The sequence below is a fragment of the Cynocephalus volans genome, chromosome 15 (genome assembly GCF_027409185.1).
Source record: "Cynocephalus volans isolate mCynVol1 chromosome 15, mCynVol1.pri, whole genome shotgun sequence".
Classification (NCBI taxonomy): Eukaryota; Metazoa; Chordata; class Mammalia; order Dermoptera; family Cynocephalidae; genus Cynocephalus; species Cynocephalus volans.
Window position 1 is genome coordinate 49,053,225 of NC_084474.1, and position 72,089 is coordinate 49,125,313.

The following is a 72,089-nucleotide window of genomic DNA, read 5'->3' on the forward strand; positions in this document are numbered from 1 at the left end:
GAACCAATCTGAAGACACTAAAAACCGCTTACCCTGGGCTGGCCAGTTAGCTCAGTTGTTTAGAGTGTGGTGCTAACACTGAGGACCAGGGTTCAATTCCTGTGCCAGCCAGCTGCCAAAATACACACACATGCACACCCTCACCCCAAGGGGAGAGAGTAGAGAATGAGAGTGGATTTGTGAAGTAGAGACTTGAACAGATACTTGCACACCCCGTGTTCACACCAGCATTATTCACAACAGCCAAAAGGTGGAAATGACCCAAGTGTCCACTGACGGATGAATGGATAAACAAAATGTGGAATATCCATACAGTGGAGTATTATTCAGCCTTAAAAAGAAAGGAAATTCTAACACATTCTACAACGTGGATAAACCTTGATCACGTACTATGTGAAAGAAGCCACTCACAAAATAAGAAATACTGTATGATTTCACTTATATGAGGTGCTTAGAGAAGTCAAATTCAGAGAGACAGAAAAAGGGTTGCCAGGGGTTGGAGAGAGGGGGTGTTGAGGCGTTATTGTTTAACAGGTGCAGAGTTTCAGTTTGGAGTGAATGAAAAAGTTCTGGAGACGGCTGGTGGTGATGGTTGCACAACTGTGTAAATGTACCTACTGCCATGGAATGGTGCACTTAAAGGTGGTTAAAATGACAAGTTTTATGATATGTATATTTTACCACCATAAACAAAATTTCTAAAAGAAGAAAAAGAAAGAATGGAAAAGTTTTAGGGCTTGCCCAAATTTTCACCCAGTGACAAGAGGACAGCCCACATGGAGCAGGTTCACAGGGACAATGAGGGACACAAAGTCCCATTTGTCTTTACACCACTTGAATCCTCCTGGTTTAAAGTGCAGGTGACACAAATAACAGAAAACCCAATTCAAACCGGCTTAAACTATAAAGCGGATTTATTGGCTGAGGTTAACTTCTCTATGCCTGTGCTTTTCAAAGTTTCAAGAGCATTAGAATCACTTGCAGGCCTTATTAAAAGAGATTGTGGAGCCTACGCTTGTGGTTTCTGATTGGGAAGGGCTAGGGTGGGGTCCAAGAATTTGCATATCTAGCCATTGCCGGGTGGTACCAAGGCTGCTGGAGACTGCATGTTCTCAAATGTTTACATGTCTTCTGTGTCATCAAGGCTCTGGCTCTGCTCTCTCCAGTCTTTTGCTTTTATCCTGTTTTCCAACTTATCTTCAGGCTGGTTTTCCCCATGACAGGTAAGATGTCTACCTCAGTCACAGGTCTCACCTCTGCATACCACAGGTCCAGAGCAAGAGAAATGCCCTGTGTCACCAGCATTCCAGGCACAAGCCTAATTGGATCACTTTAAATCAAATCCCACAACCCCCCCACCCCCACCACCACCACCAGTTACTCTGGCCAGGGTATGGATTGTGTGGATGGCTTCTACTTGGTGCTGGGGGCTCCACTTCACTGGGTCATCTGGTTCCTGGGAGGAAGTCAGCACCCACAAGCCCAGAAGAAGGGAAGCTCAAAGGAGCAGAGGCAATACCGCATGTGCCAGGCCAAGGGGTTTAGAGCTGAGCCTGAAACCAGTAAGCAGCCACTGAGTGATTCTACAGAGGAGTGCATGACTGATTCGAGAAGATCACTCGGGCAAAAGTTTGGAAGCTGGACTGAGGAGGAGCAACTGGGAAAGATGGGGAGAGAGGCCACTCTGAGTAGTCTCCCCCTTCCCCCACACGTGCATTCTGCCCTTTATTTATTTTTGTGGCAGCTGGCCCGTCCAGGGATTGAATCCTGAACCTTGGTGTTATCAGCATCACGCTCTAACCAATTCACACAGGCCAGCCCTTAGTCTGCCTTTAGAAGCATTAAACTACACTGGGCAATCTTCAGCCCACTACCCTGCTCTACTTTTTCTCTTTTTTACTCCCATATACTTCTCACCTTCTAACATGCTGCATTCTTTACTTATTAAGATTATTATTTCTTGTTTGCCTGTCCTGCTAGAATGTCAGCTCCATGAAGACAGTAGTCTTTGTCTGCTGGGTTCAATGCTATATCCCCAGCACCTGAAACAGTACCTGTTACATAATAGATGCTCAGTAAGTATTTGTTGAACAAATGAATTTCATATGAGAACTCACCATATTTGACTGTGCCTTTGCCTAGGTTGGTCCTTTGCCTAGAGTCTCTTCTATTCCACCTCTCAAACTTCCCATATTTAACCAAGGATTCAGCTCCCTGGTATTCTTCCCTGATTACCAACTGACGGAGTTTGGATGTGTTGTCCCCTCCAAAACTCATGTGGAAATTTGATCTCCAATGTGGCAGCATTGGAAACTGATTGAGTCATGGGGGCGGATCCCTCATGAACGGAATAATGCTCTCCCTGGGGGAAGAGGGGTAGTGAGTGAGTTCTCACCTATTAGTTCCCACGAGAGCTTGTTGTTTATAGGACCCTGGTACCTCCCCTCTCTCTCTCTCTCTCTCTTGCTTCCTCTCACCATGTGATCTGCTCGTACCTGCCAGCTGCCTGCCACTTTTCCACCATGAGTAGAAACAGCCTGAGCCCCATGCCAGATGCAACCATCCTAGAATCCTAAGCCAAATAAACCTCTCTTCTTTATAAATTACCCAGTCTCAGATATTCTGTTATAGCAACACAAAACAGACTAAAACACTAACCTTGAACTGCCACTACCAGTTTGTGTTCTCTTGGCATCCAGTTGTCACAGTACATTGTAATTGCTGTGTTCCCTTCTGTCTTTCCCATAAACTGTTATCTTGTAGAGGGCAGAACAGGGTGTTATGGTCTCTACATTGCAAACATGCAGCACAATGACTGATGTGTTGGAGCATCAACATAAGTTTGTTGAGCTAATGAACCAATGAACAGTTACCTAAATAAATAGATATTGCTCCATTAGTACTTGTTACATGAAAGAACAAAAAGCAAAACACAAAGGTCTCCTGTACTTGGTTTTCTATGTAGCCGTTCTCATCCTTGATAACAACAAGTAGAAAAATGTACAGCTTGCCTGAGTTTTACTTGTCCTTTTTCTGTTGTACTGACAGTAACCTTCTCTTCTGGTCCATTAATGGAAAAGCCTGTCTCCAAAAACCATCATTTAAGAGTCTCTGTCATAAGAGCTGAGCTCTTTTGCTTAGCAGCAGAGAGGAATTTGACCAAAGGACAAAAGCAAATCAATTCTCTTTGTGGCTGCAGCACAGCAGCTCCTGCAGAGCCAGGTGACAACCAGGCTCGACATGCCTGCTAAGTAGCTTCAGCAGGGCACACATCCTGGAGACACCTACAGCATGGCCAAGACAGTGGGGCCTTGCCAGGGTCACTCGCAGCTCAGGTGGTCATGATGCCTGAGCTTCGAGCCTACAGTTTCCTCACTGGCCTGTGTTCTCCTCTACATTGCTCTATGGCTTACTTTCTTTTTTCAGGCTATACCTAGATGGGCCATCTGGCAAGGACAAATTCCCTGGATCTGTCGCTCTCTTTGGAAATTATCTTTTCTCATGAAATTATAGATTTTCTTTATAGCTGGAAAAATTTGCAACATCATCTCAACCGCAATTTGCCACTTTATAGTTAAAAGCATTGAGTTGGGGGCTTTCTCATGGCAGTGGACAAAGGCTATTGTTGATTCTGGTAACAAAGAAGTTCTCTGGATTGTGGCCCAGATTTTATCCAGAATCCAGATAGCAAAGGTCTAGGATAGATCACAAAGAGAGGGCTGATCCCTCACAGGGGATATATTCTCACCAGCTAACAGAACAGTCACTGCCTTCAAAGTCCTGCTCACAACCATTCTCTCCCAAACACTCAGACCCCCAGGGATCCTCTTGTCTGTGGACTCTCAGAGCATTTAGTTGGAAACAGTTTATGATGTTGTAATATCTGGTATTTCAACATTCTCTGTTTCACGAGCGCCCCTTCTCCTTTTCTCCTGGATTGAATTCTAGGCTCTTTGAGAACAAAAACCATGTTAACCATGTTAATATTTATTGTATAATCCCCACAGTGCATGACATAACTCCTGACACAGGATAACTACTCAATAAAAACATGAGGATTAATTATTTGGGGTAGTGGAACTCAATGCAATGCGATGACTTATTTATGCTGGGGCAGTCCTATCATCTTTGCACAAGGACAACATTTTAATAAATGGTGGTGCATACAATACTGAAAATCATCTGCATTTAATACCAAAAATAATCAAGGGAGGTAGCCTGTCAACAACTTCCTTATCTAGTTTCTGTGTTATTTCATATATCATTTTATTCCCCAAGTAGTCAGACAATACTTTTTGCTTTACTAAAAATAATAACATTTTATGACTTAAGTTAACAATCATTTATCGAATGCCACTAAGTGCAAAGCATTGTTTCAGATACTTTGGGGATACAAAAAGAAATCCAAAATAACCTCTGCCCTCAACGAATTTAATCTACCTGAAGAGACAAATACATTCATAAATCAACATAACGAAAGGCAGGATCAGATAAACCTCGTGAAGAAATTGGCCCAAGTACATTGGAAACACAGAAGAATCATGGGAATATAAAATTCAAAGTTGAAAGGTCTTCAAAAGTCATCCATTCTAATTCTCCAAAGGTTACTTGAATCTCCTCTACAATGTGATCAAATGACCATCTATCTAGCCTATGTTTGAACAGCTCCCATGGTAGGAACTCATTAACTTCAAGACTCCTAGTTCTAAACTAATAGATTTTTTTTTTTAATCTCCAATCAATGGATACATGTGAGATCATATGCCTGATCACTGGGGCAATCCATTATTCCATGTAGCACTGGGCATACCTGTCAGATATCTGTTACATGTTAATATGCAGGTATACTTCCCTACATGTCTACAGTTGTATACGGGTACTATTAAAACGTACAAAAATAGGATTAAAATGATGAGATAAAGATGAAATATACAATACTTTTGAAATGATCTTACATTTTATTTTATTAATGTTATACGCCCCCTTTGTTCCCATTATAATTATACTATTATTGATAATGTTCTGAATGCTTAGTTTTAAAATGTATTGGTAATCATGACGGCTTCACAGTATCATAGGCTAATATCTTAAGGTCTAATATCCCCTTACAGCTTGATTTATTGTTAGTGATAGTGGATATAAACTCATATTTCAAGGAGTCTTTTTGATCATTTCACCTGTCTTTGGCCAACTTCTAGCCAAATTTGATTTTTTATCTCATAATGTGACTGACAAAGAGTTCATTCTTGGTGTTGGAGATGAGCCAGCGCAGTCATTTCCTTGGTGTTCTCTTGTGTTTATATGCGTTGTTGTGGTAATCATTTTAAGCCATGTATTAGTCCATTTCCTGTTCTTATAACAGAATATCTGAAACTGGGTAATGTATAAAGAAACAAAATTTATTTCTTAGTTTTGGAGGCTGGGAAGTTCAACGTCAAGGAAGCACATATGGTGAGGGCGTTCTTCTTGGGGGGGACTCTGCAGAGCCCCAAGGTGACACAGGATATCACATGGCAAGGGCTGAACAGGAATGCACTACATGCTTCTGATAACCAACTTATTCATTAACCCATTAATCCATGAATGGATTAACCCATTTTTGAGGGCGTAGTTCTCACAATCACATCAACTCTTACAGGTTCCACCTCTTAAATACCACATTGGGGATTAAGTTCCAACATGAGCTTTGGAGGGGACAAGCATTCAAAGCACAGCAAGCCACTTATCCATTTTGTTAGGACTACTTAATTAAATCAAGATAATATCCTCACTGGGTACACTTAACCTGCTACACATCACAATAATTCTGAAAGCCCACCAAGAAGTGAGGCTGTCTTTGTCAACCCTTCCTGTTAAGAAATCCCTGCTCTTTCGTGAAGACACTTCAAGTATGTTGGGAACACAAGGCCTGTTTGCTTCCTGTACCCCAAAGGAGCGTCATGTGCACCCTAGCTTTATTTGGAGATCACTATTCACAGTGATCTCTGTTTGGTTTTCTACACATTTTGAGGGTGAAAAAGTTCTTCTATTGAGTTAAAACCAAGGTGTGTGATAGAGAGCCATTCTGCTCCCTCACACATGACCTCCAGGATTTTGGGCTCTTTCTGCCTTAATTTCCCCAAACAGGACCTTATGGGTCTGGCCTGTGTATCAGCCTAATGCCTGTAGCCCTCTCTACTCCTTCACATCTTTTCCTGCCAGATGAACGTTGCTTTACAGGATCTCTAGCAGTCAGTCCTGATGCCACCAGTACTCCAGCCTGTCAAAGGAAAAAATACAGATAGACAGACAGACAGACAGACAGATAGACAGACACTTTATGTTAAACATAATTCTTGTTTCCATGCAGAAAATCTGAAACATGGGTGAATAAAAATTAAACATTGAAATTATCCATAAGTTTACATCTCAGAGAAAAACACTGCAATGTTTTGACATATGCCCTCCTAGATTTTTTCTATGCATATAAACATATAAACTCACAGAAGTATATATTTCATTCCAGTCTTTTTATTTTTTAACCATTAAGCTTTTCAAACGTAGCAAACACATCTTTCTGCCATTGGGTAAAACTAGACATCGATGGTGGCCTGGTCAATACCAACGAGCTGAAATTACAAGATGATACAGAATTTTTCTAACCTAGACATTTCTTTCTTTCTTTTCTTTTCTTTTCTTTTCTTTTCTTTTCTTTTCTTTTCTTTCTTTCAAAAAGATCACTGGTAAGGGGATCTCAACTCTTGACTTGGTGTTGTCAGCACCACGCTCTCCCAAGTGAGCTAACCAGCCATCCCTATATAGGGATCCAAACCCATAGCCTTGGTGTTATCAGCACCACACTCTCCCGAGTGAGCCACGGGCTGGCCCTAGACATTTCTTTTCTTCTGCAGAGTAGTTTTTGGGCCTTTGAGTCTGTGGGTGCATGTGCTTGGACTTCGTGGAGACAATATCTTTATTTCAAAAAGAATAAAAGAACGTTTCAGGTCATATCATCCAACCCCACTCATTAGAATTCCTACCCTACCATCGCCCAATAGGTATTCAGCTTCTCTTGAACACTTTCAGTTGGAAGCTCAGCGCTTTCCACAGCAGCTGGCTCCATCCTTCCCCACATCCAATCATGAGGAGATGTGTACCGAAAATAGAAGGCAGAGGTGCACCTGAGGCCCAGCAAAGACAGTGAGGGTCAGGGAAAGCCAAAAAGAGAAAGTAGAATTAGAAATGGGCAGTGAAAAGGAATAAAAGATGATTTCTATAAGCAAGGTTTAAAACCTTGAGGATGTAGCTACTGTGGGAAGCGGAGGAATACAGTACTGGGGTGGCCTAGGCCACTGGGTTTCAAGTAAATTGCAAGACAACAAATGGCATTTCCGTGAGTGGTCTGCCAAGTTTTATTATTGTGTATTCCTTTGTATTTTCCAGCATTGCCCAAATGTTTTCCTAATCACATCAGGCATGGCCCAGAAACTCCTTTTTATGTCACCACAGCTTCAGTAAACTGACACTGAGGGTTTTTTGAAATGCAAATAATTCAAGGTGAAGAAAAGCACTCTTGTTTCATTGATTCAAAGAATATGGTTGGAAGCAGAGGCTCAGAGAATGATATCACTTATTTAGTATAAACTCAGACTGATATTTCTGTCTAGGCAGGAGCTTGACTGGGAGAAAGGACTTTAAATCTGAAAACTTCAAGGGAACTCGGAGGCCATTTCATTCAATGCTCACAGTTTGCTTCTGTGACCAGTGTTGACTCAGCATGCTTCCCTCAAGAATAGGGATCAGCCGTGGGCCTGGGAAGAGGACATCCCTGACCACAGTTTTAGGGGCCACTGCTTTGGGCACTCCTGTTGTCAGTGGCAGGACAATACAACAGCCCACCCCCAGGACTGACTGACCTCAGCAGAGAAAAAACTATGAAGGAAAGATTGACCAGTTTGCTTAATTAAGCATGAAAATTTCCATAGAGGGGGGAAAAAACCCCAAACAATAAAAATAGAAATAAAAAGGACAAATACAGAAAATAATGTTTGCAAAATTTATGATAAAGGAACTGGACCTGTAATATATTTTAAAACTTCTAAAAATTGATTGAAAATGAACAAGCCAATAGAAACGTGGGCGCCTCCTCTCCCACAGGGTCTAGGAAATGGGGGGCTATCTTTCCTGATGATTCTATTTCAAAGAGATGGCTCCCGGTCCTTGAGAAAGACATTCCTGGGTCAGAAAGCTGTCAAGAGGCTATTTAGCTTTTAGAAAGGTTTACATATCCTCGTTAGTATGGTGGTAAGTAAAAAATTAAATAATTAAAAGTAAAATTGCATACATCTCAGAGTGGGAGAGAAAGAAAGCAGTCATCCCAAGTACCAGGCGAGTTTAGGATGAACTGTGTGGCAGGTGGTGCTCTCACTTGGGGACTAGTTATTGTTGGTCTCGAGAACACGGACGGAATGGGTTGTATCTACCTGACTGTATACAAAGGTGAGATTTCTTTCTGTCTTTGCAATCTCCGTAGCAGTTTGCCTGAGACACGCATCGCATTCTAGTTCAATGCCTACTCAATGATAAAACTGTTTCTTTTCTCCTGGAGAGGTTTTCTGGGCTAGCAGGAGGTTTCGTTTTTCATTATATTTCACCAACACAAGTCATTCACTGACAATGAGAAGTGCTTCAGTCGCCTGGTCCCCATGTTCTCTCCATGTAGGAGACTCTTCAGGGAAACCAAATTATCTCTGAAAGATTCCTTGGCAAGTGTTAAGGGTTAAATTGTGTCACCCAAAAAAGATATGTTGTTACCTAGCCCCCAGTACCTTGGAATATGAACTTATTTGAAGATAGGTTCTTTACAGAGACAAAGTTAAATTGAGGTCATTAGGGTGGGCCTTAACCCAGTATGACTGATATCCTTATAAAAAGGGGAAATTTGGACACCTAGACAGACACACACAGAGGGAAGACAATGTAAGGAGACACAAAGAGAAGGCAGCTATCTACAAGTTCTGGAACAGATCCTTTCTTCACAGCCCTCAGAAGCAACCAACTCTGTTGACCCCTTGATTTTGGACTTTCAGCCTCAAGAACTGTGAGACAATAAATTAAATTTCTGTTCTTTAAGTCAGTCAGTGGTACTTTGTGTGTGTGTGTGGTACTTTGTTATACCTAGCAAACTAATACATTGAGTATAAAATCAGAGCAAGGAGATATTATTGCATGAGATAAAAATGGCATTGGCTATCTGAGGCCCTCGCCTCCATGACCTTGAGGACAGGACCGATGAGCATCAAAGCCCACTGCATTACCTCCATTCCCATCCCCAACCTGTTGGAGACACAGTGACCCATCTTAGCCTCATGGATTTCTTTTTCTAGCTCCACACAGACACTCCCAGGTCACTGCTCAATTACATGCAGGTCTGAATGTTATTAAAAGGTCAGGGCAGAGCCATAATTATCAAAATAAATAACACATTGACAAAGAGTCCAAATATGTGCTTGGAGAAGGCAAGAAACTTTATTATATAAGGTTTCTCTTATAAAACAAAATAAACCGATTTGATGGTCTTCAAACAAGTTAAAAACTTATTTTATATATATATAAAACACATTTGAGTGCATTTGGGGAAGATACTTTTAAACTTAGCTTTAAATGTTTTATAAATAAAATTGAGTCATAGTTTTTTGGAACCTGCAGCATGCAAGATCAGGGCCAGGACTCCCACTGTCCCATATTGTGGCTTTGTGTGGGAAGCAGCACTGCAGGTGTCTTTGGGTAAAGAGCCTCCTCTTCCCTCTAGGCAGGTACAGTCCCATGTCTGGGCATGGCCTGGTGATCCAGGTGTGAGCTGGATTTCACATCTCCTTCCCCACCTCTGGGATGCATTTGTGCAGTACATAAACCATACAGCTTGTGTCCTGGGCACACAGATGGAAAACCACTCTTTCTGTAACAAGGCTTAGTGTTGTTCCATTGTAGTGGTAAATCCTGCCTACAGCAACAGAATCATGGAAGGGAAAGGGTCTCAATGTAGGTCAGCTTTTACTTGAAGGTTATTCCACATTGGCCAGGAGGCTTTTTAAGCCAGGCCACTCCTTTGTACCTTGTAGGGCCTATGGATATTTTAGGAGATTCCCCAGAACTGGCCTCTCCCGCTTATCCTCCCTGGTCCTCTTTTCCATCTCCTTTTGCTTTGAGCTTCCTCCCTCCTCCATTCGCCGCTCTTGGTTGTATGAGCTCTTCACCTGTCTCCACTGCTGGCCCCTGTAAGTTTGGTGTAGGTGCATGCACTTCCTGCTTTGGGGCCTGAGGCTTTCTCCTGGGTACGATGGTTTGACACATTAGCTAGGGAAGGAACTTTCCAGCCCCAGCCTCAGCCTCCACAATCTAAACCCCACTCTGGGACACTCAGCCAGAGGCTGGCCAGCACAGCCCCTGCCAGCCTCCTCTTCTCTCTTCTCTCCAGGGTAGGAGATGGATGCAGATCATCTCTGAGAGGACCTGGAGTGGTGTGGAACTCTAGAAACTCTGCCTGGTGGCCTGGAAACGTGCCAGCCCTGTGAAGGCTGTCCAACCCTGAGATCCAAGCAGTATACAAGAGACGCTTATTAGTTTTAAAGCTCGTCCTCTGTTAGCTCTAGCACAACTGCTATTGTGTTTTATTTTTATCTTTTACATCAAATAGTTTGATATTTGCTTGCTGTCCAAAAGCCTTATAACAGTGATATACTTTGAGAATTGACAGGCTTTTCACATGCTTTCTTCACCCCCCCCCCCCCTTAATCCTTATAAAATCTCTGGGAGGGAGGTGTTCTTCCCAGTTTACAGAGGAGAAACTGATGCTGGGAGAGGCAATTTATAATTCCCACCCAACCTGAGTTTGTGCTTTATTGAGTCATTGTTTTGAACTAAAATGCTGGTCTAATACCTCTGATAAAAACAAAATCAAAACAAAAAACCCCACACGTCACTGGTGCCATAGTTCCAGGCATTTGATTTTAGTGGAAGGTGTGTATCAAGTTTTACCTTCTGAATTACAAAACTGACTTCTATAGGGGAGATATTTCAGGTTAATCAGGAAGATGCAGTGTCCAAAGTCAATTTCAATGGTTCCTTCTTAATTATTATTATCTATTAAATGCCAAGTTCGTTCTAGAGGACCAAACATAGAGCACATTTTCTCATATGAAGTCCATTGCTTTGGTGAAGTAGCCACACAAATGTTGGGTGTCCTGCATTGAGCAGCAGCCTATATCTGCCCAAATAAACACAGTCCAGGCAAGACGTAAGTTGAGTAGAGCACAGACTAATTACCTGCCTCAAATCCATTTCCTCCTTTCTTCCTCAGTAGCAGAACACTTGCTATGCTGGTACTTAATGTTCTGGACACTCCAGAGTACAACTACATTTTCCAGCTGCCCTTGCAGCCAGATGTGCTTGTGTGGCTAAGTTCTGGCCAATGAAATGCAAATGGAGGTGTTATGGGCAACTTCCAAAAGGGGTGGGGGTGAATATGTATGTCCTGCTTGGCTCTTCCTCCTTCGAGCTGTCTGGAATACAGATGTGATGGCCATGGATAGGAAAAAAAAAAAAAAAAAACAAGGTCAAAAGAGCCTGGGTCCTTGATGACCATGATTTAGCCATGTCAGCCACAGACACTCTTGTTCAGACTCTTCTACATGAGTAAAAAAGAAACTTCTACCTTCCTGAAATCTCTCTTATTTGGAGATTTTTGTTTTGTTTTTACATCCAAATCTATTCTTCATGACTACAGCTTAGAAATCCATATGAACTGTGCTCCTGCTGAGGAATGTAATTTTGTATGCATTATTTCCCTTTAAAATGCTTATTTAGAAAATGACTGATGGTTGTCTGACTTATGAACTAGTTTTATAAGTGCCTTATCCTAAAAGGATTTAAGTTTCCAAAGGAAGCATATTCATTCCTTCACACGTACTGAGTACCTGCTCTGAGAGGGTCTCTGTAGCGGATGCAAGGAGGACGTTAAAGAGAAGGCCCCTGCTGTAGAGGCACCTGCAGTCTAGATCTAGAAGCAGATGTGTAAAAATTAAACTGTGAACTATATAGTGAATACTACAGTAGAGACATAAAACTGAAATCAGGACAGTGTGGAGAGCAATTAATTCTGCATGGAAGAACCCCAAATTTCATGCCATTTCTCCTGAACCTGGAAGAATAAGTAGGATATCCAGAGGAGTCTACGCAAAGTCAAAAGATAAGGAGCCCAGAAAACAGTCCTGAGTGGCTAGAACACAAGGTAAAGGCAGAGGAGTGATAGGAAATAAAAATAGAAAGGGTCCAGGAGCCAGGCTCTATCACCACTGATGCTTTCCTAAGGAAATGCAAGTTATCAGGAGCCTTAAATCAGTGGAGTCTCATGTCCAAAGGGTCCAAAGGTGTTTTGTAAAAAGCATAATGCTGATAATAACATGGCTCTTGAACGAGTGCTGGGAAAGCGTCTTACTCATTTGTGTGCTCCTCAGAGCATCTTTACTCATCCCTAGACCTTTACTCATCCATAGTAGGTATTTCCTAAACGTTTATAAAAATGAATGAATGAAGAAATAAATGAATATACAAATGAAGGCAACAGTATTGGAATTTTTTTTTTTTTTTTAAAGATGACCGGTAAGGGGATCTTAACCCTTGACTTGGTGTTGTCAGCACCACGATCTCCCAAGTAAGCCACTGGCCAGCCCAACAGTGTTGGAATTTTAAGCAAATGGTATCTATCTCAGTTTTCTAGAGCTGCCCTAACAGACTGGTGACTTAACAGAAATTTATTGCTCACAGTTCTAGAGAGTGGGAAGTCCAAGATCAAGGTGCTGGCAGGGCAGATTTCATTTTGAGACATCTTCTCTTTGCTTGCAGGCTGCTGTCATTCTACTACGTGCTCACGTGACCTCTCCTTTGTGTGTAAGGAGAGAAGAAGAGGATCTCTGGAATCCCTTCCTCTTAAAAGACGATGGCCCTATGAGATTAGGGCCTCACCCCATGTCTTCTTTTAACCTTAATTACCTCTTCAAAGGCCCTGTCTCCAAATACAGTCACCTTGGGGGTTAGGGCTTCAGCATATTAATTTGCATGTTTTATTTGTTAAAAAGCGTAAGTCTTCTATAATGTCTTTCCACACTCTGGTACAAGTTATAGAGCTTGAATTTTAAAACCCTGAACATATATTTAATTATAATTCAAAAGATCAAAGAATACTGTTCAGAAATTCTATCATCCTTGAAATGTAAACTTTACATTAAACAATGCTGTGAATCAATGTCCTGAAAGAAGAGAGTGGGACACCATTCAGTAACTGTACCATACTGCATAATCTAAAAACAATTCAAATTAGCACAGGTTCTCTCAGAGATTACATTTAAATATGGATGGCACTTACATAAACAACAAACACATGGATATAAAGTGATCACACAGCTCCAGGCTGGTGAGACTATTGTAGACATTGGGAGTTAGTACTAAGGCCTAGGACTGGGGTGAGGTGAGTGAGTACCCTAGGGCTTACCGTTTAAGGAGGCACTTGCTCTCAGGGCCATGCAAACACAGGGTCGGCACAGGGAGGCCATGGTGTGAACACACTCCTCGGAATCATACCACCTGACAGTGAGGGACCGGGGGCATTTATACATCCCTGCCCGTCAGTCTCTGTTGAGAGCAGCTTTAGGGGCCATGGCACCTGTGAGCAAAGGAGAGAGCAAAAGTTACAGAGATGCAGATACTGAAGGTCCAAGGGAAATGGCAGGTGGGGGTGAGGTGGGGTGGAGGCATTGACACCGGCTGCTACAGAAACAGAATTTAGTTATTATTGAAATGCCCTCCACCTGCCCCAGAGCCTGAGCTCTCCACCTGACTGAGGTCAGCCATTGGGTTGGCCCCAGAGCAGGACTTCAGCCTGCCCTTCGCCATTGAGCCTGGTGCTAAAGGAGTTGTGCCAAAGATGCTGCATTGAGAAGCTAAATGAGAGCCAGAAAGGAAAAAGAATCTGGAAATGATGTCAACAGGGTTTAATCTGGGAAGTCCCAGACAGGAGAAGGTTTGAAACAGGCGGAGGATGGAAAGTGAAGCCTGGAGTGAGCCCTGGACTGACATAGGGAAGCACAGCCACAGAGGCTTTGAATGGATCTCCCATGGCCCTGGGGAGGGGCGGGAGGGAGCATAATGAGGGCAATGAACAAATGAGTAGCTGGGCAGGCAGCAGGAAACACAAGGAGTTCTTAGACCATGTGATGTTAGGGCCCAGAGGATCTGAAAAATCGTGTGCCTAAATCCCTCATGCTCCTGAAGCCCCACGTCCCCTGCTCAAGCTCACTGTGCCCTCCACAGCGCCCCTCAGGCCTCTCCTGCTATCCTCAGCTGGGAGACTGTGGAAAGCCTATCATGGTGAACATGGGGAACAAATAGTGCAGAGCACCCAGACTGCCTCTTGGAGACCTCCTCCGTTAGAGGAAAAGGGCCTTCAAAATCTGGCCACAGCCTGCTGGTTCAGATTGCTTCCTCTCTCCTTGGCACCAACATTGCCATCCTAGACTCATCCTGGCCTTTCATGCCTTTGTGCACCTACTGTCCCCACTGTCTGGAGCACCTCTTCGTCTATTTCTTCCTGGCTGGCTAACTGCTAGTTAGCATTTAAGGTCCTGCTTAAATGTTGCCTCCTTAGCAAATTCATCCCGGAGTCCTCAAAGTTATGCAGCCTGAGCTCCACTCAATTCTGTACATTTCTCCACTGTGGCAGGTATTACGTCTGATCATGGGGTTTCACATAGTTTCCATTTGCACCAGTAGGTGAGGCTTCTCAAGGGCATACCATGTAACAGGACTCAAGTCCTAAGAGCTGAAGTGCTGAGCATGGACAGATATATGAAAACACGGATAGAAGGATGGAAGAGACAGAGAGAGCGGGAGTGATGGTATAGACCCTACTTATCACAGCTCATTCTCCTCTTTCAGTGTTCTGTTAAATGAACTTCTTGTTTCTGTTTACCAGCAGCTTTACACACTGCATTCCAGTAATAGCCAATAATCAACTACAGAATTGTTTTGTAAGATTTTTTTATTCCCATAAAGTTTTATCCAGCTTCTATTTGGGCTTGAAGAATCTTGGCTGCTTCCAGAGATTGCTGTCCTTTCTCTTTTATTTTGTACTGGAGAAATGTCAGGAACTTACTCTGCTGCTTGTGGGACATTCACTCATAGCATTGTTTAAGGTAAAGTTAACATTTAGGGATAATAGAATTCTGAAGAATGTTCTTTGATCTTTTGAATTATAATTAAATACACGTTCAGAATTTTAAAATTCAATCTCTGTAACTTGTACCAGAGTGTGGAAAGACTTTAGAAAGCAGTTATGCTTTTTAATGAAAGTTAGCAAAATATGATGTTGAGATTAAAGAGCAGGAAATTTATTTTGGCAGGTGATGACCCTACGCCTAGTAAGTTTCTTATCATAACTCCCATTAAGCAAGAGCAGAAAAAGCCCAAGTGTAGGGTGTTTAGAATGAAATCCACAGTAGGAGTAGCAAATGTTGGTTCAATTATTTTACAAGCAACACTAAAACCAAAAAATGCTTTTTAACATTCCTAGCACATAAAGATAGTTGGTATCGATGTTTTGCTGCTGAGCAATTGGGGAAATGAGATTTCTTTGTGGACAAAAGCCTGCAGATTTCTCTTATGACTCATCTCATATCTGAATTCTAAAGCTTGGCATGCAAAAGAAAGTTGGAAAGGGCGTTGAAGCCTCACAGGCTCATTTCCAGTTAACCCCTGCCTGTCACTGTGAAGTCGGGCTGCGCTTCAGGACGAGTACCGTGCGACGCTTCGATTCAGAGTATATTTTCTAAGACCCTTTGAAAGTTGGGGTAAAGAGTGACTTTTCATCTCTAAATTTTTTTTTAAACGTAGATACAATGTTCTCTGTGAAGAACAGCAGCAACCACAACACATATCCTTTCTTGCTCTCTAAACTGTGGACTGATGTAAACATCAGTTCCCTGACTTTGGGAAGTAATTAATATTTCTGGGCTTTATTTTTCTCATATGTAAAATGGGAATAATATCTGCCTGACTGCTTTGTTGCCAGAGTTAAATGAATGAACATGCTGTAAACAGCTTAGCACAGGGTCTGACACATACTCAATGTTCAATAAAAAGTAGCTGCTGCGAATGTTGATGTTGTTAGTATTATTAATAATGGAATGGAAAGAGCATCGGCCTAGAAGTCAGAAAAGCTCAGTTTTTCAAAAGTAACTACAGTACTTAACCTATTACTTAACATATTTTTCTTACTAACCTATTTTGAGCCATAATTTTCTCATTTTAAACTAAGGAGTTTGGCCCAGATAACTTTCTGACTTTAGGGTTTATGATTTTATGAATAAACTAGTCAGTATAGTGAAGTCCTCTCAGCTCCATCCTCTCAAACCCCTGCCTCTTTCCTGAAATATTCTTCCATCACAAGCAAGTCTGGTGTCTGGCATTCTACAAAAAGAGCTCAAGCTCCACACTGGTCAGCTCCATGTGGGTGCTGAAGAGCTTTGCAGAACTGTGGAGGAAAAGACTTTTTTGTGCAGTGATATCCAAATTCAAAGACATAATGTCTAGAAATGTCTTTTGGTACTAGTGGGTACATAGATAAGATTCAGACTTGTCTCCAAGAGATACTGTTCCTTGTAAGTGAGAGTGGAAGATCGATGGCTTTGTCCCATAGTCCTTGATAGAATTTAACCATTTTAACTTGGAACAAAAAAGTTTTCTATCTGGGGAAATAAAATTCTCCAGACTGTCTCCACTTAAGGGCAGGCAGCCATAACAGCATAGTAATTACTCCTTGCTTTTGTATGGCAGCTTATTGCCTCTACAAAACCCTTTGTTATACCTTATGCATGTCATCCCCACAACAACCACATAAGGTGGGTAGGGCAGCTATGGATATCCCCATTGCTTAAAGAAGGAAGCTGATCTCCAGAGACATTGTGACTTGCCCAGGTCACACAGCTCATAAGGGTGTGTGCTATGCCAGAAATGCCAGGCTTACCGGCTACACAGGGCAGCTACATACCTCCTAACACTGCGTCTGAGCAGCAGCAACTTTGCCTTCTCCACTGGTTTCCTTGGAAACTGGCAAAACATTTCAGCATCCTCATCAGATAAAACTAAGCAAAGGCAAGTTTTCAAAGAAGGGTCTATAAGGGCAGCTTCTCAAGCAGGCCTGCTGGAGAAAAGTAAGGAGCAAGGAGAAATGCTACCGTCATTCTCTATCAAGAGCTCCCATTACAATCTTTATTAGTAAACTTTTAAAAGGGGCTTTTAAACTATGGACATTCCATATGCACAAAAATCACCCATAAAGGATCACATTCAATTCAAAAGCACAGTCATTTAGGACATTTTATGGAGAAATTTATCTGCTTATTATAAAGTAAAAACAGAGCATGTAAGCATTTTATAAACTGAATAAATCAAATGCTGCAAGAACAAATTCAAGTTCAGGAATCAGGAGAAAGATCATTCTTGGCCTGCTCATAATTTTGCTTAGTCAGTTCTGCAGAGAGAAGATAACGGCTATGAACTGCCTCTCTCTGATTTTCCTCACTTGAGTTTGAAAAAAAAAGAATCCCCTTGTGGTTTTGCTCTCCCACATTCCTGGAGGCGCCCTGTTCACCTAGGACTTTATAGTGGGAGGGCCCTGGCTGAGGGGTCTTGGGGTATCTAGTAGGCTCACCTATTACTTACTCTCACAAGGGCCCACAGAGAAGCAATGTCAGCTCTCAAGCCTTCTAGAGGCTGGGCTGGATACCCCAGAGATGTTCTTTCCCCATCCTAGGACACAGCCAACCAAGAGGGCCCAAATTCATCCTTCTCCTTCTGGCAGGCACTGTCTAAGTCCCCCAAATAAGAGGGAGAAAGATGAAACTCCCAGAGACCTGCACCCAATTTCTCCTCACCTTGTCATGGGCAGGCCTACAGCATGATCCTCATTTGTATTCTGGGAAAGAGAGCTATGTCGTTATTTGCATAGTGCTATCAAGCCTTAAGAGGCATGCTGGGCAGTGAAATTTGGGAAAGGCAGAATCTCTGCTGAGCTTTGCCTGCCCTGGAATCCACAGGTGAGGACCCTCCTGATGGGTCCAGGTCTAGAAGTGCCCCAGAGGTACATAGAAATGTGACTGTAAAGCCTGGTACGTCTCTGAACCCATTTAACCAGCTTCTCAAAGATTGGGATCACTTTATTCCACCTTCAGAAGAAAGCCCTCAAACTTCTTCTATGGATTTCAATTTGTCAATCCAGGCAATTTCTGGTTTATCAAACTCCAAAGACATCTGAATGAGAAGCCAACAGACAAACTGTGAACTTACTACTATTAAACCCCTGGACAGATTTAAGGGGAATAATGACTTACCAAGGAGTGACCTTGCACGGGAGCAGCCTGTTGCATTTTATCTTCGTTGTGACCCCATGAGGTAGGTGTTATACTGTTCCCACTTCACAAATGAGGAAATAGACTTAGATGTGGTGGCATAATTAAGTTGACATAGGTAGTAAAAGGGGAAGCCATATGTAAATGCAGGCTCCTGCCTTTAAGCGACATCAACATCTCCTCTAGATGGACTAGAGGGAACAGAGCTGGGGACTAAAGAGAGATCTGGAACTGGGGGTCTGCTCATCAGTGTATTGGAGCACTACTTTTTTTACTTCCTTTCTCACTGCCCCCTATCCACTCTGATCTATACCTCATATTCTATGAATGCAATAGCCCCACAGTTTCTCTTAGAGACATTAGGAAATACAAGGTAAAACTTGAAAAGGAAGAAAGTTAAACAGATTCATGGGGGTCTTGTGGTGCTCATTATCAAAGAGTGTGTGTGTGTGTGTGTGTGTGTGCGCGCGCACACACGTGCACATGTCCCTGGCACACACATGACACATATGGCACATACATGCTCACACACACACGACACACACATGGCACACTGACTCTCCACTATGGCCTCACCTCTGTGAACATGAAGAGGGCAGAACCTCTGTGCACTTTAACAGCTGCAGGGCATGCTGCCCAGCACAGCCCTGGGCTCATGTCCTCATCACATTACAGAGCAGCATCTCAGTTACTGCCCTGCTGGCTGCTTTGCAGCTTCCAGCTCTCCTCTTTCTTCCTCTCCTGTCCTCTCTATCCCTGCTGTGGATTAGCTCCCTGTGGCTAGCTTGGTTTGTATTTCCCCAAACTGAATACCATTTCCTCTCTCCTGCTCCGCCCAGCTCCTTTGGATTTCTGCTTTGGTTTCCTCCGTTGTCCTTGCAGTGCCCACTGTGCCTGCTCTTAAGAATAGGTGTCAAATGAGGACAGCTGAGACCAGGTCTTCTGCTGGATGCCTCCCTGGAGTCAGCTACCAGCCCTCCCCTAAGATAGGCACAGAAATGCCAGTGCCCAGGCTTTAAATGCCAATGCTTGCTCTGAATCCCAGCTCCACCGCTTGGGCTGATAATATTTATCTTCCTCGGTCCCAGTTCTGCTATTTGAATAGTAGGTACAATAATCCCTTCCTGAAAGGGCTGGGAGAAGTAAATGAAATAATGGTAAAAAACACTTAGCAGGTGACAGCTATTGAAAAAGTTCCCGCTATTATTAATATTATTATTGTGCGACCTATTCCTCACCATGCATGTGACAGGCTGGCAGGGATCTTCCCTATATTCACTCCCCCCACCCATTTACCATGTATGTGTATATTTTAAACATACATTCCCTCAATCATCTTTTCAAGTAGGAGTTATTACCCCAATTTATAAATAAGGAAAGGAAGTCACAGACAGGTTATGTAACTTTCCCAAGGTCACATCGTTTGGAAGAAAAGCCACTGGGATTACTTAGTTCACTCTCTGACTCCAGGAAACAGTTACGGGGTGCTTCCAGGGGCATGAACTTTGCTAGGGGCTGAGGAGTCTGAGGTGATTGGACAGGGGTGAAGATGGAGCCCAGTCAAATGGAGAAATAGGCAGGTAAACAGATAATTACAGAATGGTGGAATAAAGGTATTCAAATAGGCATCCAGGGTCAGGGGTCATGGCACCCCCAGGCAGTGGGGCCCTGGAGCCAATAGTTTTTCCACCACCACTGAGCTAAACACAATGTAAGCTAGAGTATGTCCCACTCCCTAGCTCTCTGAGACACACTGAAGGAGAGAAGGACTGATTCTGATGGAGACAGGGATGGCAATCAAAGAAACCAAGTAAGAGTAGGTAGTCTTATTAGAGATGGTTTCAGAGGAATGGACACAGGTAGAGGTGGGAGGAAAAGGCATTTCTAGGGGGCAGGACTCATAGGAGCAAAGGCACTGGGACAAAAGGACATGGGATTCCTGGTGGGCAGGAGCATGGGTAAGGGAGAGGCCAGATCATGAAGAGCCTGGAATGCCATGGTAAGCAGCATGGGCCTTATTTTGAAGTCAAAAGGAAGCCACCTATGGAATAGGTCAAGATTGGAGCTATTTTGGGTGGCAACATATGTGTGGAGGTGGAAGAGGAGAGAGGAAAGTTTTAGGTAGAAAGACCAACGAGGTCTATCATTTTAATCCAGGTTAGTCTCAATTACTCTGACAGAGATGGTGGTGGTGGCTTAAAATTTGCAGGACTTAGACTAGATATGAGAAGGAATAGGAAGGTGGAGAGGGGTCAGCCAGGGCTCTGCCACTTTGACTAATCAAGACAACACCCAGTGGAAGAATATGGTAAATCACAGCTGACTTAAACACCAGCATTTCCTAGGCCCAAAACAGGAAGAGCAAGAACACGGCTAGCTATAATGCTGTCAAAAGAAGCAATGTATCAAAGGAAGGGAAATCGCCATTCCAGAAACAATTTAAAAAAGAAAATAAACACAAGAGCTGAGAGGCAGAAGTTGGCAGCCCCAGGGGAGCCTGGGCTTCACAACCCCCAAACCCCACTTCAGTGCAGTGGGTATATTTTGACCCAACTGTGGGTCTGAATGTCATTAGCATTTTTGTTTATGTCACTGACACTCCTTGCTCTGACTTAACACTCACCAAGCCATCTCCTGATTATAATTCTGCTTTTTGTGTAGATCCTCCTACAGAGGAACAGGAAGCACTCAGCAGCCAACGTGAGCATCCACTACACTTGGCAAGAGGCAATAGAGTGTAGTAGTTAAGAGCACAACAACAGCAACAAAACGCAGAAAATAATGAGTGTCGACAAGGACGTGGAGAAATTGGAACCCTCATGTGCTGTGATGGAAATATAAAATGGTGCAGCTGCTGTGGAAACAGTTTGCCAGTTCCTCAAAAAGTTAAACACAGAGTTACCATATGACCCAGCAATTCTACTCCTAGGTATACACCATGAAAACTGAAAACATATGTCCACACAAAAACGTGTGCAGGACTGCTCAGAGCAGCATTATTCATAACAGCCAAAAAGTGAAAATAACCCAAGGGTCAACCTGCTGATGAACTGATAAACAAAATGTGGTATATCCATACAATGAAATAGTATTCGGCCATAAAAAAAATGAAATACTGATAGATGTTACAACATGGACAAACCTTGAAAACATTATGCTAATTGAAAGAAACCAGACACAACAGTCCACATATTGTATGATTACATTTATATAAAATGTCCAGAATGAGCAAATCTATAGGGTCAGAAAGTGGAATAGTGGTTGCCAGAGGTTTGGGGAGGGGGTACTGGGAGTGACAACTGATGTGCACAGGATTTCCTTTTGGGGTGACAGAAATGTCCTGAAATTTGATAGTGGTCATGGTTTCACAACTTTTTGAATATACTAAAAACCACTGAATTATATATTTTAAAATGGCGAATTTTATGTTATGTGAAATTTTATATTTTGTGAATTATATCTCAGTCTAGAATATATTCTATTAAACCCAATATATCTAAAATATTCTCACTTTAACATGTAATCAATATAAAAAGTTATTGAGATAACACTTTTTTTTTCTGTCTTTGAAATTTTATGTGTATTTTACACTTGAGGCACGCCTCGATTTGTATATTGCACTTTCATCTGAAATACTGTATTTAGATTTCATAAAATTTACAATGAAAAAAGGAGAATCACAGACCTAAGTTGTTCCAAACATACTTCAAAGTTTTCCAATAATGGAATTAAATATCAGTTTTAAAATTTTAGTTTTAATTAAAATTAAATAAAATTAAAAATTTTGTCCTTTATTGCACTATCCATTGTTTTAGTCTGTTTCTGTTACTTATAACAAAATACATGGAACTGGGTGACTTATAAAGAAAAACAAAATTCATTGCTTACAGTTTCAGAGGCTCAGAAGTCCAAAGTCCAGGGAACACATCTGGTGAAGGCTTTCATTGGTGATGGCTTCAGTGACAGCAGGGTATCACATTTTGAAAATGGTGAAGCAGAGAGAGCAGAAAAAATAAATGGAATCCTACATGGGTGGTGTTCACTTTGGACTTCCTCTAAGTGAGTTTAGGCTGCAATATACTCATCACTCATTGGCATGGGGGATACCTAAGGAAATTCTGAGCATGCACAGTCGAACATAATTTTGGATTCTAGCAAAATGCTCCAAGGTAATGTGTGTTTAATAGTTTTCTATTGCTCACCAAACTGAATTAATTTAGCAATACATTGCAAAAAAGAAATGCTTAAAAATAATTTGAAAAGGAATGGCAATGTATCAAGAGCCAGATTTTTAAAAAGATAATCATAATAACCTAAATTTTCGAGTGCTTTTTTTAACTTTTAAAAAGATTCTTTTATATTCGTTACAAAATATCTTTTATTTAACGAGAATCAAGTGTTTTTTTAACTCACGTTTTCTGGTTAAGAAGTAAACAAACAAACCTTAACTTGGGAATGTATTTGGCCGAAAGTTAGAAAAACCCTGACTCAATTGGCTTAAATAATAAGGAGCTATTATTTCACATAACAGTGATCCCAGAGTTGGGTGGTTTCAGGGTTTTCACAGTTCGGTGATACCATCAAGGATCTAAGGTATTTGCATCTTTTACTGTGACATCCCCAGAAAGTTGGCTTCAGCAGCAGCAGCTTCCTGGGTTACAAGAAGGTGCCACAAGCCCAGGCACCACCTCTTTACACAGCAAGACTAAAGGCAGCAGATGACCCTGCAGTCATCTTTTTCCAAGAACAAGGAGACCCTTTCCCACATGCTCCCCCCATGGAATTGCCATGATTGGCTTAGAATAATAAAAAGGTATTCCTTAGGCTTCAGAGGGGCCCCATCCTAAAACCCATGAAGGATAAGCTAAATGAGCATTCTGTTAGCAAGAAGAAAGTGGGCTGGCTGGTGTGGTCAACCAAAAGTGTCTGCCACACGTCATCTTTTACTTTATTTCTTTGGGTCAAATGTTTTGGGGTCAAATGTTTGAGTCATCTTTCTTTCACATATGTAGTTCACATTTCTTCTTTATGATGATCAAGGATATTGAAATGTCCCCAGCTCACTAATTTGTGAGCATCAATTTCTCATTATACTTGGCTCTAGGATTAGGAGGTTTGGAAGAATGGACTGAATTTTTATTGGCTACCAGGATGTATTTTGCAAGGTAAATTTTGGGTAAATTATCAACATTTTCTTGTTTGGTTAGGATTTATCTTTTAATTCTAAAACCAGAATGCTGAAAAATATTGCTGGCTATACTGCCAGCCTCCCATTTTAGTTATTTGGCTACTGGTCTCTCTCATTTGATTCCCTAACAACTGACAAAGGAGAGTAAGTACTAGAACCTCTAATTATGGTCAGAGAGGCAACTCTCCTAAGGCCATATGGCAAGTTTTAGGCTTTCCTGTCTGCAGACTTCTCACTAAGTGTACTGTGACAAAGTAGCCAGAAAACGACCCTGGCAGCTCACTCTGGTCACCTGGATAATGAGCTAGAAGGGACCAGAGACCTCCTTCACCCAACCTCAGCATTTCAGGGGACTGGTGGTGTCCTCCCCACTGCAGAAGGACTGCAGCATCCTATGGACGCCAAGGTCTCAGGATACTAGGCAGCTGACTTTCCCAGCAACTCCTGTAAACATCTGGGCCCCCAAATCTAGACTGCCTGGACCAAGCTGCCTGGGTATTCCTCCACTGACAAGGCAGCTTTCTCATGCTTGCTTTGTAGAAAAGGTGGGAAAGGAAAGATATTGTTCCTCTGTTGGAACATGGACCCACACTGCTCATCTTGCAGGGTACCCTGGCCTGTCTCTCTGTGGGACCATGGGAGGTAGGGAACCCATGTCTTCTCTTCCCATGTGATCTGTCTTATAGGTTTTCCCTTTCCCTAATAAAGCCTATTTTTTAACCCAAACTGTGTGAGTCTGTAGAATTCTTCCCAAACCTGGTGCACAACAGCGGTGACCCAGAAGGCACTCAATTTGCACAACAGACACATGCTTTTTTTTGTTTAGGTAGAAGGATGTAAGTACCATTCTTCAATTGTCCCCATAAGTGCAAAGCTATTAAAACAGAGATACAGAAAAAATTTTAAAAACATACAAAAATTGTTTCACCTTTATTTTAAATTACTGTCTTCGACTTATATTACACGTATCCATTTAAGTCATTCTAACTTCTTTCTGCAAAATGATCAATTGTGTATAAATACATATCAATAAATGTGTTATATGTGATACATTGTTTTATCCAAGACTTCTATTATCTTTCTGCTTCCTCTTGCCTCCATTTTACACACACACACACACACACACACACCTGTTTACTCTGACAATAGTTCATCAATGCCATTGCTAAAGTGATCTGATTTCTCTAGTGATTCTGAATATTGAGATTCTAGGGACATATGGGAACATTCTCCCTTGAAATTCCTCTGATCCTACAATTTCTTTCAAGTCTTAAGCATAGGGCTATAAGACAAAGTAGCTTTTAATAAAGGAGCAGGTTTCTCAGTAAAGTATTAATCTATCCTCATGGGTATTCCTTTGATTACTCTTTGGAATATTCTCCATTTTAAACCTCGCCTATTTAAATCCCCCCATATTTCCTGACCCACCTCTGTCTTCCCTCTTCTCTGAAGTCTCTTTCTAGTCTAATCCCAGCTCCCCTCCTCTAAAACCTGTTGGTTATATATCAGTTATTGATTATATACTATCATTGAGTAGACTTCAAAAAGTTAGTGGAAAAAATAGAATTAAAAGATAATATGATTCTTTCCATGAACTTTTTGAAGACCCCTCATATGTACACACTGGCTCGAAGACAGGAAATACAACTTATACTTGAGTATATTCTACTACCTAGAACAAAAATAATCGATTGGTTTTAATCTCATTAAGCAATAGTTAATAAAAGAAGAACAAAGAAGTTTCTAGAATACCTTTTTGTTTGTTTTAAATATTTAGAGCCCCGTAGCTTATATTTCAGGAACTATAAATTTCCAATTAACTGTTCTAAACTCATTTTCGGGTTTTTTTTTTTTTAGAAACAATGGACACCAAAAGTTCTGCTTCTTTTGTTGTCTTCATGACAATGTAATTCTTAGAAAAGAAAACCTTCACATATTTTTTTTATTGGCTAAAACATTTTATCAGCTAGTCTACCTCCATAATTTCTAACTTTTATAATATCCAGACTATACACTGAGATTAAATAGAAAAAAGCAAACTATAAAAAACATAATGGGTTATTTTATTGCCGTACTGTTTTTTTTAAACTGATTTTTAAAGTGTTCATTAATTTTTCACATTATTCCTCCACCAGAATGACTCAGAAAATGTTCACTTAAAATTTGTGCATATCATTGTGCATACCTAAAAGACAAACTGTAAATAAATTAAACATTAGTTAATGAAATGCGTGCTGAAGTACTTAAGGGGAAGTGGTATCTGCAGCTCACTATGAAATGTATTAAAAAATGAGATGGACTGATGGATGGATAGGAATGAAGACATGGGGAGATATGTGATAAAGCAAGTATAGTAACATGAAAGAATCTAGGTGGTGGGTACATCGATGTTTAGTGTTGAATTCTTCCAAATTTTCTGTATGTTTGAAAATTTTCATAGTAAAATATTAAATAAAAGTGTATTCACTTCTCTCATTTTCTAGAATTGGTGTGCATCCTCCTTTTCACATTTCTCTTGGTTCCTAGAGGCACAGAGCCAGCTGTGCGACGTGAGCTTACCATGCAGTGTTATTTGAAGGACTCCAGAAGGGCTCCCCTGCTCGGCATCTCCCCCACCTCCTTCTCCTATCTGTCATGCCTGAATGCTTCCAGCAAGAATTTATTCCTTTAGATCTAGAGGAAGTCTGGATCATCAGAAATCTCCTAGCAAAATGCAAATACTCCCAGGTCAGGTAAGTAATGTAAGCCTGGAGGAAAGCGGAGTCTTTTATATGGTAAATAAAATATAGAAGAGATGAAGACAAAAAAGGAAAAAGAGAATCTATGTGGGAGGTTAAGACACATTAAAATTAAACTTCAATGGGGCCAAGCCCGTGGCGCACTCGGTAGAGTGCAGCGCTGGGAGCGTGGTGACGCTCCCGCCGCGGGTTCGGATCCTATATAGGAGTGACCAGTGCACTCACTGGCTGAGTGCCGGTCACGAAAAACGACAAAAAAGAAAAAAAAAAAATTAAACTTCAATGTACAGTTTTTGCCTGGAGCCAAGTTAAAAAAGCAGGGCTCATCCACAGAGAACAACTGTAATCCCAGTTCCTCAAGCCCAAACAGCCAGAAGGTAGAAATAGGGTCCAGATAGTTGCCACCAAAAACCATTTCTCTGGCCCCCGCCTTGCTTGCTCTGTAGAACTTCATTTCCCTGCATTTCCTCCACTTCGTTCTGGGAGGCCTGAGAGGGTGTCTCGTGTGTGCCTTAGAATGAATCCTCTCCTGCCTTGACTTGCTAAGGTTGTGACTTCCTCCTGGACATTCTGTCAAAGCCTGCACCTGCAAAGGCTCAGATGCCTGCTCCAGGCCAGTTTCCTCTTGCATGTCATCTCTGGTCCAGAATTAGACTGGATTCAGCCCGTGCCCTGTCTCAGCAGCTCTGCGCCTTCTGGTTTCTAAGATGAGACCCAAATGAGAAATGTTCCCTTAGCCCTCTAAATCCCCAGGAACTTCACTGCAACCCTGTGTTCTTTTTATTGCAGCCTCTTCTCCTCAGGTTTTGGGTACAGATCATGGGGGCAGGGCTGCGGCCATCTGTGGGACAGACAGGGCTGTACTGAAACAACCCCACCCCTTATCATTGACCCAATGTCCTTGGACAATCCTGTGACTCTTCTTTCTTTAGAATGCATTTCTCACTTCTCTTAGGAGGCTTTTTGGTCCTTCATATACATCGTCTCTAACCATCTCCCCTTTTGTTTCTTTTCAGGCAGGACTGAATACCAAGGAGATCACAGCTGAAGATACCTGGATGGAACTCTAGTTTCTAAATAAAAACAAATGTATGCATACTTCTATTTATGTTGCTGTCCTTTCCACTGAGAGATGGAGTTTTATCTCTTCACATCCTTGCATGTGAGGTTGGCCTTGTGATTTGCTTTAGCCAATGACACATTAGCAAATGAAGGCTTAGAAAGAGTTTATGCATTGGGAACTGCCCTCTTTTGCTACGTTTGGAACCCAGCGAAAAGCCTGAGGTAGCCTGCTAGATGTTGTAGACACATAGCCCAGCTGCCTCTGCACCAAAGCCCACCACCAGATGTGTGAGTGGGGCCATCCATGACCAACCAGCTTCTGCCTGACCCGCCAGCTGACTGTCGCCACATGAATGAACCCAGGTGGGACCAGCAGAAGAACCACCTAGCTGAGCTCAATTTGAACTGCTGACACCCAGAATCTTGAGCTACTCAGTGATTGTTGTTTATTGATTATAATTACGATTACAGTTTTAAGCCACCAAGTTTTGCTTAGATCTGTTGTATAGCAACAGATAACTGATACGTTGCTGGAAGGGTGAAAGAGGGAATGTAGAATTGTCAGAATAAGCATCCATAATTGATTGACAAGGTGGACCTCTGATGAGATAGGACTCTTCAGATATAGAAATTCTATGATTTGATTAGAGGATTTAATGTCTATCACAAGTGTAATACATATAATTTAAATTTATAATTTAAGACCATGTCTTTTCTTCCCCTCTCTTTCACACTGTAAATCCCAAAGACACACATGTGTGACCATAAAGAACTATGACTGATTGTCACATACACTGATCTCATTACTTCCTGGCTAGGCCTTGTTCTGTCTTCCCCAAGGCAGTACCTTCCTTCAGTTGTGTACTGTTTGTAAACTTTTACTTCATGTGATTCATATCCCAATCTTGAACAAGAGCTATATGCCTTAAAAAAAAAAAAAAGAGTTGAGATTTATGTATGAATTAATTTTTTTAATAAAAAGATATTGAAATCACTTGCAAAGTCACGCACACCTATAAAAGAATGCAGCTGCTATAACACTAAAGGAAATTATTCCTAGGCTTCCATCCAGTACAATGCAATTTTCAGTGACTAGGACAGAGGCCTTGAAAATAAGAAGCAATAATAGAAATGCTGACAAACCCATAACTCCTACTGCTGAAAGAATGACAAAGAAAGACCAGAATAATAATGACACTTTGTGAATTCCCAGTGTTTTAACCTAGCGTTGGCAGCAAGTGACAGAACAGGCTTTCATAATGACATTATAATTAAATTACAAATTGTTTATTTAAATAATTTCTGATAGTCGGGAACAATAGCATTATTAAATTTTGGATAAGATTTCATTTGGCTGAGATTTTTGCTTCCTGCTCCCAAGTCAGAGATTTCCCAGGTGGGACACCACCCTGCCCTGGCTTACATACCTGGTGTCATCTGAGGTCACATGCAGGGAGAAGCAGGAAGAGGGTAGACACATCTTTGTACACAACATGTTGCACTAAGGATTGTTGGTCTAGAGTTCTGGGAAAAATGTCCTTTTTCAACTCCACCCTCCCCTGGCTTTGACCCAGTTTTCTCTCTGAAGCACAGGGACATCAGGAAAGAAAGTGGACAGATTCTTATTTCCATTTACGCTCCCTGCTGCCTCCTCTGTTCCTAAGTCCCCCAGGGCCTCAAAGGGTCTCCTCCTCCTGATACCCAGAGCTGACGCAGCAGGAGGGGCCCAGGATGGTTTGAAAGTGCAGCCACCCTAGCCCATTACAGAATTCCTCTCTTCTTATCTTGCCTTTTTTTAGCCTGAAGGACAAATACGGAGAGAGGAGTCTTGATTTTCCTTTGTTAATTTGCACCAGCTGGCAGCCTGTCCAACATGTGATATCATTTGTGATGTAACAATTGTTTTTTGAAAATGCTAACATCTCATTTTATGTAATTTTATGGGGCAATAGGATGGGAATTCAGCTTAGAAAACATTTTGACCAGCAATCATTCAGACAAATAAAAATGAAGACAAAGAGGATGACTGTGATAAGCAAAATAAAACAGCCAGCTATGCCAAGAATTTACATGAATCATGCTTTCCAAAGGCCACATTGCTTATCTGCTTTGTTAATGACCTGGAATCTTCTCCTCCCCAAGTTTCTGTTGGGCTCCTAAGTTGCTCAAGGCTGACTAACATGTGAAGTTAGAATGGACAGATAAACAGAACCCCGGACTCTCGGAGCTGGAGGGACCTCAGAGTTCTGGTTCATCAGCTTCACCACATCCCCCACGCCTGTTTGGGAGTGGGAGAAACAAAGATGGAGAGGGTTATGGGTTGAATTGTTTCACCCAAAAATATATGTTAAAGTCCTGACTCCCAGTACATGCACATGTCACCTTATTTGGAAATAGAGTCTTTGCAGATGTAATCAACTTTAAGATGAGGTCATTAGGGTGGGTCCTAATACAATATGGCTGGCATCCTCATAGAAGGGGAAGAGACACTGAGACAAGACACATAAGGAAGAACTTCATGTAATGACTGAGGAAGAGACTGAAGTATGGTGGCTTTAAGCCAAGGAGTGCCAAGGATTGCTGGCACATTACCAGAAGCTAGGAAGAGGCAAGGGAAGATTCTCCCCTACAGGTTTCAGAGACACCATAGCCATTCAACACTTTGATTTTGGACTTCTGGCCTCCAGAACCATGAGACAATAAATTCCTGGTACTGTAAGCCACCCAGTTTGTGGCAGTTTGTTATGGCAGCCCTAAGAAATGAATACAGAGAGTTTAGGCAAACTGCCCATGACCATGTAGCTAGTGATGAGAGGAGACGGGAGGCCATAACCCTTGAATTCCTACCACAAAGTTCTGTCCACTGTCCTGGGCTGTATTCCTCTGAAGCATCATGCAGAATTTGTCCCTCTGTGTGTGTTTTCTCATGTCTTTTGTTTTTGTTCTGGATTTTATAACTGTCTTCAAATAGATTATCTTTGTCTCCCCCAAGCTTTTTACTTTGAAAAATTTGAAACCTATAGGCAAGTTGAAAGAATAATTCAAGGAGCACACATATTACCTTCACCTTGATTCACCAATGATCATTTTACCATGTTTGTTTCCCTCTCTCTCTCTCCATATATGTTTACTTTTTTCTTGAACCATCTGAAAGTTGCAGATCTCATGACATTTCACATCTAAAATATTTTAGTATGTGTCCCCTAAGAACAAAGACACTCTCCTACCTAATAATCAGATTCAAGGAATGTAACACCAATGCAAAAGTATTAGCTAATAAAACGACTATATTCAAATTTCTCCAATTGCCCCCTAAATGTCCATTGTAGATATTTTCTTCCTTCCTCCCATCACTTACCCTCTACTTTCCTTCATTTTATGGATCCAGCACCCAATCACCCATCCATTATGTCTTTCTAGTCTCTTTTAATCAGGAACATTCCCTCACCTTATTTTTGTCTATTTTTTGTCTTTTACAACTCTGACATTTTTGAAGTGTCTAAGCCAGTTGTCCTACATAATGTCCCACAATTTGAATTTTTCTGATTGTTTCCTCATGATCAGATCCAGGTTAGACATTCTCGGGTAAGAATTTTACCTGGGGGCTGGCTGGTTAGCTCACCTGGGAGAGCGTGGTGCTGATAACACCAAGGTCAAGGGTTCAGATCCCCATACCAGCCAGCTGTCAAAAAAAAAAAAAAAAGAGTTTTACCTGGATGATGCTGCATACTTCCCACTGCATGTCACTGGGAAGAACATCAAGTCAGTCAATAATCACTATTATTGATGATTGGTTATGGTAGAATCTGTCAGATCTCCGCATTGTAGAGTAGTACCTCCCCCTGCTCCCATAATTAATGAATGATCTGTAGGAGGTATTTGAGAGAACATTTGCTCTTAACTACTTAATACAGTATATCCAGAGTTAAAAACAAATGTTGACTTGATATTAGATATCACTCCATAGCTGAAATGTAACACCTAACATGCCCTGCTTGATTTACCACGGTTTTTACAAGGAGTGGAGGTGAGGTTAAGGTTAAAACTAACCCTCCTCCTTTACAAATTGCCAGCTACAGAAATCTAAAGGTCATTCTCACGACTTTACCAGCACGTATGATATTATTCAGGTTTTGGCCCTTATTGAAATTTGTGTTGAAACTTAAGAAGGCATATTTTAAAAAGTTAAGTATATTAAAGAGCAAAACCCTAGATAGGTATCCCCAATGCTTAAAACAGAAAATGACATTAGGTAAAACAAAGGTTTGTGTCTCAGCCTGTCAAGGCTGAAGTATCATGAATAACATAGAGCTTACACTTGCAGCAGTGTGATATTTTCCTCATTGGCTACCACAAAGGACATGAACTTGAGAAAGCAAGACAAAAATAAATCTCCAAAGGTATGTCAATCATTTTTCAGAGATCAAAAATACTCTCTTCTTTAACTGCTTTGGCACTCAGCGTAAAAACACAAAAATGCACACCTAAGTCTCTGTGTGAATATTAAACATGGTGGTCAGGGTACCTAATACACCCGCAGGGCATCCCTTCCTCGGAAGAGGGCTGGGTTTGCTGTGGGATTCCTGTGGAATTCTTTCCATACGGTTTTCCCCCACTAGGTTGCAAGTTCCATAAGAACAGGGTCTTTGTCCTGTTCTATCTCAAGTATCTAGAACAGTCTGGCACACTTTGGGTGTCCAATACTTATTGGTTGAATGAATTAAGGACTACAAGTAGTGCCCTTCAAAGTTAGGGCAATTCAACATTTCCCTAGACTTGCTAGGAAAGAGATGTAACCTCATGACTCCTTCACCCCTTTTAATATAATCACAAAATTTGTTTCTTAGGAATGTATATAAGAGAATAAAGGGGGTCTTCTTAGTTTTTCAACCTCCAACAGCTCAGCCAGTCATGGGCAGCCAGGCTCAAGGCGCATCTCTGTGGCCCAGATCAAGCTAGGATTATTCCCCTTGAGGCCTGGTATCTCCCTTTCTCTTTCTCTCTCTCTTTCTCTTTTTTTTCTTTTTGCAAAGCAGGAAGCAGGAAGGTTTCATCCATCATCACTGGTGAGCTCACCTCCTTCCAATATTCCCATTGCTGAGTTGCTAAAGGTCATGGGGAGAGGGAAGTCAGAGGATTGTTGAGAAAACGTATAATTTACTTAAATAATATTATTTCTCTACATGACTTTGTCTAGAAATAGTGTAATATGAGATTTTGGTTAATTTGCTTAAATATATGATAGCTAACCAAAATAGATTATCTGCCCTATAAACATTAGCACATTTTTGTTCTTGTGTAGATACTTCAGTTTCAAGAAACCTGAAAGAACCAACTAGTTCACATGAATCAGGACCCTCCAGATCCAAAGATGGCAGACAGTGAACAGCAGAGGAGAGAGCAGGTAAAAGGAAGGTGTTTCTCCCAGAAGGAAACAGCAATACGCATTCAGATATGAGAGTAGTCGTTTGTGCTTACTGCATGCACATTACTGCTGTTTACAAAAGTTCTATGAAGTAAGAACTATTATCCCATTGTGGAGAGCAGGAAACTGAGGCTTTGGAAGACTGTGACTTGATAGTAGTAAGGGGTGGAGCAAGGATTTGAACACATCTGACCTAAGAGCCCTCTTGCTTTACCATACACGGGGATTGCAAGTGTATGGTAGAGATGAAAACCTGTTATTTACTTTTGTTGTCTGGCAAGTTTTCAAGGAAATCTTTGATCGTTTCTTCAAGTGCTTTTGTTGAGAGGAACTCAGGGCAGATAAGCTCCTGTAAGATCACCACCCCAGTGTTCAGATAGAGGAATCCCTATATTTTTCTAAACATGTTTTTGATGCTATTCAGTCCTTTTATCATCTTTGTGGTTCTCCTTAAATCTCTCTTCGAAGATGACACATTCCCTAAAATTATAGATAGACCTCAATTCCAGAGAGTCATCCACACGCAAATAGATGAATAGCTTCCCTACTGTAGGTGAGTTGGACGAGGAACACTGGGCACAGTCAGTCTTTAGTGTGTCTGGGTTACCAATTCGATTACCGCTGACTTAAAAACACAGATCCAACGGCTCAGTCTTTCTCCCTTCCTCTTGCAAAAAACTAGAAAAAAGGCCTGCATATATGAAGATTATTTTTATTTTTCACCCTAACACTTTGAAATAAGAAGGTTTACACTCATCAAGCCTAATCTTATCTAAACTGGGTAAGATTTTATGGCGGAAAATCCTTCCAAAACTGGTTTCCATGTTGGCAACAGCTGCTTTGCACAGCTACCATTCACATTCTCCACCACTGCAAGCATGAGTTTTCTCTCTTACTACCCTCCTGCCTCCCAGACACATACAAGAAAAACATTCAAAACCAGTTGTAAAAAGCACACATATATTTTTTCTTTCTTTCCAATTAATTTCCCCTTAACATAGATGTGTCTAAACCACTGACAGGCAAATAGCAGAAACTCCTTTATAAGGATGCCCTGCAACTGACGATGGGGTTACATCCTGATAAGCCCATGGTAAGCTGAAAATATCATAAGTTGAAAATGCATTTTATACATGAATATCATAGCTAAGCCTGGCTTACCTTAAACATGCTCAGAACACTTACATTAGCCTACAGTAGGGCAAAATCATCAAACACAAAGTCTATTTTATAATAAAGGGTCAAATACTGCATGTAATTTATCAAATACTGTACTGAAAGGGTGAAGTATGCATAAAATAAATGTACTTCACAGGGGCTGGTTTTCCAAAGCCTTGCAGTTTCAAATACTGACCTTGCAAAGGACAGGAAATTTTCCCCAGGCTATATAGCCTCTGTTGTAAGCTAAAGAATTATCACACAGCAAGGTTGCGGGCTCAAAGACAGACAGGTTACTGATCGATATGTAAAGATATTGGGAAATTGCTGTAAGAACAGAATGTTTGCTAAAATCAACCTTTTCTTAGTGGATCAACTTAATTGCATTACAGAATGTCACCTTGCTTTTCTTACTGAATGTTACGAGCTTCTATTATTAAGCTTATTAAACTATACTTAGCAAAAACCCCACCTATGTTCTCTTCCTGTATCTTCCTGGTCTGGAGAATAAATGTGGGAAGAGAAACCCAATTAGTGCTTAATTTCCTAAATGGAATGAATGCCTCACTCTTGAGGGTTCCAGGAGATTAACCCCTTTTTGGGGCTTCTCACTGCTCAGCAGAGATGGGCTTTAAGTAATCTTTGGTGGCTCCATCACTCAGGGGAAAAGGGGTGACAAATCCGTGGGAGGCAAAGCAAAAGAAAGTGAAAAACAGAATGGGTGTATAGGTAATCCAAGTGCAGTTTATACTGCTTGTATCACTTTCACACCAACATAAAGCTGTAAAATCATTGTCTAAGCATTTTTAAGTTGGGGACCATCTGCGTCTCTCTTTCAACCCCAGCTCAAACGTAACCATTCATAACAAGGTTCCTAACCCTTTGGATTTCAAGGACCAATAAATGAATGAAGTAAATGAAAATGTGGGCTGATGTGAGATTGTCAAGATTCATTTTGCAATTAAAGAAAACAAATTATAATACATGTTATGATGACTACATAAAAAACAATATAACAGAAACACATGAATGTATTCAAAACACAATTTTAGGCTGAATAATTTTTAAAAATCATAACATTAGCTTATAAAAGTTAGTTTTTATTTCTTAAAAAATCACTGCCTTTTTTTCCCTCTCATTCTGCCACAGTCAGTGAAACTTCCATTATTATCCTGGGATTTGGGGACCACTGATCTAAGAGAAAATCTTTCCTGACATCTTCCCTCTCCACTACCAGGCTTTCTCCTCAAGCATTTTGTGAATACTTCTGTTATATCACAATGTTATAATTATTCTTGTTAATGTTTATCTAGCAGCTAGACCACAAGTTTTTAAAGGCACAAAGATTGTGTGTTATCTTCTTCTTCATTTGCAGAACACAGCACAAAGCCTAGAACACAGTAAGCATTCTAAGGGGGTTTATAAAATTACCTGTTACTTGCATACTTCAGTTAAATGTATAACAGAAGTTTTTCTCCCTAGATAAAATTGATCACCTTATTTGCCAAGTGGCTTACCACCACAGGCCCTGGAGGGAAGTCCCACAGATGTAAAGAAAGTTCTAAGAACATTCTAATGCCACAGGCACATAGCAGCAATGGCTTGCAAATTTAAATTGAATTTGAAATAATTAGTAAACACCATTGTTTAGAAAAACAATCTCGGCTAAGAAATTGGTTTGGGGTTGTGTTTAAACATTGATGGTGACATCGCTTTATACATATTTCAAGTGAAAATGGAATTTCCAGATGCAGAATAGAATAAGAATCATCAAAAGGTAGGGTAATGGCCAGCAGTAAATGAGACCCTCTGTGTTCATTTATCCAGGTCATTTATTGGTGAGTCATAGATTTGTGGTCTGAAAACTGAACACTGAGCCAGTGGTTCCCTGAAACCAGGAAAACAACATGTTCTAATTTATTTCCCTGACAAAATCTGGCACTAGTTCAGCAACGCAGAAAAAAATATGTTCCATAAAAATATCTTTATGGGTTTTCTTATTACATTGACAATTTCCCCTTATGAGGGGCAGAATCACCAAAAACTTTTATCCTTTATATGTACATTTCTCATGAACATAAAAAGTACAAAGAAAATTATAATCAATTGTTTCTTGCACTACCAAATTCAGATGCTGTAAGCATACATAGTGTTATGTTAGCTATTGTCTTAGCTCCTTGGTGGTATACAAAAGTTCAATTGTTTAGTATTGGCTTAAGGTTTAAATCTGGATTTATCTTAAGAAGTAATTAAATTGAATTGCGAGGTTACACAGAGCTTTATGGATGGAACTGTGGCAGCATTGGTGATTGTAAGCAGGATCGGAGGAAGAAAACTGGAAACCTAGACCACCACCACTTGCTGGTGCTCATTCCCCTAGTCTTCAAGACAAAAGGAATGGAAATAGCTCTGGGGACCCAACTTGAGCATGCTGGAATCCAGTGCTTTTGTAAAAGCAGCATCATGCAGGCTCAGCTACATTATCTGCTCATTGTGTCTGGTAGCCTCCAAGATGGCCCCAACAACCCTGCTACTGGAATTCTTACCCTGGTGGAATTCCATCCCAAATTTCACCAGGTTTGGTTTGAGTAACCCATAGAATACGACAGATGTGATTTTATGTCACTTCCAAGATTGCTATAAAAGATGAAGCTTCTGTTTTGGTCTCTCTTTCTGTCTCAGATTACTCTAGGAAAATTCAGCTGCCATGTTGTGAGCATCCCAGTAGAGAGGCCCATGTGGCAAGGAACAGAAATGTTCTGCCAACAGCCATGAGTGAGCCGGAAGCACATCTCCAGTCCCAGTCAAGCTTTCAAATGCCTGCATCCCTGGCTGATATCTTGACTGCAACATCCTGAAACCCTGGGCTATAACCACCTGGCTAAGCTGTTCCCAGATTCCTGACCTCAGTAACTGAGTGGGATAATGTCTGTTGTTTTAAGTTAATTTGAGGAGTGGTTTGTTACGTAGAAATAGGTAACACACCCATTGTAATCTTAAGCAATTTAGATAAATTAATCGAGCTTCTGCTTCCTCATCTATAAAGTGGTGACTAATATCAATAGAAAGATGTTTATACTTACTCTCCTTTGTTCCAGAATAAATTTAGGACTACTTTCAGAGATGCATAAAGGCAAGACAGCATAAATTAAAAGAGAAGACAGGAACACAAGGGTGAGGATATAAAATAGAATCAGGTAAGAGGTAAAAAATAATTATACAACCCTATAAATGGGCCATAATTCTTGGCTCTAAAACTTTGAGTAACTCATCTCCTCCTCTTCCTCTACCCCTTCACACACAGAGAGACACAGCAGGTATTAAGTTCATAGTCCAAAAATTTTTTAAAAAATCCAGTTACTTCAGAGACATATAATTATCTTTAGTACTAACATGGATGGGAATTTTTCCTTGGGCGCTGCCCTAAAGCAGACACTGTGTGGTACAAACTGATAGCTTCACATTCACAGGTATTTTAATGAAATGGGATGATCCAAACAAAGTGTCCCATGTTGTGCACACCTGTCACAGGCTCTCATACAACAGTGCCTGCTATAACCATTACTATTCAGCGTTAGGTTTGCCAGTACTACGGCTCACCTCTAGAAAATGTTTGCCCTTCATAAACTAATACTCTTGACTTTCCATCCTCATAAATATCAAAAGCAGCCAATTTTAGGCATGAATTTAATGGAAACAGGTCTGGAAAATTCTGGATATGCTGAATATTTTTCCATATTACTTATACCTCAATAAGACACTCAGTGGACATATGCACTCATGGACACCCATGTGCAAAGCTTTGGGCTTCTTTAATTCCCTCGTCTTTTCACCCTTCCTTATTTACCTCTCCACCAAGTCCTGGTGTTTTCAGTAATGTCTCTTCCCATCTGTTCCCTCTACATTCTTGCTGCCATTGTCTAGCTCTGCATTTCTACTCCCATATTTAGGCACTAGCCCTCAGCTATTCCCAACTGAGCCATGATGCATATCAGTACTCAGAGCACTTTTTCTCTTCTTTCATCACAATTCAGTCAGTCAAGTATCAATCTGGGTCCCACTGCAGGATAAGTCCAATATCCTTGAAATTAAAGACCTTCAAGAATTAAGAGCCAGCCTTCTGCCCCAACTCTAACTCCTGCTCCTCAACCAGCACACTCCTTCACTCAGATTTGCTCCCTCTCTTCTCTGAGCCATTCCACATTGTAGTTCCACCTAGAATGCACCACCATCATCTCCTTTCTGGATACCAGTTCCATTCTCTAAACCGAGTTCAGATCCTAGCTCAGAGAATTGAGAGTTTCAGGTTTGGAGGGACTCCAACAGTCTCTCTGTCCAACCCTCACCCTCATCCATGCATCATCCATTCATTCACCTAGCCGGCACTTACTGGCTACCTCCTAAGCCTCGCTGAATGTGAATATGATAGGTTCAGCCCAGAAAGAGGTCACAATTTATACAGGGAGAACAGTATGCAAATGATAACAATGTGCGTACAGTGTTCAAGACATGAACAAAGTGTTTTTGGAGCCCATCCTTTTTCACTTGCCTAGACTCTATTTGAACACCTCTAGTAATAGGAAACTCACTATTTCCTCTAATTGTTACTGTTAAGGGGTAGCTCATTCCATTTTCAGAAAACTATAACATAAACTTATCATATTCAGTTTAATCTAACTTCTACATACTTACTCTAGTTTTATCAAACTCCAAAGTTTTCAAAGACAAATCTAGCTTTCTTTGCATATGACTGTCATTAAAGTTTGAAGACCATGCCATGAATATCCCTACACTTCTCTTACATTCTGATTCTAAACTCCTCACCCAGCTGGCAGCCCTCTTCTGATTACAGTGCAGTTTTGTTATGTCCTTCAAAGTTTGGTGGAGATTCACCAAGGTAGAACGGAGGGAGACTATCACATCCTTTGTTCTTACCTTAATGGAACCTAAGATCACATTTACCTTTCAGGGAGGGAAGGGGACTGTCTCATCACATTGCTGCTTATAAACAATTAAAACTTCTAGTGATTCATTTTTTTTTTCTCTGACACACACCTGATGATCTCTAAAAGCCTGCAGTACAAATTTGAACAGCTCATACTGGGACTTGTGGCATTCTGCCTTGTATTGTCAGCTAATGTATTTTATGCATAAGATTTAAGCTCCCTACCTAAACACTAGGTTTCTTGATGGTAAAAATATTTTTATTATTCATGTTTTCCTTTAATAAGTATATTAATGAATGAGTGTTAAAGGAGAAAAGCATGCCAGTATGCAGAATAATGCCCCTATCCCCTAAAAAGATGCCCACATCATAATCTCAGAACCTGTGAATGTGCTGTCATATGGTGAGGGAGAATTAAGGCTGCATGTTGAATTAAGCTGTTAGTCAGCTGACCTTAAAATAAGGAGATTATCCTGGATTATCAATGTCATCACAGGGTCTTTTAAAAAGGAAGGCAAAAAAGGAAATCAGAGGCAGAGAGTGACTGAAGATGCTACTCTGCTAGCTTTGAAAATGGAGAAAAGAGCCTTTAGCCAAGGAATGTGGGCAGCTTCTCAATGCTGAAAAAGGAAAGAAAACAGACTCTCATGAAGAGCCTGCAGAAGAGACTGCAGCTCTGCTGACCCATTGACTTTTGCCCAGTGAGACATATTTCAGACTTCTGACATGCAGAACTGAAAGATAATATATGTGTGCTGTTTTAAGCCGTTAAATTTGCAGTAATTTGTTAACAGCAGCAATAGGGAACTAATTTAAGCAGTAATACTGGGTGCTATTTGCCAGCAATCATTTGGCATTTTCATTCACATTATCCCTAATCTTTACAACACACCTTAGATATAAAAAAAAAAAGAAAGAAAAAAGCCGAAGCTATTGGGTAAATTTTGAAAGATTGCCCAGCTAGTAAAAAGCAGAGCTTGGATTTAAACTCAGGTCTCTCTGAACTCAAATTCATCCCACGAAACTATGATGCCTTATGAAGGATAAAATCACAATAGACATTGTACCTGAGTGGTTCTCTAAATACTATGATTAGAGTCCCAGAGCCCATTGCTCCTGGCTGACACTAGATACATAATTCAATAGCATTATTCACATTCCTCTTTCTTCTTTCTCTCCTTGAACTTTCCTCTCTCCAACTGATACTGCTTAAAAATAAAAGTAAATTTGTAAACTGAACATTAATGTATTGTTTTTGACAGATCAAACTATTCACTTCTTATCACATAGTCAACTATAGTTTTATTACTAGGATGTGAATTAAATACATTAGGTATTTATCTACAATTATCTATAATATGAGGTGTCATCAGAGTTCATGGAAAGATTCATATTATTTTTCAATTATATTTTTCCACAAACTTTTAAAAGAATCCTCATATTTGAATTCCAAGGAAAATATGCTTTTATAAGCACAACCATTCTCCTGAAAAACCATAACCAAACCCTGCAGTGCCCTTACAAGAGCAGGTATTCAGTGGAGTTAAACTTGGCTGTGGAAAATTTATTGCTAGTTACAGACACAATAAGCATGGGTAGAAATTCTACTATTATAATATTTGCTCTCAAATCATAATGAAAATGTGAAACTTTCATTAGTTCTCACAAAGCTATAATGAATTGAATCCTAATTCTGACATAAGCCCTTGTGAAAACCTAAAGAATAGGTGACACATTAATTCATTCATTCATGAAATATTCTCAAAGCATTCACCTGTTTCAAGATGCCACTTTTTTCTTCATTTACAATGAGTTCATTCATTCATTATTGAGCACCTATTGTGTGTAGTGGTTACTGTAACAGTGCCTTAGAGTGTAAGCTCTGGGGTAGATGGATCCACTAGTTCCTAGCTATGTGTCCTGGAGCAAACTACCCTCACTGAGACTAAGTTTCCTCTCCTGTGCAATGGATATAAGGATAATACCTACCCCATGATGAGTCAATGCATTTAGAACAGATGATATAAATGGAACCCACTACCAGTTAGTTCTCACTATATGCCAGGCTATGGATTTATATCGGTGCACAGAAGAGACATGGTCCCTGCCTTCCAGAAGCTTGTACTCTAGTACGTAAGATAAGCAAAGAATTATAGCTTTAAAGAAGTACGCAAATCAGCAGCTACTGTTTTTGAGTTCATAGCTTGAGGATTCCAGCTGAAGTCTGCAGATTGGCAGGCCATGTTTCAGAGGCACCATGACCTGGCACCTATTGTAAAAAGTGCCCTAATGTCTCAGCTCCCCTGAAGCCCTTCCTCCACCTTACAGTATTTGTATTGTGGGGAATCCATCTACAGAATTACACTGAATGAAAAAATTAATCTTGCCAGATTGTCTGATGGCCAGACAATAATACTCAGCCCCCTTTATCCCTCCCCACTTGCCCACACATGTCATCTTAGTATTTGAGGACACCCTCGCTAACAGGGATTTTTGAAGTATGTGCCAGTCTCAGGTCCACAGACATGCAGTACTCTTGTTAAAGCACCTCAGCCTCTACAATTAAGCAACCTCAGATACCTACCTACTTGTTCTTTGCCATATTCAATTAATGCACAGGAAATTCCTGCCTGCTAGCCAGGAGACTTTTATCCCTAATTTTGCAAGAGAATGAAGGTTTATTTTTTTCCCCTTGAACATTCTATTGCTTCATGAATTCTGATGAGAATAGAGTCCTTTTCATATACACAATGAGACAAATGTGAAAGCATCAGAACAGCCTCTGGTCCAGAGGAGTTAAGCCACAATACATGTTCTGTTCCTTTCGTGTAGATGATCTGTCTGTCTCACTGCATAGCTCCAAATAACTTAATTTCAAAGAAGCAATTGTCATCAATGAGATGGTAATAAAACAGGTACCCATTCTTTAGTTACTTAGTAATTACTTGCTGACTTTCTAGCCAAGACCTGTAGAGAAACAGGAACTAAAGAGGAATATAATGAACCAGCCTCTCTTCCCTCTCATTGCTGATTTTGGCAAAGGCCATGGTAAGTCAGTAACTACCAGGCTGACAGCATCTCAGACCCACATGCAGGTCTATTTTAAGCTTTCTGGCTGGCACCACTGAGACTGCTGGGCCATCTCTGTGTTGTCAAAGCTAACCACCAGTACCCACAAAGGTCTTATGACCTGCCCACAGGAACACCAGGCCAATCTAGTCAAGCATTTGCTCCTTTCCAAGTTTGTTCTAGGGCAAGAAAACAACTAAATGTTAAGGATCACATTCAGGAACTGTCTTTGCATTTTCGGTATCACAGAAAGCATTTGTGTAGACAAAACAGGTATTTTTGCACAGTGCTTTCTTTGTACCACACTATTTTGGAAGCCCCTTCCTCTCTTCTTGCTTGCCCTTCTCTACAACAATCCTAGGTTGTTTCAGTGCTACTTTTCAATGCTTTGCGGTGTTGAAGTGTCAACAGGTGTTCTGGTAGCTAAAACAGTCTATGGGGTCAGAGCAACAAACCAAGGACCTGCCCTGGCCCTGGCCAGATGACCATGTCATAACAAACAGCATTTTTGAAGCAAGCCTATTGGGTGGCCAAATAGAGATCCATCTAGAAACAGGAACAAACCCAGGCCATAGGGGAGTCAAGTTGAAGATACTAAAAAAACCCCTCCAGTGGTACCCGTAGTTGGTACCTCAGGAGAAGGACTGACACTTTATATTCATCATGGTGTCACACAATTTTGAACTAGAGAACAGAACTTACACTTCTAAATAAGTATTTCAAAGCATCGCTTTGGAGAGGCTTTATTCTCATTCTAGAAATACCTTGGCATTTGATACTTTTGACAAATTCTTTTGACTATATTTAGTGACAGCAAATACCAGGTTTTGAGTGGGTGTTATTTTCAGAAGCAGCCAGGTCATTCAGAACTAAGAAAAATAAGATGGGGAAATCAATACTATTCTGGTATAAAACCAAGGTGTTGGTTATAGTAAAACAAGTTGGGAGTTTCCTGAGCAGATCTGAAAACAATTGGAAAAGGGAATTTAAAAAGTGCTCTGAATAACGGCAATGTCAGTGTGGAATAAGGATATAGGCTACCAAGGTAACAACTTTGAAGAGGTCCTTTGATATGAATATATAAATTCTGGAGTTCCATTACTCTATTCTACAACCATTAGGAAAAAGTCTATAGATAACAGAGAAGACCAGAATAAACTTCATTTCTGGATCCTCAACCAGAAACTCTTAAAATAAAAATCCACCCAGCTTCAGATAACAGGTCTCCACACCTGCCAAGTAGGGGCTAAGAGGTAGTGACGCTCCTCATGTAAATTATTTTAATCCAATGTTCTGAGGTTTTAAGATTCTCTATTCTATTAACAACATATTAGTATGTAAGTATAGAATATATTGCACTTGGGGGCCCGGGTTTCCTACTCTGTAGGAGTCCTTAATCTAAAACACTGACCTGGACACATCTATAATAACAGCTAATTCATACATGGCACTTATTCTGTGCTATGTACTTTCTTAGCAAGTTATATATATCAACTCACTTAATAAGCTCTGTGAGTTACTACAATTTTTATTCTTACCTTACATATAAGAGAACTGAGGCACACAGAGGTTACCCATGACCACAAAGTAACTGCAGAGCTGTGAGTGGAACTCAGGGAGTCTGGCTCCAGCTACACTCTGTGAACCACTATGCTACACTCATCCTATACTGCCTCCATGAGACAAGAGAAAAGCAGATACATAAATGAGGTACTTAATAAGAAAAAGACAATGAAGAATACTTGCAAATTCGTGGGAAGCTCCTTTGAGAAGCAAAAAAGAGGGGGTAAAGTGATGCAGGTTGGACCCATGTAAGCTGGGATGAAGGCCAGATAGACTAGCCACAAGAGTTCCATGGTCAGCCTGGGAATGGGCAAAAAGACTCTCTTCTAATTTATTTAGAGAACAGAGGAGGCAGCTTGAAAGATCCAGGAGTTATGAAGAAACTGTTTGGGCATATAAAGTTTTTCCTTTATTTCTTTAAAAAGCAGGTAATTCAGGATTAATAAAACTCCACAGTACTGTTAACATAACAGTTTTTACATACAGTCTACATCACTTTATGAACTTTGCTGGCTAGTTAGCAGACAATGTGTTATAAGTCAAAGACAACTCGTTGGTTAACACTAGGCAGGATAAGTGCAATGATCTACCTGACATCCTCTCCAAGGAAACTTTTAGAAGCCACTGTCCCTTAAAGAGAAGATACACGTGGATGCAGGTAAGTGAAGAGCCCTCGGATGTCTTCTGTTTAGTCACATCCAATGCCAATGTCACCCTACACCTCACCTCATCTCACAGATGCGGAAACTAGTCTCATCACTGGGAATGATTGGAAGGTCTTCTGACACCAAGTCTAGAACTCTTCCCACTTCTGCGGGCTGCATTCTACCACTTTTCCTCGTAATCGTTCAGGGCAAATACTGATTTCAAAACCCTCCAGAGAAAGTGACCAAACACCTGTTCTACAGGAGAATTCCTTCATCATAACTTCCTCTTGCTGCTAGTTAGACCAGTTTCCTCTTTCTGGGACCTGAGGGGTGTCCAGAAAACGATTTTTAAAAACCCATAAAACCATTATCTGAGTTAATGCCCCTGAAATCTGCAACGCATCAAATGAATGAAGCAACAGATACTCTCGAGGTTACTGCCATGACTTATACTCCAGGCTGGGGTGTTTAGTTTTCCGTTGGGCAGGGAGCTGTTCCCTCAGGCTACCCTGGGAAGCCTGCACCACCCCGGCGAGGCGCGGGGTACGACGCTTGGCCGCCCGGCCGGCCCTCCGCACCGCCGATCCCCTGCCGAGGTGTCAGAAATTCGCAGAAGCCCGCCCGACAGGGAAGCAGCCCGTCCCCTGGGCCCCTCGGGCACGGAGAAGCTGGGGCCAGCCTAGGTACCTCCTCCCTCCAGGACCCGCCGCCAAAGCCGCGACGCCGCCGGGCCGGGCGAGCGGACCACGGATGCCAAGCTCGCGCCGCCCTACCTTCCACCCGCTACGGGGCGCGGTCATGTGAGGCGGGCCCGTGGAGCCAATGCGCGGCCCGAGCCAAATGGAAGGGATTGTCTGACCCCCGTGACGTCACAAAGCTGGCGGGGAGCGCGCTCCTCTTCCGCCCCCGCCCCCTCCCGGCCGCGGCCCGCTCTCCTCCTCCCCGTCCCCTCGCCACTGCGCAGCCAATCGGAAGGCGAGAAGTGCTCTGGGCCCGAACGTGTGGGCGTGGCGGGGTGGCGGCCCGGTGGGGCAGGGGCGCAGAGTGGGCCGGCTGGAGGCCAGGGACTGCGCTCTGGGGAGCTGCGCGGTGCCGCGTGGAGGGAGCGCCGAGTGGTACCGCCGCCGCCGCCTCCTCGTCGGGAAGAAGTGGCTGGTCCCCTGCCGTGCCCGGTTCGTATTCCCTGCTCCCGGCCGGGAACTGCCCCTCCCGGAATCTTTCTCCACCAGTCCAAAGTTGTGAGGGGGCGCCGGGACGGGGGTGCCAGTCGGGTGTGGGGAGCGGAGGCCGCGGGCATGCGGAGGGCGGGCCGCCTGCGGCCAGAGCAGGGCGGGGACGAGCCCGGAGCGCCAGGTGCGCGCGGGGGCGTCAGGGCTGCGGGGAGGGCGGAGCGGCGCCCGGAGCCCAGCGGACTCGGGGTGGGGGGCGGGCCCGAGCCGCGCTGCGCTCGGGTCCGTTGGGCTCTGCGCGCCCACAGTCAGAGTGGGGGCCCCGGGGGAACCCGCGAGAGGGCGAGTTCCAGAGAAACTGCGGCGCCGCGTTTGTGCCTGCGGATCTGCTCTTACACACCGCGGGGTCCGGGGTGGCCCCGCTGGCAGCCTGCAGCCGGCCCGCCTTGGTCTTCTAGAATGAAGCGGGCGCCGTGTGCTGCCCTAGACTAGGAGGCCGGGCAGCGGGCGGAGGATGCCGCACGCCAGGGCTGGATGGAAGGGCGGGCCCCGGGGCGCACCTCTGCTCGCGCTTGGGTCCCGGTCGTCTCGGGCTGTGGTTCTGCGTCTACGGCGGGGTGGGTTGGTTTGTTTGGTTTCCTTCTCCCCACCCCTTTCTCCCTCCTCCATCCTCTTTTCCCCTCCCAGCCCATTTACCGGGCTGGAGCGAGACCTCGCCCCTCCTCCCCTCCCGCCTCCCCGCGGCCGCCTCCTCTAATGAGCATCTCTGCCTTGCTTTCAATGGGCCGGTGCTGCTGTCGCTGCTGCTGCCCGCGCGGGTTGTGGATGTTGTCGGCTCCGTGTTGTGATGACAGGAGAATGTGTGTGTGTCCCGGGCCCAGACGAATTGGTAGGTATTCACTTAACTACCTGCGTTGGGTACCCAGGAAGGATGGTGACTGATCTTGTGTGTGGATGGTTTTAGGTGGGTCGATGTGGAATTAAGGAATGAGATAGATGGGAAAAGGGGACAAAGGCGTCCTGGACTGAGATAGCTTTGATGCTTTAGTGAGTGCAATTTTCAGGTAGGGACAAAGGAAACTGATCAAACAGGTGCTGGCTTGGTGCTTCGTGTCTTCCGAAGGAAAGCAGTTTCTTCATTCATGTGAAGGTAACAGAAGCTGTGAAATGGCTAGGCATTTCCAGAAAATGCTGAAAAATCGCGGAGAATCTTTATGCAGGGTGTTTAATGCAATCATATTACATAAACCGGGGTTCTGACACATTTAATGAGTAGTGTGGCATTTCTTTTTTTCGTTTACATCAAAAGCTTTGCAGAGCTAAAGAGCTCCGGAGTAGGTGCAGTAACATTTTCTAATTAATTTGGTACCTGGGTTTATGATGAAGTGGAATCACTTCTTGGCACAGGCTCTGCCGAGCGCATCAGTAAGAATGGATGGGTCTTGTTCCTGTTTCTGGTTGCAGCGCATCTTTCCTTATTCGTCATTGGCAAAATTGGCAAAATCTGCCTAGGACTAAGATGCTGCATCTAATGTAGCTGAGTCTGGATCGTGGGATAGGAACTTTCCAGTGAAATTGTGGTCAGGAATAATTTGAAAATTTGACATTGCTCCAGTTTACCAACGATTATACCTTATTGCTGTTTTCTTTGCCTAATCAAGAGCCTTCTACTTCATTAATTTAGCAAGTTCGTCAGCAAAAGTTTTGATTTAATATGAGTTATTGTTGAATCTCAGGATATTCAGAAAGATACTGAATTTTTCAGTGCTCACTTATTTATGAAAGCATTTGAAAATACTTTGATTTCTAAGGGTATCTGGTCTGAGGAGAGAATTTAACACTTTCACTGATGATAGAACACATTAATGCAGTAGGGTTTTCATCAATTTTAACTTCCCTAAGAATTTGTCTTTTGAAGGTATGTTGGGAGTTGGAGTATTGGGATACAATCTCTGTTCATATGCTAAGCTCTTGAATAACTGAAAGATACAGGTGATAGAATTCATTCTCTGATTTTTTGTTTTTAATCTCGAGAACTTTTGCCTTGAAGGAAAAATGTAGTTGAAGATGTGAGTGCTTGATGTTTGAATTTAAGTATTAATCAAAGTACCTGCTGCATGAATCATAGCTCTTTTGCCACAAGATTTTATTCATTTTGCAATCAACTACAAAAACAGAAAAATTGTCAAAAGAATTTAAGGAAAGTGCAGGTTTCCTGAACTTGTAGTCCTTGATTAGATGTCAGATAATCTAACCCTGTTATGCATCTATCAACCCTCCGTCCCACACACATACAAGTAGTACTTTACACACACATACAAATAGTACTTTGAGTCAATCTACGTTCCATATGGACACTTTCTTTTTCCTGCGAGATTCTTAAGTTTTAAAGTAAGGACAAATGCATGCTTATAAAATTATGAAAAAAATAAAATTATGAAGAAAATTTTTTTTCATTAAGATTGCATCTGTTTACATTTTTTATAATAGAAAATCTTTATGCAAAGCATCGAGTTGATGTGCTTTCTGCATGCACACCTAAAAAGAGATACAAATTGGTTTTGAGACCAAAGCCAATGTCATGTGGCCCAACATTTGAGTACATCCCCTGGCTCAGTCATGTACACTTAACCTTTGGATGACTTTCAGGTATTCAGTTTGAAGTGCTGTTATTTAAGTAGTTAGTCCTGATAAGATTCCTGTTCTTTTGGAATTTCTGTTTTTCATTACAGCATTTTGGGATGCTTATTTAGTTATGGATTCTTATTTCCAAAATTCTAGCTGTCACTTTCTGTTGCCTGATCTTTTCTTCATTTTTGTAAACATATACCTTCTTAGATAGCACAGTTAAAATAATGGTACTTTCTATCACTTGCAAAAGAGGTTCCTTATAGCTGGTTTATGCAGCATTTATTACAGAAGCAAACAAGAATCACTGGTTGAGTATTCAGAGCTTGGTTTTCTGTGCATCCCCACCCCCGACTTATCAGTCTTCTCCAATTACTCCTCGAAACAAGATACGTGAAAATATATAGTTAACACTCCTTATGATATTTGTAGATTTTTTTTTTTTTTCTTAATGGGTTCGGCCTTGGGAAGGAATAGTTGATATTAAGACTCAAATGATTTTATTTTCTTTATTCCTTTTTGTTTATTGCATTTGTTTTTTTATTTAAAGATTTCTAAAGTCTGTTTCTTTATAATCCAGAGGAATACTTCGAAGCAGTATCTCAGGAATTCAGGGAAAATATATGTTAAAGAAGAGGGATTTTTTTCTTGCACAGATTATTTGGATTAATGATAAACATTCATTAAATTTTCCAGATAAATGCCCAGCAAATTACTTTTAATGTTATATAGTGAGTGATATGGTTTTTTAAAAATTCGTAATTATAATATCATACCTTTGTAATCCAAACCTTAGACTATTATTTCATTGTTTTTAATTGCCTTTCTAGGGTAAATAGATTTTTTTTTTAATATAAGATAAAACTTTTTTTTAGGGGTGAATTCTGCTTGTGATTCATAATAGATGAAAATACTATTTCTATAGCTTTCTATTATGGCTGCTGAGCAGGGGACAATGGTAGCAAGTCAGTTGAATTCCAGAACTGAGACCATTTATGTTACTGACAAGGTTTTAGAGCTACCGGAATACTTAAAACTTTCTTTTTTTAATAACAAAGGACACAGTAAAATTCAACAATAAATAAATGAAACCTGTATTTGATTTCAGAGTCTCACTTCAATAAACATAAAGGCATAGAATCCTAGAGGAGGCCTTAGCTAGCGTCTGTTCTGATGTATCCACTTACAGCTTAAGAAAGTGAGACCCAAAGAGGTGAGCTGACTTTTCCAGGATTATCTGGTGAGTTGGTGGCAGACCTAAACCCCTTCGCTCACCAAATTGGAGAAGTGGTCTAGAGAAGCAGGGTTTGTAAAGCCATCCATTGGGGTACAACATAAAATTGCAATTTTGATTTTTATTTCATGACATAGTAATTTTTCTGTGTATGTTATAATGAACATTATATTAATATAGTAATATACGAGGGTACTTCATAAGTTCATGGAAAAACAAAATTAAAAGATAATACAAATGTTTCCATGAACTTTTTGAAGGCCCCTTTTATGTATATAACTTTCAACTACTTGAGAAATGTGCATATGTTGGGGATATATCCTAATACTTTTTTGGTGATAGCCATGTATAATCAAATGCTGACAATTGACTACAGATCTGGAAACAGGATCTTCATAAATGGGAGAAATCCCTGTGCAAACTAGGAGAACTAAGGCCTTTTTTGAGGACAGATAGAAGTGTGATTGGCCAGGTAGACTGCTACTGTGTAAAGTTATATAACCTTCAACTCCTCAGCTTTCCCCAGCCAAATCTCTTTTACATTCTGCACAGTTTGTACTGCACAAAGAAATATGGAGAAAAGAGAAAAGTGAAACTTGGGTATAGTTCAGTCCTGGCTCCATGAACCACTGGGGGTTGTACTTAACAGAAAATACCCTGCAGCAATAGTATATGATATGTGTATAAAATATAGTACCTCCTAGCACAGGCTTTAGTGTGTAGATTCACTTGCTAAATATTTGCTATAGAAAAAAGCTAGATTAAGTAATTTGAAATGTAACTCTTTTCTTTGTGTACATCTGTCTAATTTGCTGTCTAGGAATCCCAGTCAGAAGTTCCAGCCTTCCGCTGTTCTCTGATGCCATGCCAGCACCAACACAATTGTTTTTTCCTCTCATCCGTAACTGTGAACTGAGCAGAATCTATGGCACTGCATGTTACTGCCACCACAAACATCTCTGCTGTCCATCACCTTACATTCCTTCGAGTCGCTTGAGATATACACCCCATCCAGCATATGCTACCTTTTGTAGGCCAAAAGAGAACTGGTGGCAGTACACCCAAGGAAGGAGATATTCTTCAACACCGCAGAAATTTTACCTCACACCTCCACAAGTCAACAGCATCCTTAAGGCTAATGAATACAGTTTCAAAGTGCCAGAATTTGATGGCAAAAATGTCAGTTCTGTCCTTGGATTTGACAGCAATCAGCTGCCTGCAAATGCACCCATTGAAGACCGGAGAAGTGCAGCAACCTGTTTGCAGACCAGAGGGATGCTTTTGGGGGTTTTTGATGGCCATGCAGGCTGTGCTTGTTCCCAGGCAGTCAGTGAAAGACTCTTTTATTATATTGCTGTCTCTTTGTTACCCCATGAGACTTTGCTAGAGATTGAAAATGCAGTGGAGAGTGGTCGGGCACTGCTACCCATCCTCCAGTGGCACAAGCACCCTAATGATTACTTCAGTAAGGAGGCATCTAAATTGTACTTCAACAGCTTGAGGACTTACTGGCAAGAGCTTATAGACCTCAACACTGGCGAGTCAACAGATATCGATGTTAAGGAGGCTTTAATTAATGCTTTCAAGAGGCTTGATAATGACATCTCCTTGGAGGCGCAAGTTGGTGATCCTAATTCTTTCCTCAACTACCTGGTGCTTCGAGTGGCATTTTCTGGGGCCACTGCTTGTGTGGCCCATGTGGATGGTGTTGATCTTCATGTGGCCAACACTGGTGATAGCAGAGCTATGCTGGGTGTGCAGGAAGAGGATGGCTCTTGGTCAGCAGTCACACTCTCTAATGACCACAATGCTCAGAATGAAAGAGAACTAGAACGGCTGAAATTGGAACACCCAAAGAATGAGGCCAAGAGTGTGGTGAAACAGGATCGGCTGCTTGGCTTGCTGATGCCTTTTAGGGCTTTTGGAGATGTAAAGTTCAAATGGAGCATTGACCTTCAAAAGAGAGTGATAGAGTCTGGCCCAGACCAGTTGAATGACAATGAATATACCAAGTTTATCCCTCCTAATTATCACACACCTCCTTATCTTACTGCTGAGCCAGAGGTAACTTACCACCGATTAAGGCCACAGGATAAGTTTCTGGTATTGGCAACTGATGGGTTGTGGGAGACCATGCATAGGCAGGATGTGGTTAGGATTGTGGGTGAATACCTAACTGGTATGCATCACCAACAACCAATAGCTGTTGGTGGCTACAAGGTGACTCTGGGACAGATGCATGGTCTTTTAACAGAAAGGAGAGCCAAGATGTCCTCGGTATTTGAGGATCAGAATGCAGCAACCCATCTCATTCGACACGCTGTAGGCAACAACGAGTTTGGGGCTGTTGATCACGAGCGCCTCTCCAAAATGCTTAGTCTTCCTGAAGAGCTTGCTCGGATGTACAGAGATGACATTACAATAATTGTAGTTCAGTTCAATTCTCATGTTGTAGGTGCATATCAAAACCAGGAATAGTGAGTGGATCTTACCCTGGCAATTCTCAAATGAAATAAATTTAAAGTGTGGATAGATATTTAAAAAAAAAAAAAAACGCTAGTAAACATTTCCAGTGGGTCATTGCAAACATTTGCCCATTTGATATCCTAGCAATTTAGGTACTCCAAATTGACTTTGTAGCACCATGAAAGCCTGGTTCTGCCTGGCTCGGACCTCACAGCACCTATACTTGAGGGAAGTCATTTCCTTATTGCAGGTGTCTTGAGACATTGGCTGCTTTTACCAACCTGAGAAAATCAGGATGACCTGGCAAATAGGATCTTGAATAGGCCAAAAGCAAGGATCTTGCTGGTTGTATTTTCTTGGTAAAAGGGAAGAAACATTACTGTTCACACCTACAGACCCCTTTCTTCACTAAGATTACAATGTACATGAGAACATTATTTATTGCATGAGATTTTCTAGATACATAATCTATGCATTATTCATATAAATTTGTTTTAGCCTGAAGTGGCTTTTCAAATCCAGTACTTTAAGCCATAAATGACCAAGACCAGGCAATCTGAATTTGTAAGTTTTTGTGGTTGTTTGACTGGAATGCTGCTTAAATGGAAAAACAGACCACACTCCCTTCCCCATCCCTGATTTCCTAATATAACTGAAGCATTTTCTGTTGTGCCACATACTTGACAACAATAAAAGTTTTTGGTTTTACCTACTCTTATATTGATGTTAAATAAAGAAAAAAGATTTTTAAAATTTGTATTAATTAAAAGCTTTATTTAGTTTAAAATAAAGTGATCCAGAATTTAAAGAAGAGACTGATATGTTCAGTTATTGTCATCTGTAGCCACCAGCACATCACTCTTACCATGTAATCCCCCAAGGCTTGGCATGCTATAAGTGTGGGGTGGGTAGGCTGCTGCAGGGAAATCGTACTTCTTGTCTAGTAGTGATAAGAATTTTCATCACTTTTGGGATTTTAAGGATGACATAGATAAAATATCAATTTGGGGAGTCAGCTTTAATAGACCTTCCGGTATTGAGACAGGAGAGGAAAGTTTTTGTTTTTCTCCACTTAGATATAGATCAATTAAAATATTTGGTTTGAAATTACTCAATGCTTTAAATACTATTGTAGCTTAAGATACGTGTTAAGATATACACATGAGAAACTTTAAAAGGCAACTGTTGTGCATGCCTGATGCTTAATAGAACACTTAGTAGCGTCAAGTGTTGTTTGCAGCACTCTCCATAATTATATGCAGTCCCTTCTAATACTCTGTCAAACTAAGTAAAAATATACTCAAATTGGCTTTTGGGGAGCTTATCTGATATGCATCAAATGGCATTTTGTTCCTGTGTTTAATGGTGATCTGTGTACAGCTCTGCATATATTTTCATCACTTATTCTAGCATCACTGTTAAAAAAAATGGCTATGTTTGATATTCATGTAGATATTAATACAAAACATGATCAGCTTTCTATCGTGTAAATTGGTTGGGTGGTTAGGAGTCCTTTCAGATTTCTGTAGGATACGATGTGGATTAGATGTTCAAGGACTCCCTCAGAACTGTGGATACTGAATGCAATATTGGCTGCAAAATTTGTTCTAATTAAAAATTGGACTCAGGAAGATTACAGCTCAGAACATCATACAGTGTTTGTTTTCTGAGGTGTTTATATTTTTGTTTTTTAAGTCAGCTTGGAACTTTTTTCCCAGGCAGTATTTTGGAGGGGAAAAGGCTGTACTATATATTTATTTCTAAACATTTTGATGGAGACTTCATCTCTTAATGAAATGTGTAGACTGCGGTAGCAAAATCCATTTTAGTTACTATTTGAATTGCTTGACCACCACTGAAGAGTTCCATATTATTATATACTGAATACTGTCTTGTCTCTATATAGTATACGGAATATAAATTTTGTTTCGTGTGGTCATGATCAAGGTAGTAATTCTTATTATTAGACAAGAAACATGGTTTGCAGCCTGAAAGCTGGTCTGCTTTCTATAGACATGAAAATGCAGTGTGGAGTTGACATTGTGTAAATGAAAATAATTGAGTCTTAGAAATCTGAATGTACTGTCATCTAAAAAGAGGTTGTGATTCTATTGTAATTGGTTGTAATGTAATGTCTAGACTTAACGAATATATGTAAACTTTCATGGTATTTAGCTTTTATTAAATTTTTAAAATTTAAACTTTCTAACATATGTATTCAACCTCTGATTTTATATCTAATCAGTGGTTCATGATAATATATACAGTGTGCCCTTAATTAGTTAAATGGAATGTTGGTATGGTATGGAGTACTTGTTAGGAAAACTGTCTTATAAAAGATGTATCTGTGTGAAGACATGTGAAACAGTTTATATCTAATATAGAGTATGGTCAGAGAAATGCCCATGGTGAATTAAAGCTTCATATCTGCTTTCTGAATGGCCTGTGCTGGTTTTTAATATAGTAAGATTCGTTAAATGCTTTCTGTAGATGGTAGAATATATTTAACTTTAGGATAAAGTAGATACACAGTACTTAATTTTTTCTTAACCAAAGTGTAATATACATTCAATAAAATGCACAAATTTTCAATTTATAATGTGAGATTTGATAACCATAATCCCCATTAAGATGTAGACTTTTCCATTACTCCGGAAAATTTCCTCTTGCCCCTGTCCAGTTTTTTTTTTTTTTTTTTTTTTTTTAAAGATGACCGGTAAGGGGATCTTAACCCTTGACTTGGTGTTGGCAGCACCACGCTCAGCCAGTGAGCGAACCGGCCATCCGTATATGGGATCCGAACCCGGGGCCTTGGTGTTCTCAGCACCACACTCTCCCGAGTGAGCCACGGGCCGGCCCAAAGTTCATGGAAAGGTTTGTATTATCTTTTAATTATTTTTCCACAATCTTTTTTTTTTTTTTTTTTTTTTTTTTGTCTTTTTCGTGACCGGCACTCAGCCAGTGAGCGCACCGGCCATTCCTATATAGGATCCGAACCCGCGGCAGGAGTGTTGCCACGCTCCCAGCGCCGCACTTCCCGAGTGCGCCACGGGCTCGGCCCTTGCCCCTGTCCAGTTACTCCTTCCCTAGGTAACTATTGTTCTGACTTCTGTTACCATAGATGAGTGTTGCTTGTTCTAGAAATTCATAGAAATGAAATCATATATGTACTCTTTTGTGTTGGACTTTTGCTTAATTTTTTGACATTTATGTTGTTGAGTGTATTCACAGTCTGTTCCTTATTACTAAGTAGCATTCCATTGTTTGGATGTATCCCAATTTATCCATTCTCTGTTGATGGACATTGTTTGACTTCCACCCCCTTTTAAAATAATTTTTATATTAACAATTCCCTGGAATACTATTTGATTAAGGTGTAGCTTCAATTTTGCAACTACAATTATAGGTGAGTTTTATGTTCTGTACCTTAATGGTAGGACTGTCTTTTTTAAAAATGCACCTAAAACAAGAAATGGGAATTTTTCATGGTAAAAAGTTTGGAGGGATTGGGAAATGGTTCTTTGCTACTGACCCCTTTGTACCTCTCCCACTGAGAATTTTGTTGAGTTCATTAAGCTCATTAAACGCTTGTGCTAATGACTATCCTATGAGAAAAAAGGCAAATTATAGCTTGGTTATTGATGGTCTTGGTTTATCACTGCATCGGCTATTTCTGTAATTAGGGATGAGGAAGGAAGTGGCTGTTAAAACTGGGATGGGGTGACTGACTTGAATGTTTCTGCTTTTATTAAACAAGATTAGCACTGCCTAGAATGAGCTCCCCGTGTTTCACAATAACCCCTGTTTAGGCTTGTGTTTGTTTTGTCCTTGGGTATAACAAGAGGGTCTAGACAACTGTTTTAGTCTTAGTCTTTAGGCTGACTACTTAATTCTGACCTTTTTCATAAATAATAAAACAATTGCTATTCATTGTAGAATTTTGCATACCTTCAAATCTGAGTCGTGTTAAATTGATGCAGTGGTGTCATAACTACTTCTTGGACAAACTGAGTAAGTGAAGATATCTTAATGGCATTGGAATTGACTTGCTATAGTATGAAGGTCATTTCTTTGTTCCTTTCAGAATCTACTTTGAAAATCAAGCTTAATCCTATTAAATTTTATCTGTCCAGTTCTTATAACAATACAATTTGTACCCTGGATTGAATTCTAACAATAGACAGCATTATTTTCTAAATAGCTCTCAAATTACAAGTCTGCAAAGTGAATATATGAAGAAATTTATATTCTCCATGTGCCATTAACAATGATTATTCAATGCACATATTTTAAGGACTACACAAGACTCAATTATTTAGCCAATATTTAGGTTTATAAAATATACACATACCTGGTCTTAAATTGTTGAAATAATTTTTGAACGTTATCTTGCTCATCCATCAACATTTTCAGTTCTTTAAGGGCAGGGCCCATGGGTTGTGTTTCTATCTCTTTTTGAACCAGACAGTGTTGAATTTAAAAAATTCAGTGTTCATTTTATTTTACATTGGAGATACACAATTAAAAAAAACGAAGCGAACTTTAAGAATATATCATTCACCAGAAGTTAACATCTCAATCCATATGCAGAGAAATAATTGGTTCCTGTAGCTATAATTTCATTTTATAGTTAAGAACCAATGATTTCTAAAACTTTAGTTTTAAAATTTGTTGTAAAGAACTAATTTAAAAAGTTGAAATGCCATTACACAAATTAGCCCCTTCACAGGGTTAGCTCCATGGGGTAGGGGAGATGGCTTCCTTGTATTCACAGGGAGAGACCTAAAGGACCCAATTGTAGAAGTGAGTCAATTGCTCCTAAAAAGTCAAAAGTTCCCCTCGTAAGATTTTGCTAGATTGTCCCCATCCAACCCTTGACCCCTGAAAGCTCCTTATACACAGAATGAGGGAAGTGTTCCTTTAAGAGCCTACCAAGAACTGTAGCTGCTGTTTGGAAGTTATCTGGCACCTAGCTCCAAAAGGACTGTGTATTTTATCTTGATTCACCTTACTACCCCTACCCAAAGCTGGTGCTGAGAGAGAGTTTTCCATTTAACACTGTGCCCTAGAAGGACAAGCTCTGCTTTTTTAAGCTATACCCAATTCACTGACACTGCCTGTAGCACATACTCAACCAAACTGCACAATCAAATTTTACTACAGTGTGAGGAGAGGTTAGTGATCACATCCAGCCTTTCAGAAACCTCAAACCCTGGGCATTCAGCAACAAACAAGCAGCCAACAAGAGTCAAAGAACCAAAGATTTTATCTCATCTGTGGTGATTCATCGGTTTGTCTCCTTGGAGGACAGGAACTGTTTGATTGGCTGGCAGTGTTGGGTAAGAGGCCAGCCTTTTAGCATGGACGCTGAGAAGAATGGGAAACCTGACAGGAGACCTAAGCTAGGAAGAAAAGAGAATGGTGTCAGCAATCGAAGTGGTGATAAGAGAGGCAGTAATTGGGGCAGGGAGCACGAGATCCTTTGATAACTTGGACCAGTGACAGGGACAAAAGCAAAGCAGAGGAAAGACAGCAGAGAGCTGAATGGTGGTAAGGTAAAGGCTTTTAAAATACATATTTAAGCCCTTAGGAACTCCTGTATTTTACACAAGGGCAGCTAGCAGTTGGAACACAAGGCAGTTTCCATTAGAATGACCATTTTGTCTCGGTCCATTAGCTAAGAAGGAAAAAGAAAGGTTTTTGAAATTGACCGTATGGAAAGGGATCTGTGGTGCCCAGATGGATCGTTTTCTTAAAAGAACTTTGCTTAGAAATTATTTTTTCTTGCTATAAGCCTGGGGATAGGTTAAAAAGCCTAATTTAGCTTGATGAGAACAGAGACCAGGATCATTAAGGCCTTGGTGTCAGGGGAAACAAAGCTGTGAGACTGAGCAGACCGGAGAGAGCAAGTATTACTAAAGAGGGCCTTGCCGACCCTAATGTTAGATCGCTGTGGCTCTTGCTTAGAAGTGTTACAATGGCATCCGGTATAACCAGAGAGCACACTGATGCAGCCATAGCAATACCAACAGTAACCACAACTACTGCCTCCTGAGCACTTACTATGTGCCAGGTCCTGTGAAAAGTACACTACGTGCATTTTCTTTTTTAATCCTTGTGTTGGCCAGTCTCTTTTGCCCGTTGACTTCTTCTCTAGCAGGCTCTGTCCTGATCTGTGTACCAGGAAGTCAAACCCTGCAGGCCACACCTCCCAGGGCTCATTTGTATCCTGACTGCCATTTTGTTCAACTAATGGGTGACACCAGCAAGAGATTGGAGGGTGGGATGAGAGAAAGGCTGGGATATTTCTTCCTTATTCCTTCCATGCTTTGGGCTGTATTTCTAGCCTTAGCTGTATCTCTCACACTATAGTGCCTATGGGTCCTCCCATTTTCCATGATTCCAGGTGACAGTATTTCTTCCCTTTCAGCCTTAGGATGGTAATGAGTTGCTACTGTTGCTTGACCCTGGGTGTCCCACCAACCTTTGCTCCCTCACCCTTGCTCAAACCTCTGTAAGTAATCCATTCATTTGAACCATCTGGGGTGAAGTCAGTTTCCTGCCAAGGCCTGACCAATACAATCGTCAAGCAACCTGTATTGTATTATTGTCCCTGTTTTAACTAGCACAAAAAGGCTGGGTGATTCGTCCAGCATCACACACCAAACAAACCCATATCTGCGTATTTCAGTCTGCATCTTTTTTTTTTTTTTTTTTTTTTTTTTTGTCGTTTTTTCGTGACCGGCACTCAGCCAGTGAGTGGACCGGTCAGTCCTATATGGGATCTGAACCCGCGGCGGGAGCGTCGCCGCGCTGCCAGCGCAGCACTCTACCAAGTGCGCCACAGGCTTGGCCCGTCTGCATCTTTAATTACCACAGCACACTGCCTGGCCTCTTCATGTAGCCAAAATGATCCCTTTTGAATAAAGAAGGCCTCAGGACTGTTAAGTGGCCAGTGAGCAAGTGGCCCCTTGAAAAGCAGGGGCAAAGATCCTCACAAGAAGTAGCAAAGACTGAAGTAGCCCAGCAGTTAGTATAGCACCACCTACAGATGAGTAGAGCCTGCCAGGTGCAGGACATAAACAACTGTGGTTTTGTAGATTAGAACCAGAGGTGCCTCTCACTTAGTGCATTGCGTGTACAGGTGTGCATTTCCCAGGCACCCATTTCACTTGTAATATTTACTGAGTCTCTATTATAGTCCAGGCACTGAGGATAGGTGTTGGGGGTAAAAGGTGGTTAAAAGTTAGGGTTTATGTTCAAGGAGCTCACAATTTGAGGGGGGAAAAAATCCTTGTGTAAAAAAGTAACAATGGTTCAGAAACCAAAAGAAGCACAAATTGCAACAATAATACAGAAAAGAGAATGATTAACTCTGTCCTGGTATGGCACAGGGACAAGGCAGGCCCTGGAGATTTAGGGCAGTTTCATTAGAAGGGACAGTGCTTGAGTAGAGATTTGAAAGGTATAAAGGAGTTTGCTGGGCAGAAAGGGACCTGGGAGTGACATTCCTGGAAGAAGACAGGCACAGAAACATGAACCTATACTGTGTTTGAAGAGCTGGCAGCAGCTTTCGTATGACTAGAGCTTGCACTTGAGAAGGGACCATGGTAGGAGATGAGGTAGAAAGTAGAGCCAGCAGAAAAGAGCTTTAAGTAAATATGTGGTGACTCTGGAGCACTTGTAGCCAGCATGCCTTTAGAGACAGAACTGCTTGAGGAGGCAAAGACTAGGCAAGACAATCATAGGATGCAAGAGTTGGTGGGAGCGGGCGTGGGAGGTAGAAATACAAAACAAGGTCAGCCAGAGCTGTGCCAGGCTGCCGTCTGGCTTCTAGCCATGCATAGGTAGGAGACAAGACTAATGTTCATCTGTGTGCTTTACATATTGCCATTAGTCATTCATGTGTCTACAGTCACGTTTAGTAAACTGGTGTTTAGTTCAAACACTGTCATATTTTCATTCCTCTCTATTCCTTGGTTATTATAGTACAATTACTGAACTCTACTCAGGTATTGGATAACCTGAGACAACTGAACTTGGGTAACCTAACCATCCGTCCATCAAAGTCTTGGATGATGATTACCTGGATTTAATTGCCAGCCACCAGTTGGTTCAGTCCAATCTAGTAAGTGTTTATTGGGTTTCTTCTTTGTTTGGAGTGCTGGGAATATGTGGTAACCAACCTCCAGGATGGCTCCCTATGATCCTTACCTCTGGTGTTTTTAACCTGTGTACTCTACTTCCAGGATTGGTTCATGTGACCAGTAGAACGCAGCAGATGCAATAAGATGTCTCTCCCGAGATTAAGACACTGCATTTTCTGTGTTGGTCACGTTCACTCTTCTTCTCTTGGATCACTCACTCTGGGAAGAATAACTATGTGAGCAGTCTCACAGAGAGGCCCATGTAGAAAGGGACTGCAGCCTCAATGAAGTCTTCAGGGCCTGCAACCCTAGCCAACAGTGTGACTGCAACCTCCTGAGAGACCCTGAGCTAGAAAAACTGCTCTCTGATTTGGAACCCTCAGAAACTGTGTGAGCAATAACTATTGTTTTAGATGCTGCTGTGGGTTGAATGAACCTCCCCAAGCTCACTGAAGCTTAAATTGTGTCCCTCAAAGTTCCAGTCATTGGAAACTTGGTCCCCACTGTGACAGTGTTGAGAGGGTGGGAAATCCTGTTATGGTAATTGAAAGGTGGGCCCTTGAAGAGGTGATTAGATTGTAGGACCATGCTGTACTGAATGAATTAACAATGGTGGTTGTGGGCATGGTTCTGAGGGCTCTAAAAGAGAGCATGTGAGAGTCTCTCTCTCTGTCTGCTCTGCCATTTTCTGCCTTGTAAGATACCTGCATTGCCGTAAAGCCACTACCAAGGAAGGCACTCACCGTAAGTGTTCCCTGGACTTTGGACTTCCTAGCCTCTGAAACTAAGCAATAAATTTTGTTTTCTTATAAATTACATAGTTCCAGGTATTTTGTTATAAGTGACAGAAATGGATTAATACAGATGCTAAGATTTGGGGTAATTTGTTATACTTTTGAGAATCTTACAGTCTGGTCACACAGACATTAATTATTTGACTGTTTGCTGAACAGGTGATGTCTCCAGTTTGACTCTTACCTGGTAAACAAGATGTGCAATGACCAGAGAAGTCACATGTTTAAAGATCATCTGGGTTAAAAAAAAAAAAAAATGGAGGTTGTCTTTATACACTCTTATTTATTTTTTGTGGCAGCTGACCATAAGGGGATCCTAACTCTTGACATTGGTGTTATTAACACCATGCTCTAACCAACTGAGCTAACTGGCCAGCTCTATATGCACTCTTATGAAAAGATTTCTGAGACATATTGAATGGGAAAAAAAAATCAAATTGCATAATTGATCTTATTTGTGTTAAAAAGTATATATACATAACCATAAAGAAATGATAAATGTTTAGGTGATAGATATGCTTACCATTCTGATTAGATTATTATCCAATAGATGCATGTATTCAAACAGCAAATTGTACCCCATAAACATGTACAATCAAAAAAAATTTTTTTTAAACAAGTTTATTTGCAGTATCTCCAGTTTTCCAGAGTTGCCAGTGGAAGGGAATTCCGGCAGGGGAAGGAGCAGCTGACAGGAGAATCCATGACCCCCCAAATCACTTTCACTTTGGGTAATTTTCATGAATTTACTATTACCAATCCTTGAGATTCTGAGCAGGTTTATTTACACCTTAAAATTCAATATTTACATTAACACACCTGTTTAATGCTGTTTAAAATCATTCTTAGATGAAAAGATCATTTTGTTCCAGGAATTAATACATAATATGGTTAGTAAATAAATTATATTCACTGGCCTATGGCTATACAATAAGGTCATATGTCATAATTTTTTTTTGAGGTTAAAATTACATACAATAAAAAGTACAGATCATAGGTGGTTTAGTTTGATGTTTTAGCACTTTTATACACTTATGTAACTGCCATCAACAATAACATATAAAACATTTTCATTACCTCAGAAAGTTTCTTTGTGCCGCTTCCCAGTCAATTCCCTTCCCGACTGTAACCACATGTTGATTTCTATCACCATAGAAATTAGATTTCATGTAAGTGGAACCAAATATCAGCATAAAGTTCTTAAGATTTATACATGTTGTTTATGTTAGTAATTTGTTCTCTTTTTATTGTTGAGTAATATTCCATTGTTGGACTCTACTACAATTTGTTTATCCATTCATCTAGGTAACATTTGGGTTGTTTCCAGTTGTTGGCTATTATGAGTGAGCCTCCTGTTAATAGTCTTTCATAACTCTTTTTGTGGGCATATGTGTTCACTTCTTTTGGCTAAATATGTCAGAGTGGAATTTGCTGGGTCATAGGGCAGATGTATGTTGAACTTTAAAGAAACTGCAAAACAATTCTCCCAAATGTATGAGCCATTTTACACTCCCACCAGTGAGGTATGAGAGTTCCAGTTGCCCTACATCCTCACTAATGTTTGGTGGTATTAGTGTTTTTTTTAATTTTAGCCACTGTAGTAGGTATAAAACAATATCACATTTTGATAACTAAAGGCGTTGGGCACCTTTTCTCATGTGTCATTTTTATATCTGAGGTATTATGATCTGAGCCCTCATGAACTTAAGTGCTGAAAATCTGCTGCCTTTATACAGATGTCTTCCAGTTATTTCTGGCCATATGCAGATGATACTTCACAGGTTTCCACAAACCAGTCTATCAGTGTGAGTCAACATTTCTCTCTACTGCTCAGGCTCCTTCTCAACTTTTAAGCCTTCGAAAGTCCCCCTTCGATGCTTCTCATTATGAGTCCTGTGCCTATAAATAGGGCAGGGTAGGTGGGAGTAGGTGGTGGGGGTGGGATGTGAGCGCATGATCTGTTGCCTGGTTACAGGAATGTGCACCATCTCCCTGGTAACAAGGGAAAGGACGCTGTAGTTTCCACTGCACCCAAATGGACTTCCAGCTTCCTCATTTTTTATTTCCCCAACTAATCGGATACTATCATCACCACCCCCAATTTAATTTGTTTGATCACATTTTATTTATGAAAATTATTGGGTTCACTAGTTATTTCTTTTTAAAAATTTTTTAATAGACACATAATAACTGAACATATTTATGGGACACAGAGAGATATTTTGATACATGTACACAATATATGATGATCAAATCAGAGTAATTAGCGTATCCATCACTGCAAGCACTTATTTTTTTGTGATGAGAACACTTGAACTCTCTTCTAGCCGTTTGAAAATATACAATAAATTATTAATTATAGACACCTAGCACTACTATAGTACACTAGAACTTATTCCTCCTAACTAGCTGTAAGTTTGTATCCGTTAACCAACCTTTTCCTATCCAGCCTACCCTTTATGCTTCCCAGCCATTAGTAGCCACTATTCTACTCTTTACTTCTATGAGCTCAACTTTGGTATATTCCATGTATGAGTGAGAACAGGGTCATTAGTTTTTCTTTTACTTTTTTTGAAAGGCAAATTAAAACCAATGTTAGGAAGACACAATCTAAAGGTAACACATCACCTAGAATAAATTTCCTCCCAGAAAAATGGGCATGTATCGAACCAATTTTAACCTCTACTGAAAGTTTATCATGAGAGAAAAAAAAAGTCTTATGTGAAAGGAAAACAAAGTCTTAATCTTTTTGAATCCAGTTTTTTGGGTTTTTTTCCTGGCTGTTGGCCAATTTGGGGAACTGAACCCTTGACATTGGTGGTACAAGGCTGTGCTCTAACCAACTGAGCAACTGACCAGCCCTGAGTCTAGTTTTAATAATTCAATTAGTGAGATTTCCACCACTTCCTGTAATGGAAATATCTGGTAATATGGAATAGTATTGAAGCTACTGTCATCTTCCTATATTTAATAAATGAAACCCATAAGACAAGAAGCGCCTTCTTGTGTGTCATTTTTATATCAGGTATTATGATCTGAGCCCTCATGAACTTGAGTGCTGAAAATTTGCTGCCTTTTTATCTTTTTCTCTTTTCCTTGGCACTTAGCATAATGCCTGAGCTCTAAGAGGCCTGCAGAAAATGCCTGCTGAACTGAACCACTTTTTAGTCTTCTTAACATTTTTCCTAAGCAATATTATCCCCTTATCCTACAATTTTTTTAAAAAATATAATTCAGCAATTATTTAATTTGCTATCATTTTGGTATCGTCAAGTGTTCATTTTTTCCAGAAGTAAATAATGATACAAGTTTAAGTTGTAAACATTTCCAAGCAATGAAATTTTTATGTTAAAAAGGCAGTAATCTTTCTGATTGCTAAAAGTAAAGTGTAGATTTGGATATGAATGTTACTTTTATTTCCATGTGGAAAGTGTTTGATTACTCTAAGCCTATTCAAAAAATACATTTACAACTTTATTTCTGTCACATAGGCCATAAGTGCTCATTGTAGAAAATTAGAAAATGCACATAAGCATACATAATAAATAATCAGGGTCAACAATTACCTTGCTATTCAGTGATAACAATTGTTAACAGTTACATATATATCAGGGGGCAATGTAATATATTGGAACAAACACTGGCTCACCCACGGGTTGGCCTACATTTGTGTCTCAAGTTGACCTCTTCCTAGAAATGATTTTACTTCTTGTTGCATCAGATTCCTCATCTGTAAAATGGAGATAACAATGGTATTTTCCTCATAGGCTTCTTGTTAGGATTGCATGGAATAATGTATATAAAATGCTTGGCAACAGAGTAAAATGCTCTGGGAGCTGTTTTTACTATGATCCTTCCAGATCTTTTGCTATGCATATATACATTTAAAATAAAATCAGATTGTACTGTGCATATTGATTTGTAACCTGTTTTCCACTAAATAAAATATGACAAATATCTTTTTTTTAAAATAATCATATAGTAATCTGTTTTTTGGACATGCAAAAATATATTTAACCAATATCTTAATTTTTTTTATATACGTTACAAATAACCTGAGCTGATTTAGTTGTTGGGTTTCTTTTTTACTGAATTAATTTCTATACTTAAAATAATAGTAATTTAAGTAAATAGATTTTGATTGTTTTTCATGCTCTTTATTCTGTCTTTGACTTAGTATCAAAGAGAATTTCCATTTTTCAGTGGAAGTTTGCAGAATATGACTATGTGATAGTACTGCTTTGTAGAGTCCTTAAGTAGTCAGGTGAATATTTAACAAACAAAAACTACCAGCTTGAGCCCCAGATGCTGGCCTTTCCCAGTTTACCTCCTCTGCTCCCTGCCCTGCTGAGACTCCCTCCCCAACCCACTTGTGCCTTATCTCTGTATCCACTTCCTTCTTGTCTCAGGTCAGGAGAACCACCTGGCTGTAACATCACATGCCTCGCAATGGTGCTAGGCTGTCATACATCACTGCCCACAGCTTTGCCAGCACTAGTTCAGCCAAGAAGAGTCGAACTCCAGAGTGAGCTGAACCACAACATCCCCTGGAGGTAAGTAACCATGACCAACGGATTCTTTTTGGCTTCCAAGTTCTCATTTCTTCTCTTGGCTCCCAACTGGACTTGAGCTGTGCTTTCTCTCTGTGCTAACACATCAAATACAAGTACTGGAGATCCAGTTCCAGAATGGTGGTGTGAAAAGCTTCTCTGACCTGCTCCCCGGTGAAACAACAAAAACAGGTGAAAATTATATTTAAAAAAAAAAATCATTTGAAGTCTCTGGAGATTATTCAGAGGGCATATGACAAATGAAAAAACATTTATTCAAGAAAATCTACTAAATCTTGGATAGTGAGAGTCTGTTGCACTCGAGGTATGACTTGCTTCCTGCCTCTCCCACCTTCAACTCAGCATGATAGAAGATCCTCTGCATTGGTGTGGCCAAGAGTCTGGGACTCCTTCCTATTGCCCCAGCTCCTAGTCTCTCTCCCAGAATGAAGGCTGCCAGCATTTCTCATTCCCTTCAGCTCCATGTTGTAGAGGCTAAATTCCAGGTGAGTGCAGCCAAGAATTTGGGGGCCCCCTTCCTTCACTCAACCCCCTCTGCTAGGGCAGAGGCTCTGCCTCAGACATGGCTGGTTGAGAAAACTGGGCCGCAATTGCTCTCGCCCTAGCTTGCTTCTAGGGCAAATTCCACTTGCTTCTAGGGAAGAAGTTGCACACTAGAAGAGGAAAGCCAAGAGGATGAGAGGCCACTGCTCCTGCCCAGCATGCTGCTTGTAAAGCAGTGGTGTCCCTTTGAAAGAAGTGTGCCACTGTTCCCACCCCCAGCTCTGGAGCAGTAGTGCAGAGGTTCTGCCTGAGGAGAGAGCAGACCATAAGAACAATAAGCTGTGAGCTCTTCCCATAGAAACTGACTTTATTTGAAATAGAGTGTGAGATAGTTCATGCCTAAGGGTGCTCTTGAAAATAATGGAGGTTAAGGTGACAGGGGTGGGGAGGAGAAGCAGGCAATGGAAACTGCCTGTGAGAAGGTCCAGATATCAGACTTAACAAAGAATTCAAAGTAGCTGATAACAAAAAAATCTGCTCTGACCAGGTCAGCTAAATTATAATGCCTTGGGAGATCCAGAATAAGTCAGCAGTCATGTCCACTTATCCTGTATAACATTATCATAAGACCATTTTCACTTCAGAGCAGAATCATGGCACTGGAAAGTCGTAAAGTAACCTAGAAGCTTCTTGTAACACTTACCCTACATCCCTGCATGTAGGATGTAACCTAGTAACAACCCAAATCTATATGTCATTTACAACCAATAGAAAAACTGATGAAGTGATTAAGTGGGGCTGTCCCTTCTCTCTCTCTCTCTCTCTCTCTCTCTCTCTCTCTCTCTCTCTCTCTCTCCCCTTTGATTCTTCCCCATCCTTGTACTTATAAAATGCTAAGCCCCGCTGGCCCTTTTAGGAAGACATCTCTCTGGGTAACCTGACATATGTGTTTCCTGGTTGCAATTGTCATATTGGCTCAATAAATCCTGTGCTTTATACGTTCAGCCTCAGTTTCTATTAGGCCAATTATGTTTAAAGAACTAAAGGAAACCATGCTTAAAGAAGTAAAGGAAGACAGAAATTTTATACACACACACACACACACACACTCACTCATATCAACTAATATTTTGGTTATACATTTCAACTCTAGAATTTTCATTTGATTCTTTATATACATATACTCACATGCATATATATGAATGTATATACACACATATACATCCATATATGTGTGTATATGCATACATATGTGTATGTATATACATAACATACCTACAAATTTTCATTTGGTTCTTTACATATATTATACAAATATATACAAGGATACTTAAGAAAGTTCATGGAAAAATAGAATTGAAAGATAATATGAATCTTTCCATGAAATTTTTGAAGTGTCCTCATATACATATATATCTGTCTATATGTATGTATGTGTATAAAGAATCAAATGAAATTTCTACACTTGAAATGTACAACAACCAAAACAAAAAATTTATTAGAGGGCCTCAACAGTAGATTTGAGCTGGCAGAAGAAATAATCAGCAAACTTGAAGATAGATCAATAGAGATAATGCATTCTGAAGAATGGAAAGAAAAATGAAGAAAATGAACAGATTCTTAGAGAAGTGTGGGACACAATTAGGTGCACCAACATATGTATAATTGGAATAGTAGAATGAAAGACAGGTGCAGAAAAAACACTTTTGAAGAAATAATGGCTGAAAACTTTCCAAATATGCTGAAAAATATTACTCTTGAAAAACAATCATGAAAAAGAAGAATACATTTTGATGAATCGTATCCCTATTTTAAAACTTACTACAAAGTTACAGTAATCAAGACTGTGTGATACTGGCATATGGACGATTATATAGATCAATGGAACCTTACTGAGAATCCAAAAATAAACCCTCACATTTATGGTCAATTGATTTTCATCAAGGGTCCCAAGACAATTCAATGGGGGAAAGAATACTCTTTTCAACAAATGGTGCTGTTGAATGCCTTCCTTACATCATCTGTAAAAATTTACTCAACGTGGATCATAGATCTAAATTTAAGAGCTAAAATTATAAAACTCTGAAGAATATATAGGAGTAAATCTTTGTGACCTTGTATTAGGCTAAGCCTATGACACCAGAAGTACAAATGACAAAATAAAAAAAATAAATTGGAATTCATCAATATTAAACATTTTGGGCTTCAGTGCATACCATCAGATAACCCACTGAATGGGAGAAATATTTGTAAATCATACATCTGGTAAAGAACTTGTATTTAGAATATATGAACTACTCCTACAACTCATTGATAAAAGACAACTAACCCAATTCAAACATAAGGAAAGGATTTGAATAGACATTTCTCCTAAGGCAAGATCTGGAAGTGGCCAGAAAGCACATAAAAAGATGCTCAGCATCATTAGCCATCAGAGAAATGTAAATCAAAACTAAAATGAGATATAACTTTATGTACATGAAACCCACTAGGCTACAAGTAAAATGAAAAAGACAAATGACAAGTGTTGGCAAGATTGTAAAGAAATTGGAGCCATCATACATTGCTAGTGGGAATGTGAAATGGTGCGTCCACATTGGAAAACTGTCCGGCAGTTCCTCAAAAGACTAAACATACAGTTACTATATGACCCAGTAATTCCACTTCAAATTGTATGCCCAAGAGAAATGAAAACATATGTCCACACAAACCTTGTACACTAATGTTCATAGCAGCACTACTCACAAACACCAGAAAAGGTGAAAATGACCTAAATGTCTGTCAACTGATGAAAGGATAAATCAAATATAGTATATCCATCTAATGGAATATTATTCAGCAATAAAGAAGAATAAAGTACTGATACATACTACTACATGGATGAACCTTGAAAACATGCTAAGTGAAAGAAACCAGATACAAAAGGCCACATATTGTATGATTCCATTTATATGAAATATCCAGAATAAATAAATATATACAGACAGAAAGTAGATTAATGGTTACCTAGATCTGGGGAGAGGGTTGGGAGGAACTGGGGTGTGACTGCTAATGAGTTTGGGGGTTTTTTAGAGGAGGAGGGCGTTCTAAAATTGATGGTTGCCCGACTCCTTCAAAATACTAAAAAACATCAAATTGTACATTTTAGATGAATGATATCTCAGTAAATCTGTTATATATATTTTTAAAAGTACCAGTCTTGTGGAAAGAGGATAGTTAATGGACACTCCGAAATTGGAAAAGCACAGAATGAAAATTTTTTCCCCTCCCCTGCATTTCTGCCCTCAAACCACCTGGTTTTGTTTCCTAAGAGTCGAGAGTAGATACTGAAATATTTAGAAAATGGAATTTTCATTTCTTTTACACTGATGATTTCTTTCCCTACAATGCCTACCTTGCGAATTCTGTCTTTCGCTCAAATGCTGCTGTGATGACAGGAACAATATTAATTAGTTTCTATGTACTCGCTTCTTGACACACTTGGAAACTCATCTATCCCAAGAAGCCCTTTCAACGAATTCTATGCTACATTAGAATGGCTTCCTGTAGACAGTTTACAAGATCCTGTGTTAATGTCTGATACTTTTTACATATTGAATTTGATGCTATTAATGTCTGCATATCAAGTACAGCATTTTTAGTAGATGGCATAAACACACACATCTGGTTTATTCATTATATGATCTGTATCTCTTTTTGTTTGTTTGTTTTTTATTTTTTTGTCTGTTTGTTTTTTCTTTGTGGCTGGCAGGATGGGGATCGAAACCCTTGACCTTGGTGTTATGACACTGCTCTGTAACCAACTGAGCTAACTGGCCAGCCACGATCTGTATCTCTTTTGACTGTCACTTTTAAAAATTCTTTTGGAATTAAGCCCTTTTAGTAGAGGCTTTATATTCTCTATGATTTTATTCTTGGAAAACTACCTTGCATAAAAACATTCAATTTCAATTAAGTAATAAAAAGTAGGATATATTCTTCCATCTTAATATGTAGATTATGAAGAAATTGGCACATGATTGGTCTGGGGTGGCAAAGAAAGTACTTGAAATAGTCAAAGAAAATGATTCCATTTTCCTCACTTTAACCTACTCACAAAAAGGCAATAAGATAACCTCATTGTCTTGTTTGGCTAATACCCATAGAGTTACAACCCACACGGTCCAGTCTCAGAATGAATTCATAGTTGAAGAGGCACTGCTTAAACAAGTTTTACTTGGATCCATGAAAATTGTAAACAATCTAAGCCATAATTAATTCATGGTTAATCTTTAAACCCTCTGCCCACCACTCTTCTGTAGCACGCTGTAAGTGCCAGGGGCCTCACACTCTCCTCCTCTGCTTGCCCAGGGCCCCGTTTTGGCCATGTCCTCTCCAGTGAGTCCTATCTAACACTCACACCCCTTCCTTTCCTTTCCCTTCTGCATCTATGCAGTTGGCAGCATAGGCAAAGGAGGAAGCTAATAGACAACACTCAGATAATCTTTGTCCAGTTTCATTGCAGTCACGTTAAGCTTCTGAGATTTTGGATTTTATCTTAGTGATTTGTGTGTGTGTGTGTGCGCGCGCACGCACACATGCTTAAAATTAGGGCTGTAAAAAAATTTTTTAAGGTGTTGGAAAAATAGAATAATCAGGACCCCTAGCCTTAGGTCAGGTTGTGGGTGGTGTGGTGCATTCTTTGTAAGAAAATTGTGTGGGGGGAGGTGGAGTTAATGCACTTGCACGGCACTGCAGCTTGGCTGGCATCTGCCTCGGGCGTCCACTCTGCATGGCCATGCTCTCGAACCTATGGCTTCCAAGGACCTTTTTGCTGGTTACCTAGCTCATAGACCTGTGTGTGAGGGGTCTGGTGACCCAGCCTGGCATGTGAGGGGTCTGGTGACCCAGCCTGGCATGTTGAGGGGTCTTGGGACCTAGCCTGGCATGTGAAGGGTTTGTGACCCAGTCTGGACAAGGGGCTTGAGGGGTCTGTGAACTCCAGACCCAGCCCTAGCTTGACAATTGGCCCAGTTGGCAGGATTACGGCAGATAAAAGAGATCGACAAGTGTGCTATTGTCCTAGCAAGTTATCTTCTTTTTATGGACAGTGACTTGTGTTTTCCTTGCCAATGCCCCCTTATTCTGTTCCTTGTCTGTGTGTGAGTTTGATCATTGTTGCATTATGGTTTTCTCTAGCACATTCCTTTGTATCACTTCCCTTGCTGAGAAAGAGGTGGGCCCCTCACCTCCCACTTCCAGCTTCCCAACCTGGGCTCCAGGAAGCAGCACACAGACCCTCTTGTGAGGCAAGGGAGAAGATGCTTCCTGCTTTTGTTGCAGCTGCCCCTGGGAACAGCCTTTGTTGCAGGCTGTTGGGCCTGTTTCAAGGCTATTGACTTCGAAACATAGGGGCTTCCCTACTTCATATGTGGGTGTGTGTCTGGCACAGAGAAGGAGGCTTGAAAGATGATCTGGTTCACATTTGTAGCTCAGAGGCAGAATTACTGGCCTCTTCTTTCTTGCATCAACAGCCCTCTCACAATCATATGTAGGGAGGGTGACGCAGGCAAATCTTCCTGCCATCACACAAGTTGGGTACAAAGTTCATATTTATTTGTTCATTTGGGAGACAGTTCAAACCAAGTTCATGGGGTCTGATGTCTCTGTCCTAAATCCAGTCTGCTCTCCGTTCAGGATCACCTTTGCTCATGTCCTATAAAGAGGAAGTCTTCCACTGTCTTGACTCAACTAAATTCCTTTAGGTACTGGAAAAGTTTCCTTTCTGCAGAAAGAAACTGTTTCCTTCCTCTCATGGCAAACTGAGCTTATCCTCCCTTAGCTACTGGAAATTGAGCTCCATGTTCATGAGAAGAGGCCCCCAAAGATAGGAGGTAGCTGCCGGATTCTGCTTCCTGCCTTCTTTCTGATTTGATTGCTGTCTGAAACCCAGAAGGAGACAAAGGGTGCTCCCCACTGTTACCACAAAAGATGCTGCATTGCTTCTTTAGCATTGTGCCCGCCAAACACACAGACCACTCAGATGACACCAGACAGTCCCAGGGTAGACAAGACAGTGGAGAGCAATTCAGCACAGCATGAAATTTAAAAATACTGTGCTCTCAAAAATAAATACAGCCACTAAAGGAAAATGGTATTAGGTTTAAATGGTGATATAAAAATACCTGTTATGTAAGAGTCTGACGTTCATGCTCAGTCCTCTTCAGGTCTCCTTTCCCCAGTTCTTTTTGACTTAAAAGGAAGTATTGCTTGAGAAAAAATAAGAGAAACGAAACAGCAGCAACAGAGAACTCAAGCTCTAGAGGTCCTCACAGGTGGGGTACAGGTGAATTCATTACCATTTAAGGGGCTCATTTCTTGAT

General features: G+C 40.8%; 1 protein-coding gene and 1 long non-coding RNA gene across 6 annotated transcripts; one reads left to right on the top strand and one right to left on the bottom strand.

Moving 5' to 3' along the window:
* Positions 1-5,410: 5,410 nt before the first annotated feature.
* On the bottom strand, positions 5,411-45,097 carry LOC134363920 (uncharacterized). Of its 2 annotated transcripts, XR_010021779.1 has the most exons (4): positions 45,009-45,097; positions 31,051-31,110; positions 13,529-13,699; positions 5,411-6,259 (listed from the first exon to the last, which is right to left on the bottom strand). It is a non-coding gene; the product is annotated as an uncharacterized LOC134363920 (long non-coding RNA). The 2 variants fall into 2 exon arrangements; XR_010021780.1 differs by lacking the exon at positions 31,051-31,110.
* On the top strand, positions 44,887-54,245 carry PDP1 (pyruvate dehydrogenase phosphatase catalytic subunit 1). 4 transcript variants are annotated; one of them, XM_063079737.1, is made up of 4 exons: positions 45,356-45,407; positions 46,259-46,293; positions 49,141-49,245; positions 50,087-54,245. In XM_063079737.1, exon 4 carries the CDS (start codon positions 50,131-50,133, stop codon positions 51,742-51,744), a length of 1,614 nt encoding a protein of 537 aa, XP_062935807.1. In that variant the 5' UTR covers positions 45,356-45,407; positions 46,259-46,293; positions 49,141-49,245; positions 50,087-50,130; the 3' UTR covers positions 51,745-54,245. The 4 variants fall into 4 exon arrangements, with proteins under 4 accessions (XP_062935809.1, XP_062935808.1, XP_062935806.1 ...); XM_063079736.1 differs by lacking the exon at positions 49,141-49,245 and having other exon boundaries at positions 45,327-45,407; XM_063079739.1 differs by lacking the exons at positions 45,356-45,407; positions 46,259-46,293; positions 49,141-49,245 and adding an exon at positions 44,887-44,918.
* Positions 54,246-72,089: the final 17,844 nt, after the last annotated feature.

Bases quoted from the DNA above. Each gene is read 5' to 3' on its own strand.
- PDP1 (XM_063079736.1), top strand. From the start codon at position 46,263: ATGTGTGTGTGTCCCGGGCCCAGACGAATTG. The intron at 46,294-50,086 runs GTAGGTATTCAC...TTTGCTGTCTAG, and splicing joins TCCCGGGCCCAGACGAATTG to GAATCCCAGTCAGAAGTTCC.